The following is a 56,761-nucleotide window of genomic DNA, read 5'->3' on the forward strand; positions in this document are numbered from 1 at the left end:
TACAGTACTTGTACTGGCTAGTCTTACAATATTTATTTCCCAGTTTTTCCAGCATAGTTTACTGATAATAGAAATACAGAATACTTATAACAGAAATGTGACATGCTTTGTGATGGACAGCCATTGTTTTTTCCGCTCACTATCCCCTTCCCTCCACAAGTGTTTAATATGAAAACCATACCAGTCCTGGTGCTCCCGAACAACCTTGTCAGAGAAATCCCTAATGACATTCACATACTGAAGTCGCTGAAGAAATTTAGAGTTTCCTTCAATTTTCTATCACGTCTTCCATCTGGGTAAGATTTTTGTTTTATTAACTGAGAGGATTACAGCATTTGTAAGCACAAACAAGGATTTCTGTCTTGACCTACATTATAATCATTCACTAATCATAGAATCATAGAATCATAGAATAGTTAGAGTTGGAAGGGACCTTCAAAGGTCATCTAGTCCAACCCCCCTGCAAGGAGCAGGGACATCTCCAACCAGATCAGGTTGCTCAGAGCCTCATCCAGCCTGGCCTTGAACATTTCCAGGGATGGGGCATCCACCACCTTTCTGGGCAACCTGTTCCAGTGTTCTATAACTCGCATCGTAAAAAATTTTTTCCTAATTTCCATTCTAGCCATGCAATTAACCCAAACAAAGACTTTATCTTAGTAGTAGAAGACAGACATACCGAAAGTTAATTGTAATGCTTGCTAAAATACCTTGTCATATTTAATCTTCACTACATAAATGTATTAGTCAGCTGTGGCTCATTTTCAGTAAAGAGACATTCTAGCTGAAAACATTTTGAGAAAGAATGGTCTTGTGGCTTCCATTCTTAGCTCTACTGTCTGCCCTTGTGTTAGCAGTAAAAATAGGTAGCGTTTTAGAACTTAATCAATACATTAAAATTTGACTGTCCTGTGGAGATTCTGGCGTACAGAAGCAAAAGTCCCTTTTTAGAGTATTTTGGAATGCTAAGACCTGGCTTCATCTTCTGGCTTTAGATATTTAATCGAGGCACCCATCTCAACATCCACAGTGAGTGGAGAGAATACTCTAGAGGTCATCTCAGCTCATGTAAGAGCTGAACCACGGTTCTGGATGCTGAAAATAGGCTAAGCCATCATACTTTTCCATACTAGGTAAAAACCATAGAGGCCTACACAGTGTGTGGCAGATAGAAATGGTTTGAGCTGCAGGATTGGACTAGATGACCTTCAGAGGTCTCCTTCAGCCTAAATTATTCTGACTCCATTATTATCTGTCATTTGTGTTTCTAATTCATCATTCTGTTTTCTTTCATTGTAGGTTGTTTTTATTAGAAGACCTCTAGTATCTGGATTTGCCTATAATGATATAGCAGGCACCACACAGCTTGGTGTCATCGGTGAACTTGCTGAGGGTGCACTCTATCCCACTGTCTGTGTCGCCGACAAAGATGTTGAACAGGGCCGGGCCCAACACGGACCCCTGAGGGACGCCACTCATGACCGGTCTCCACTTGGACATCGAGCCGTTGACCACCACTCTCTGAGTGCGGCCATCCAGCCAACCCCTTATCCACCGAGTGGTCCATCCATCAAACCCATGCCTCTCTAGTTTAGAGATAAGGATGTCATGTGGGACAGTGTCAAAAGTTTTGCACAAGTCCAGGTAGATGATATCCGTTGCTCGTCCCTTGTCCACCGATGCTGTGACCCCGTCATAGAAGGCCACCAAATTGGTCAGGCACGATCCGCCCTTGGTGAAGCGATGTTGGCTGTCACCAACCACCTCCTTGCTCTCCATGTGCCTTAGCATGGTTTCCAGGAGAATCTGCTCCATGACCTTGCCAGGCACAGAGGTGAGGCTGACCGGCCTGTAGTTGCCCGGGTCCTCCTTGTTCCCCTTTTTAAAAATGGGGGTTATGTTCCCTCTCTTCCAGTCATCGGGGACCTCACCAGACCACCACGATTTCTCAAATGTGATGGCCAATGACTTGGCAACTTCATCCGCCAGTTCCCTTAGGACCCGTGGATGGATCTCATCAGGTCCCATGGACTTGTGCACCTCCAGGTTCCTCAGATGTTCCCGAACCTGCTCTTTGAGTACAGTGGGCAGTTCTTCATCCTCCCAGTCCCTGCTTGTGCCTTCCACAGCTTGGGTGGTGAGACAAGAGCCTTTATCAGTGAAGACTGAGGCAAAAAAGTCATTGAGTACCTCAGCCTTCTCCATGTCCCGGGTAACCAGGACACCAGTTTCCTTCTGGAGGGGGCCTACATTTTCCTTGGACTTTCTTTTGTCCCCTACATACCTATAGAAGCTTTTCTTGTTGCTTTTTACCATATAACTGTGGTCAAAGTAGGATATGGTGTGAACAGCCTATAAATGCCTCGTGGTCCTTAAAACTAAAAAGCTCAAATGTTTGAACATTGAAGGTAACCAGCTCACTGCTTTTCCGTCTGGGATTTTGAGTCTTCCACTAAAATTCCTCAGAATAGAAAATAACTTCATATACTCCTTGTTGTGGAATGAAAAGATTCAGAATCAACCTCAGAAGCTCACTCATCTGGCTGCCCTTTGCTTCTCCAGAAATAACCTAAAGGAAAGATACATAGACATGACAGAAGATATTTTAAAAATATTGGATGAGTAAGTAGTACAGGACTATGTCCTGTTCCCTTGCTGCCCCAAGGAGTATTGTGAGCAAGAAATATGCATAAATGGCCCCTAATCAGTAATTGTACAAGTATTAGGAGAGTGGAAGTTCATACTTGGCCCACTCTTTCACGTGAAATTAATGTTGTTGCTATCACATAATATGGGGTATTTTATGGTTTCCGTGCAGGTATGCTCAGTCCAGATTTTGAGTGTATCTGAGTGAACGTGAAACCACTTTTAAGGGAGATTTATCATGCATGCAAATACTTTGTTGTATTTAAGTGTCCTAGGATTTTACACAGACACCTGTCCTCGAGACAAAATGTGTGCTGTAGCTTCATGTTTTGGCTCCATGTCAAGCCAGTCTGTTCAGAGGTGAGACAGACCTGAAGCTTACAGCTGAGATAAAAATATCAACTCCATTTCTGGGAACTGCAGAATCATTTTCTTCCCTCTCTCTCCACTCCACTGTACAGTACAGCTTTCTATTTTTGACATGTCTATCTGCTTCTTCCCCATGGGAGCCATGCAGACTGTGCATTAAAGCTGGAGTAATTACTTCTTTGCAATAGTGTGGGCCTCTGCTAAAATTGAGCTGAGGAAGTTTAAGCACCTTCTCCAGCGAGTCATTTTGAGGCAAGATAATTTCTTTAATTTGCATTTGTGAGTGAGGAAGTTGAACTGCAGATGTGTATATAGTCTTAGAAGGATGACGCAAAGTTTTTGACCCAGTTTCTTCCCCATTGTAGCTTTACTGTCTGTGATTGCTGCAGTTGACCTCGGTATGGCAAAGGACTTTGGCTCCTTTAACATTACAGGAACGTATTTAGATTTGGAAGGCTTCCCTTTTACTTCCATGCCTGCTCATCGTCATGTCTCAGGCTGAGGCTTGACTCCAGTACTTTGTGGAAAGTGATGTGAATTACAGCACAGAAATTGTGAATGTGACAGAATAGTTAAGAAATACAAGATCTCATGTTATGTTATTCTGTTGGACAACCTGGGATTCAGCTGGAGTGATGGGATCACTTGCTGTGTAGTGTTGCTGTATCTTTCTTAAAGTGCTTTCAGCTCAGAATGGTCTGTTTCATATCAATGAATATATAGTTTAATCAAAATGAAAAGCAGACTCAGCTGTATGTAAAATCAATGAAGTTATATGCTGACCCTGTGTTTCCTCCAGTAATACCTGGTGAGGGACCAGATTCTTCCCCACTGCTAGCAATATGTCACTTTATATCATAATACTTGTCATTGCTTAAAAAAAAAAAAAGGCATAGCTTTATTCCTGGACTACAGATTACATCTAGGACCAATTTGTCAAAACTGCAACATTTTTGCAAGCTCTAGAAGGCCTTGTAAACCCATTTTGATATTTCTTGTAAATACACTTTGTTTACTATAGGAAAAAACCCCATATTGTTTATTGAGTTCCAGTCCCCAAATCTGAAATGCCTGATGTTATTCTGAACATAAAAAAAAAACCAACTAAACAAAAAACCCTTGCCTAAGTGACTTCAGGTAGAAGACAGCCTGCAACAGAACTGGCAGCAGAGCTCCAACTTCTAATCTGGTACCCCTTATCCACAGTACTGTTCAGTAATGGCTGCGTTGATGCTTTGTGTTGTTTCCCACATTGTATCAGTGCAAGTGATGATAAAATATACAAAAATAGTGAAACTCAACTGCTATTTTAATAAACAAAATTCAAAACCTCAACTCCCTGATTTTATTATCATTCACTTAACAAGACAAATGCAGAGCTATCAAGTGCAACAGATTTTAATAACTTTTGGTTAAATGACAAAAATCCAACATTTTTTCATGGCTACATTTCAAAGGTTTTGTTCTGATCTCTGTAACAACCATTGTACTTGTGCCTATTCCATGTTCAAGGATTTTTATCCTGGGTCTGTAATGGACTTTGGACCCTGATGCACTGAAGCCAGTGCCTGAGTCTTTCCTGACTGTGGAACATCTGCAGCTGCAACCTGGACCAAACAGGGGAAAGGGACTGTTGCCTTGTCTTCCTGGTATGGCCTCATGGGGCTTGCCCAAAGCCTGGTGTTTTCACAAGCTTCAGCTGAAAGTGCCTTGGATTTGTTTTCTGTCTTAAGAGCAGTTCAATATTGTGTGACTTGAGGTTGGAAAGACTGGTAATGGCTTTTTACAGAAGTTGTACACACAACACTGCAAAGGCGGTTGGGATGCAGAGACAGAAAAGGGAGATGCTAAGGAAGAGATGAAAAACTGATGACACAGGCCTTCTTTGTACCCAAGCACTCCTGTGGACAGATGGACAGCGCTGCTCCACTGATGAGAACACAGACTTTGTCCCAGAATAATTGTTGGATAAATTGTGTCAGTAACATCAAGGGCAGGGCCCAACACATGGGCCTCCTGCTTCTAGGAGCATTGGGCCACAAAGGCAGGCACCTTCTGCTGACTTCTTGCTCTGGCCCCATGAATCTTGCGTGCCTGGTGACAACTACGCAGCTGTAGTAGTCCCCCTTTCCCTCCTCATCACCCCATCTGCTTTCCACTGCACAGCACTTTATTTCTGTTGACCTGGGGTTGGTGAGCTCTTCTGCATGTCTCAACGCACCTGAAATTGGTTTCTGTGGAGCTAAAGTAACTTTATGACTCTTTTTCCACTTGCTATACTAATTATAGTAAAAAAAAAACACCCTCAAGCTGTTTTATCTCTGCTGAGATTTTTCACTGGAATCAGTTAATTCAGCTGAACGGTCCCTCACTGCAAGTACCCAGCTACAGGCTGCCAGAAATGGGGACAGGCGGCAGTGCGGACTGGGAGTGAGGTCAGAGAAATTTAAATGCAGAAGCAGAAATTATATAGCAGAAGGAGAACTGAAAGAGGGAATTCAGAGGTTTAGTAGAACTCACGGGCATTAGAGTAAAGAGAGAAGATCTAAAGGAGTTTGTGCAAATTATAATAAGCATTATTCAAACACAGAAAACAGGGAAATGTGTCTCTTACATGAAGATTGCCATTTGCTAAGTGTTAAACCTTCACATTCAGAAAGGAAAGTTGGTTTAGACACCACAGCAGTTTCAATGTCTACCATAGGGCAGGTGGTCTGAACAACCACCCCATGACTTCGAGAGGAGCAGGAAGGGGAAAGCTCCATGGTGCAGAAGTAAGGGAGATTTTCATTTTTCTTTAAAGTTGTTTGGGACTGATGTGGTCCAGAGAATTTGTGCACGCTGAAGAGCCCATGGCTGAAATTCAAAATAATTTCAAAGCATCACCAAATCCAGGAACTAGCAAGATCCCCAGTAAACTTACCAGTGGCCTTTGGCTTTCACCTGTTCCTGGCTGCTCACAGTAAGGAAAATTAACTCTGGCACTGCAGAGTACAGTAGGTGTTTCTGCAAGAGGGAATGCAGGCACAGATAAACATGGACACGTATGACCTTCTGTGCTCTGGGCTTGGTGTTGGCTGGCAGAGGAGGAGCTGTGAGCTGCAGTTACATTGTCCTCCATGCAAATTGATTTTTAAATTATTATTATTATTATTATTATTATTATTATTATTATTATTATTATTGTTGTTGTTGTTGTTATTATTATTATTATTATTATTATTATTATTGTTATCATCATCATCACCATCATAATTATCATCATCATCATCTCAAGTGCAGTGCTGCTTTACTCTCTGGCTTCCAAGTGAGAGCTGGGCTGTGCCAGGCTAGCTTGGAGGAGGTGGTATGTGTCAGTGCCTGGCTAATATATATGGCAGCTATGCCTTTAAGGAACAGCAGTCGTGTGTTTTACAAAGAAAAAACATTTGCTAGCATTGAGCTGCTCCAGGGATATCTTTAAGCAATTTCTTCCATTACTTCAGGAATGGCTGTAAAGCTCCTAAGGAATGATTAATAGAAAGTGTCTCTAGATGGAAAGAGCTCCAAATACATTCAGGATTTCTGGCCCAGACTCACAGCCTCCCTGCCAGGCTCCAGGGGCAGAAGGGTGTGCTCTCTGCGTTGCTAACTTGGCAGCAGCAGAGAGAGCTGGCACTCGGTGTGTCTTTCACAAAATGCAAATAGTAAAAGGAGTTAAGGGAATATAGGAATAGAGGTGGGCAAACTTAGAAATGAGAGAATGAGGAGCCAGAGCCTGAAGCGAACACATGGTGCAGCTGTGTTCTATAGACACGAGTACTGCTAGTGCATGTGGGCATTGCTTCCTCAAGATGAAGGTTTGCTCGTCTCCAGCTTGGAGTGGCTCTGCAGATGCAGCTTTAGAGTAGAGAGCAGCACGAACACAGCAATGCAACACTGCTCAGGTCTGCGCTCTGGGTTCTGGCCCTGGTTCTAGGCAGGTTTTGCTGTTTGTGTGGCTACAGCTACAACTGAGGGGTGTTTGCACAGGCTGGCAATGTCCATCAGGGCTGCATCAGCCACACACCTGCAGTGGTATTGAGGCACCAAGACAGCGATCACTCATAGAATCATATAATCTTTAAGGTTTGAAAAGACCTGCAAGATCATCAAGTCCAACCGTCAACCTAACACCACCACCATGCCTACTAGACCATGTCCTGGAGTGCCATATCTACACATTCTTTCAACACCTCCAGGGATGGTGACTCCACCACCTCCTTGAGCAGCCTGTTCCAGTGCCTGACGACTCTTTCAGCAAAGAAGTGTTTCCTAATATCCAACCTAAACCTCCCCTGATGCAACCTGGGGCCATTTCCTCTTGTCCTATCACTAGTTACTTGGGAGAAGAGACGAACACCTGCCTCCCTACAACCTCCTTTCAGGTAGTTGTAGAGAGCAATGAGGTTTTCCCTCAGCCTCCTCTTCTCCAGACTAAACAATCCCAGTTCCCTCAGCTGCTCCTCATAAGACTTATTCTCCAGACTCCTCACCAGCTTCATTGACCTTCTTTGGACGTGCTCTAGCAACTCAACGTCCTTCTTGTACTGAGGGGTCCAAAACTGAACACAGTACTCGAGATGCGGGCTCACCAGTGCCAAGTACAGGGCCACAATCACTTCCCCACTTTTGCTTATCCTGCGGTGCAGAAACCTAAATTCAGTTATGTACAACCAGCCCCCTCTAGTGGCACTTTTCCCGTGAAGTCAATGCTTTGTGAAACTGGGGTTTCTTATTTTATACATATACCATACTGTAAGGAGTTTGTGACAGGATCAAGGTTCAAACTGTTTGGATCACTACAGTCTTCCTTACCCTGCAGAGCCAGGCACACGAAGCAAGGCACCTTCAGAAGTTTCTATGGCGGAGTGAAATGAAAATCATGATCAAACCACGCAAACCTGAACAAAACTGCTGATTGGGAATACACAGCTTTTCAATCCAACACTGATGCTTCAGTCATCTCCTCTTGAAAATCTTCAAGCCTCTTTTGCCTTCTTCTTCACCCAGGGTGCTTCCAACCACACCTCTAAATGTAAAGCTAGTGTTAGAGGAGATCCACTCCCTAAAACTATACTTCAGCATTCCTCTAGCAGTATTTATTGCAGTGCAACTTAAGGCATCTAACCCCCATGCTGGAGCATAACAATCATATTTTACATGTGACGGAGTACATACAGAGCTCATTCTTACACAGTTCCCCAAAGAGAGGACTGGAAAAGCTTAAAATTACAGCCAGCTTGTGCTGGGGAGCTCAGTTTGATCTTCCCGCTAACTCAGGATTTTCAAGTTGCCTACCCTCGAGGCAGAGGACAAAGCTTCAGCAAGGTTAGAAGAAAAATCATTACCTTGTTTTATCAAAAGATCATTAAAAATATAACTCTGACTTTCCCATCATGTTTAAATAGCGCAGCAATGGCTTATTACTGGGTGATCAATACACAGCATTCCCGCTTCTCAGATGTGGCCTGATTTGGAGACAAGGGGTTATAATTAAGCAAAAGTTAAACTTGGCATTTCTTGGTGTTTTTGCATTGGGCCCGGCTCCTTTAAACATGTGCGTATGTGCATGTGTGTACAAGGAGGTGTGTGTGGACATACCCGTACAGGCAGGCAGGGTTAGAGAGGAATAAACCTTTTTAAAATCATAGAATCACAAAATAGTTTGAGTTGGAAGGGACTTTTAAAGGCCACCTAGTCCAACCCCCCTGCAAGGAGCAGGGACATCTCCAACCAGATCAGGTTGCTCAGAGCTTCATCCAACCTGGCCTTGAATGTTTCCAGGGATGGGGCATCTACCACCTCTCTGGGAAACCTGTGCCAGTGTTCCACCACCCTCATTGCAAAAAATTTTTTCAATATCTAATCTGAATCTGTCTCCCTCTAATTTAAAACCATTGCCCCTCATCCTGTCACAACAGGCCCTACTGAAGTGTTTCTCCCCATCTTTCCTCTAGGTCCCCTTTAGGTACTGGCAGGCCGCTATAAGATCTCCCCAGAGCCTTCTCTTCTCCAGGCTGAACAGCCCCAACTCTCTCAGCCTGTCCTCATAGGAGAGGTGCTCCAGCCCTCTGATCATCTTCATGGCCCTCCTCTCCAACTGGTCCATGTCCTTCTTATGTTGGGGAGCTCCAGAGCTGACTTGCTTTTTATTGCATGTCCTTTCTCAATTCCCTGCTCCAGTCACCTGGAAGGTGGCTGAAGGGTGCAGGCGATATGGATGATGTAGTGAGACACTCCAAGAGCTCTTCCCTTTGCATGCAGAGGATAAGGTAGCCGTGAGCAACATACACCCATGTACTGATTTTGCACAACCAGTGGGGAGGATTTAGGCCACAGATAATACTGATGGGCATGTCCTCTCCCATTGCTTATGGAGGAAAAGCCAATGATTGGGGACCATGTACTGCATTCCTTGGTTGTGTGGCTACGCCCATGGCATTTTGTACCTGTAAAATACAGACGAGTTTCCAGGCCAACAAACAGGGCTGGTTGTTGGACCAGCTGAAGCGCATGGTGCGGTCGCCTGGTCCATTCTGAAGCGTGTCCTCCTGCCAGGAAGCAACCACTTCCCACAGCCTGCTGTGCATTGGGCAAGCACAGGAAAGATGTGTGTGCATGGGGAGTGAAGTGAAGCTTACAACAGGAAAAACTGCAATGATCTGTGCTTAACAGTGCCGTACTGTTGCCCCATCAGATTTACAAAACTCCCAACAGACTTGCTTCTGCTGTTCTGAGCTTTTGCTCTTACCTGCTCCTCGTTTTGTCCTCTCACTGAGCTCAGTGCACTTAGATGTACTTTCTCAGCTATTCCTGTCACCTGCAACAGCCCCATCTCCTATGCCATCTACACCGACTCGTCTTTTGGAGTCGAGCTGAGCAAGCGTCTCACATCACTCACAATGAGAGAAAAATTGAGGTTTCTGTTTTATTAATTGAGGCTGGGGAGAAGGGAGGTGGTGAACAGATACAAGTGACTGCTCTCCTCAGCCTTACTGCCTATGAACTGTGCCAAATTCCTTCAGAGGTCGAGGCACATCTTTCTGATCAACATGTGAAACACATCCCTCTTCATTCCTTTCTTGTCCCTCATCTTGGCTTAGGGCCACATCCTCAGGCAGTGCACAGGGCAAAATTTAAGTGACGTCTTATTTTTCAGTGTCCAGTTGCCTGTGGCTGAGAAGCCCAGGACCAGCCACGACAACGTACCTACTTCTGCAGGCACACAGCTGACCACTAAATACCAGACTGGCCACTTGGGGTTTCTACAAGCAGCTTACAACCATCACGCATAACTAGAAGCTCAAGCTTCTGTATAAATTTCAAAATTTCCTGCAGTCCCAGTGCATGAACCGCCACATGGTGGGTCATATGTTGTGCCACAGCCTCTTGCTTGAGTGGCACCCTGGCATTTTTTTGCAAAAGGCAGGAAATCTCTGGGTCAGCTTTTATTCCACTGGGGTAGAAAGAGAAATGATTCGGTGTCAGCAACTTTCCTCTTGTTCCTCCTTCCTCTGACTCAGGCAGAACTCTGGAGAGAAGTCCTGCATAGCCCCAAGTTATCTACGCATTAGACGGGGTTTTGTACATCTTTGGTCAGTCAGGGTGAGACAGCGGCAACCAGCAAATACCAGCTGCCCCCTGTTCCTGCATGAGCAGTGCTTGAAATGATCTATGACACAGCAGAGTGGCAGGACCAGCAGGTAAATTTTATGCCATCTGCTGTCAAATTTGGATGACAGGCTTTTTTTTGAGAAATCTGTCCTTAGGCACTGGCATGGTTTCAGCGTTTGTTTTCCTGGTAAGATCCAGTGCACATAAATGACTGGAAGAACCGACGGACTTGTTGACTTGGCAAATAGTGCCCTCAGGACAGTCAGATGCTACACCAGATGTGGTCACAGCCTGGCTTTGGAGACAAAGAAGTGTAATTTTTTTTTGTGATGCATGCTAAATGTCATTTCTATATCTAGAGCAGCTGTGACTCCCTGGATTATAAAATCTGAGGATTTACAACAAATTCATTTTTCTGAGAAAAAAAAGCATGTGCTTCTGTTTTGTCGTCAGTAGGCTGTGGGAAGCAAAAGTGTGAGCTAGCTAAGTCTTACATCATCAGAAAGAGTTTTTTTTTTTCCTTTAAGCTTGATTGGAATTCTTAATTACTTGGACTGGGAAGTTATGTAGGTGAACAAGGGTCAACAGGAAACAGAATCATAGTTAAGTTGCTGAAAGTTGGAAGAAAGGATGAGTGGTGAAAAGGTACGTGGCAGATAGCAGTGGGAATTTTCAGTCATGGAGAAAGTAAAGTCTCTTAGTAATAGCTGAAGGCTAATTAATGTGATACATGTTGGAAAATTAGAGTTCTTTGGGTTGCTCCTCTGAAGGAGGAACAGGGATAGAGAGCAGGGGAGCACTTGGGCCTGATATAAGTGCCTAAGAGAGACAGCAGCTGGAGGCAATAAGTGGCAGGCACCAAGGTGCACCTTCTTAGCAGGTCAGGTGTGAAGGAAGGAATGTGGAAGGCTCTGGACAACCGCTGTTGGCAGATGCTAGAGGAAAAAAGGTGTGGCTGTGGAAGCTAGGAACCCTTGGGAAGGTAGGAGTGAACAATGTGTCTGCAGGTACTAAGACAGGAAAGGATGGCCTGAAGAAATTCCCTGTGAAAAGGAGATCTGAAAAGACAAAAATGTGAGGGAAAATTGCTGGGAAGATATGAGAGTAAGGTAATCATAATCCTTTGGTGAGCACTTAGCATAGTGCCAGGACAAGACCGTCATGGAGACAGGCCCTGGGCCCAGCATCAGAGGCTAGATCCAGAACTAGCAGATGGGCTGTTTGTGGATTTCCCCATCTCCTGGCAGGAGCAACTGGAAGGTCAACTTGGGGAAGTGTCATGGCCACCTCCAGCCAGCACCTGCCGGAGCTGCAGTTGTGCACATTTGCTCTGTAAAAGGGGAAGCGTGTGTGTTAACTAGCCAGAAAGCAGTTTTGAAATAGGAAGTGTGTAGGATATGCTGGTAGTTATTTCTGCTTTCACATTAGTCTGTCAAATACAGAAATCCTGGGGATAGGGGCAAGGGGAGGTCCAGTCTGTCTAACTCCAGTATAGGCCTTGTACCTGACCACTGGGACCTGTAGCCAGACAGAGCAACAGCAGGGCCTCTTCAGCCTTGTCTATGCATTTCATCCTTCCTGAGAAAGTGTGTCTCCATCTCCATTGTGTCTCTTAAAGTCAGAGAAGAACAACACTCCGCTGCTCAGGATGCCTAAATCTGGGGTGTGCTTCCAGCCACACCATCAACTTCCTCAGGGCTGTTTCAGCCTCAGCTCCACTCCGCTTCCATTTTGCTATCTGCAAAACAATGCAAGCACTTTTCTCCAACTGCTCATCTCATCAGATTTTCATACTTTAGTGACTTCTCAAGCTTTTATTATGCTTGTAAGTAGCCCTGGAGCTCCGCTTCAGTTGTAGATCCACAAACTTTCTTCTAGCATGATGTGGCATGATGCTAATTTCATTCCCAGCTGAGAAGCAGCCCGGCCATGTTAGCGCTGTGCTAAGTAGCTTCTCCCACCGCGGGATCTTCCTGTAAGGGGAACATTGCTATTACAGTCAGATGTTACTAGGGTCTAACTTAGCTTAGGAAATCCTCTGTTACAAGAGAAGTGTGGATATGTCTTCTCTGCTGCGTTAGCACATAAACCACTACTCACATTCTTTTGTGTTCTCCATAAAATGTGTAGGATGCTTGCCCTATTCCAGTAAAACTGTTCCTGCTTTGATTTAGTTTCACCCTCTGAGAACCCAGGGAGGGGGAACTTGATTTACAGTAACTGTTGGACCAAGATGAGAGCACAGTAAAATGGCTCCAAGTTGCAGGTGGGACAAATAAATTCTTCTTTCCCACACCATGCTCCTTGATGAGCCACAGCAGCATTTCAGTGGAGTGACTGACTTGCTTTGAAGTGACCACAACACCACATTCCTTCTGCTTTATGCAAGGCACTGTGATTTCTTCCAGGGAATGATTCTTGGTGGTGTCTCCTAAGGCAGCAAGCAGATCTTTCCAAGGACTTGTCTGTGCTACTCTACGGCACTTTTTCTTTTTGTCAGGCTGACAACACCTCAGTGAATTTGCTTCTCTTTTCTTTGCTAACATCCTCCTCAGTGTCATCCTTGGGTTATAGAATCATAGAATGGTTTGGATTGGAAGGGACCTGTAAAGGTCATCTAGTCCAACTCCCCTGCAAGGAGCAGGGACATCTCCAACTAGAACTAGTTCCTCAGAGCCCCATCCAACCTGGCCTTGAATGTTGATGCCCCCAGGGATGGGGCATCAACCACCTCTCTGGGCAACCTGTGCCAGTGTTTCACCACCCTCACTGTAAAAAAAAAAATTCCTTATATCCAGTCTGAATAAGGAATAACATTTTCTGTTCTGGAATAACATTTTAACATATAGAAATCAAGTCATTCTGCAAAGTATTTTATTATATTCTTTGTTTTATCATAAGGAGCACATCTCAGAAATAAATTCATCTGGGCTGCAAAGAGGTAAAAATGGTGTAGAAGGTGAATAAAACAGACCTAGGAGAAGAAGAGCTGGTAACATTGGAGGTTTAGGTCTGTTTCATTTTGCCTCTCTGGACAACTGGAAAGGCCCTGACTAAAATAGCACAGAAAGGAGTCCAAGAGGAACTGGTGCTGCTTGGGGAAGTAAGGCGAGTCAGATCACTTCAGACAAATGACACAGACAGCGGGAGCAGCTGTCAAAAATCAGTCCAGCTCAGCTCCTACAAGTGTCCATTGTCCAAACAGCTCTGCATGCATCCAGATCCTGCACAGCAATCAATATCAGCAACACATTGCTGGGGCACAAGACAGTTACTTGAATAAAATTGTTTCTAGTGAAGAGCTGACATTGAAAGATGCTCCGTAAGCATTTCATCCTGTTCCCTGAGCTCTCTCTGCATCTGTCCATCATTCAGGCAGAATTTGCCATTTCCAAATCACAGACAGGTGCAGGCAGGAAACTGGAATCAAGCTGTTAAGACTAGGGCAATTCTGGGCCTGAGGAGGAGACCTCCAGGCAATGGAAAAATTTTTACTGGAAAAGGCCATCGAATTAAGGCCTCCAGAAGACTGCAATTTTTTTACTCAGTTCCTCCTTAATCCCCATTTCAGCACTTTTTATGAGATCCACGCCATTGGTGTCTGGCTTCCTTTGCACTGCACCAGAGGGAGGTGCCCACCCCAGGTCCAAGGAATGGGCACTGTCAGCACAAAAACCCACACCAGGGATATAGCCCCTACAGCTGTACACTCAGGTACTTTAGTGTCTCACCCTTGCTGCCTTCTTGTGTCAAATTTCCCTGTCTCTGTGGTGACCTGCTCATAACACCTGTGCCTGCACCTACACAGGTACTCCATGGTATTTCCACAGATACTCACCCTTAGGTCCATGAAGGTCATAGAGACTCTGGCTCTTGCTCACCAGAAACAGTTCAGCAATTCCTCAACTGCTTATGATTCTTCTGTATAAACCAGATGTTGTTTCAGGCAGAAGGTGCTTTGGTACTCTTTCCCCTGTGTATCCAGCACACTCAGGGAACTTATTTGGCCCCTAAATCCCTCTACTGTCCAGTCCCACCCTTGCAGCAGTTGTTATTAGGCTGGCACTAGGTTTGGTTGCAAATAAATGAACCTTAAATGATAGAGTGAGAGGAAATCTGCATAGTGGGGAGAAAGAAAAAAAAAACAAACTTCCTTTTTCTTCTGCCTTAAGACATACTCCATCAAAAGCCCCAAAATAACAAACCTTCTGCAATTCCAGAAGGAAAAACAAATTTAGGGAGATGTTCTGGTTTCGTTAGTGAGGGGGGGCCTAAGGTGGTAGCTTCTGTAGGAAACTGCTAGAAGTCGCTCCCCTTTGTTCAGTGGACTCAGCCGGGCCTAGGGCGGACCCGCTGCTGGCCAAGGCCGAGCCAATTGGTAGCAGAATGTCCCGTGATAACGCCTCTGCGATAACGTATTTAAGTAGGGGAAAACAGGAAAAAGAGGGAAGAGAAGATGTGAAGCAGCTGAGCGGGGGGCAGAGAGGGGGAGGCGCGAGCCTCATGGGCCTTGCAGGCCTCACCCTCTGGCCTCCCGCCGGGCAGCCGGCTGGGCCCAACTCGGCCCAGCCCGGCTGCAAGAAGTGGAGAGGAGATGAGAAGTGAATAAGATGTAAAAAGGATCCTGAGAGACGTCTGCCAGCCTGTTGTGAGGAACGGCTGCAGACGCCAAGGTCAGTTCAGAAGGAGGGGGAGGAGTAATATGGCTCCTGGCCAAGATTCCTCTGCAACTCGTGGTGAAGACCATGGTGGAGTGGGTTGTCCCCCTGCAGCCCATGGAGGTCCACGGAGGGGCAGAGATCCACCTGCAGCCCGTGGAGGACCCCACGCCAGAGCAGGTGGAGGCCTGAAGGAGGCTGTGGCCCGTGGAGGGCCCGCTGGGACAGCTGTTCTAGAGGGACTGCACCCCGTGGAAGAGATGACCCACGCCGGAGCAGTTTCACGGAGGACTGTGGCCCGTGGGAGGGACCCCACGCTGGAGCAGAGGAGGAATGCGAGGAGTTCTTCCCCTGACGATGATACAGCGGCGTAAAACAACGCGTGATGAACTGACCGCGACCCCCATTCCCTTTTCCCGCCCCGTGCCGCTCGTGAGGGGAAGGTAGTAGAGATAATGTTAAGCCCGGGAAGAGGGAGGGGTGGCGGGGGGAGGTTATCTTGTTCCCTGTCTCATTCTCCTGCTAATTTTAGAAATAAATGAATAGTTTTCCCCAAGTCAAGTCTGTTTTGCCCGTGACGGTAACTTTAAGGATTTCTCCCCGTCCTTATCTCAAACCTTGAGTCGTTTTTCTTATATCATCTCCCCCTATTCTCTCGGAGGGTGGGGGGAGCGAGAGAGAGACTGCGTAGTCTGGTCCTGATCGGGGCTGAACTACGACAGGAGATGCCATCGTTTTGTGGAAGGTGAGCAATTGGCATCTACCAAGCTGTAAACTTCCCTGAGCGTATGAGTGGTTACACCAACCAATTACAGTCATAGAGGTTTTTTTCTAATGAAATCATGGACATCTACACTGGCAAACTGGTTAATACTAAACATGGAACAATTCTGGCCCATGACAGCAAACACACATCAGGAGCTAACATGTACATGGCGCCATTCATAACAGGCATATTGGATTTGGTGACCCCATGGTGAACAAAAGCATGGAGTATTTGAACTTGGCCCAGCTTGCACCAGCTGCCCTCAGTACCAGAGCCCAGTCCTGGGCAAGTTTAATTTACTGATAACAGATTTAATCTGAAATTTTTATTTTTAATCTAGTCAGATCTAAAATATTGTCAACTGTCCTGGTTTCGGCAGGGATGGAGTTAATTTTCCTCTCAGTAGCTGGTGTGTTTTGGATTTTGTATGTGAAGAGCATTGATAAAAACACCCTGATGAGTTGTTGTTAATGAGACCAAGGACACTGTCTGGCTTTCCAAGTCTCGCTAATGTGCAGGTGCCTGAAGCTCTGAGAAAGACAGACAGAATTAACCCAAACCGGCCAAAGAGAGTATTCCATGCCATAAACGTCATGCTCAGTAAATAAATGGGGGTTGCCCACGAGGGGGGCATCTTCTTCCATCTCTCTCTCGGTCACAGGCATCGTTCCCCCTACCTTGCTAGCTTGCTTTCGTTCCTTTGCTTGCTGCTCGGTTTTGTCTCTGTGATTGCTGCTTGGGACAGCCTGTATCGGTCATTGTGACATCAGGTGGTGAGAAATCGTACATTGTTAATTTTGTATATTTTAATATCCTTATATTCTCTTATGATTGTAGTTTTCCTTTGCTATTCTAGTAAATTGTCTTCATCTCAACACACAAGTTTTCCTTTCATCTCCATTTCTCTCCTCCATCCCACCGGGGAGGGGGAGCAAGAAACTGTGTGGTGACGAGGGCTAAACCACAACATAGACAGAATGGGAGATTTATTTGGTGCAAAGCTTTTACTGCTGCCAGTCTTGCTCAGCTCTCTCTAACTCCATTAAGCGTATGCTACCCAAGTCTTTCTTGTAAATCTATTCCCTCCTTTACTGATTACGTTTCCCTTAATGACCTCCTGGTTTTGGAGTCTTTAGAAAACCTTTCTCCAATCTGTGCTCAGTCAGATAGGTGATGTGTGATCAAACATGGCACTTACATGTACAAAATGAAAGGGGCTTGTAGCTTTGTTCAGAATCATAAGGGAGGGCAAATACTCTAGACCAAAGGATACCCATCATTATGTCAGTGCTGAACCACATAAGTACAACTGGTATCTTAGAGAGAAGACTTCAGGTGTTTTTCAGAGTATTCAGATTTCTGGCATAACAGAAAACTATCTCAAGCAGCAGTCACAGAGCAGATGCGGGGAAATAGTGGTAAATTTCCTTAAAAAAAAATAAAAACATGAAAATAGGTACATCAAGAGGTGAAAGACTTCTGCCAAAGAAGTTTGTGTACTCTGTGTACAAAACCACAAAAAGTATTATTTATCATAAAACACACAAATATTTTCTTCTGTTAAAGTGAATGGGTGTGACAGATATCCCTGGAATTTTATGGACCCATAAAACTACTTAATTACTTTACATACTTGCTTACAGTTGCAACAAGACCTGTATTTGTGAGTCCATAGTACGCCTCACAATTAGAATTATTCTGTTATTTACAGTAACAGCTGCATGATGTATCATGGAAGATCCTGGCTGCAACACACTGTACAAAGTCTTAGCAAAGCACTTCCACCTCTAGACAACTCACAACTGAAACTAAGAGGAAAAATACAACAAATTAGTATAAAGAAATAACTAGTGGAGAAGCAGGTAGAATTGTTAGCAGCAAGAGTGAGATATTGGTATTGTATTCCTTTGAAAAGCTGCTCCTATGGAAACTACTCATAAAACAGTCTTGACCTGAATTCTGCTTGTGGAGTGAGGCAGGCAGTTAACTAGGAATAAGTTTCTTTGCCTCTTACATCCCTGAGAGCACTTCTCCAGTAGTGTCCTCAGAGGTGCTCCTGTTGCATCCCACACAGCATCATGAAACCCCACTGTTAAGAACAAGCATTGGTCCTCATTGCTCAGGCAAACAGAGAGTTGCGACAAATTCCTTTCTTTCCCTAGCTGAAGAGTCATGTCTCTTGCCACTGCCCTCTGTGAAACATGTTCAGCTTTCTAGCTAGCAGGCAGCTTAGTTTGAACTGGCCCAACTCCTTGGCAAGGCAGCCTAACCCTTCTATGTCTTCCCCTCTCAAAGAAATCAGAGTTTCCATGTGTAGGATTTTACTTCCTGCGAAGTTCACCGTAGCCATACAGCTTTTGTTTCTTAAGATGTTCTTATCTTGGAGCTGCTTTATCATCTGGCTTAACCTCAGAAATTATCATACTCTGTAATTATTCATAGAGATACGCTCAGGAAGAGCACAGTATTAATCTAAGAAGCTTAATGAGTCTTAATGAGAACTTGATTCAAAGAACAGGGCTACACCCTAAAGCCACCTAGAGGGTTAGTAGCACAGAAGTCACCTTCCTGTCCAAGGTGCTTTATCATCAAATACAAAAAAATACAGTGCACGCTTTCAGTTTTGTCGTGGTTGCTTTATGCTATCCCAGGATAGCAGCTGATAGGAAGAAACTCTCACCTCAGCAACACTGAAAACAGCTTGTGGCTACAAGTCTAGTCACCCATGCCTCGCTTCTCACCAAAGAGTTCAGGATGAATGGCTTCAGTGTGTTCCTGTGGTATCTTGCATTGACACCAGCATACAAGAATGTGGTTTGGGTATGACCCTCTCTCCAGGCCTAACAGTCCACCCCCTCAAAAGCAGCAAATAGCAGCCTCTCTTATTCCTTCCAACCTGTGATCAATGTGTTGGCATCTCACAACTTGGTCCTTCTTGCTTTAGCTTCAGCAGCAGACCATTTTAACTAGTTTTACTTGAATTATAGGCATGCTGATCCTCTTGGGTCTTCTGCTTTCCTCCAGCTACTCAAACTCACCAAGGATCTTCTCTTGCTGCAATATACATTGTGGTACGTAGCAGTAATTAGTGAGGATAAGCTGTACAGGCTCTGTGGAGACCTGGACTGAAGCGAGGAGAGGTAATGTATCACCACTTAATGCATGAAACTCTCTCTCTGATGCTGCCCCTCCTGCCTACCACTACTTTTTAGTGAGACTTGAACATTTGTGAAAAGCACAGCCAGGAACCAGATCAGCTCTTCTAAATTAATGAATAATGAAAAAGATGTATTCAGTTGCCTTGCAGGTTATCCCACAGAAGGATTATACAAGTGAGCTCCTTCGCAAGCAGAAAATCCCTACAGCAAGGCCTTTCATGTGATTCAGTTAGTTGTGCACCCAACTTAAATGAGAATTTACTCTTGCATAACATTAAATACAGTCAGCTGCATAAGCAGGCTCTTTCTCACCATGTCTCACCCTGCGTCAGTATCCGTTTGGTGATCTTAAGTAAGAGATGATAAGCTTGCTTCTAAGCAGTAAGTAGGTAAGCTGGTTTTGGCCACAAAAAAAATAGCTAAGTAGAAGAGTTAGTGAGCTTACTAATAATGGGAGCCTCAGCATGGATGTGAACTTACTCAAACCCTGGTTACAGACAGCTGATCTTTTCCTTGTTAAAAGCTGCAGCTGGCAGGAGAGGAGAGAAGAACAGAGCACAAATTGCAAACAACAAATTCAAAATATTAAGAGCAGCCCATTGGAGAGATCAGAACTTCAGTACATGCTTTTCAAGTTCTGGGGTTTCTCTATTCATTGGTATTTCATCTGTGGCATAAACAGAAAAATGGTTTTACAGGTTCAATCAGCTGCTCTGGGTTTCTGAAGGCATGGGCTGCTTCCTCAGCCAGTTTCATAAGAAGTAACCAACCAGGCTAGGAAAGAAAGCTGCTTTTAACTTCAAGCACTCCACCTTTAGGGAAGAACTCAGTCTGCAAATGTGAGGGTGGATTTAAACAGGAGCATCTCTCCTGCTCGCTGCCTCTCCTCACATTTCTAAGTGCCCTGAAAAGAAACTTCTAGAGCAGTGTACTGGGTGCAGGTGGCGAAGTGTTGGCAGGGTGGATGGCTGCAGGGTGGCCTCTGTGTGAAGAGGCCAAGACTATTCCATGCCAGACACAACTGCTTCCAGCCAACTCTGATGAACTCACCATGGGACACAGATGAGCCACTCATACTTGAAAAGTTGTGGCGGTCCAGTGAGGTTCCTACTGACTGAAAAAAGGAAAACATAACCCCCATTTTTACAAAAGGAAATAAGGAAGACCCAGGGGATGACAAGCCAGTCTCACCTCTGCGCTTGGCAAGATCCCAGAGCAGATCCTCCTGGAAACCATGCTAAGGCACGTAAAAAATAAGGAGGTGATTGGTGACAGCCAACACAGCTTCACTAAGGGCAAATTGTGCCTGACCAATTTGGTGGCCTTCTACAACAGGGTTACACCATCGGTGGATAAGGGAAGAGCAACTGACAGCATCTGCCTGGACTTCTACAAAGCATTTGACACTGTCCCACACAACATCCTTCTCTCTAAACTGGAGAGGCATGGTTTGATGGATGGATCACTTGGTGGATAAGGAATGGGCTGGATGGCCACACTCAGAGAGTGGTGGTCAACAGTTCAATGTCCAAGTGGAGACTGGTGACAAGTGGTGTTCCTCAGGAACTGGCATTGAGAACAGCGCTATTTAACATCTTTGTCGGCAACATGAACAGTGGAATAGAGTGTGCCCTCAGCAAGTTCGCCAACGACACCAAGCTGTGTGGTGCTGTTAACACACTGGAGGGGAGGGATGCCATCCAGAGGGACCTTGACAGGCTGGAGAGGTAGGCCCATGCAAACCTCATGAAGTTCAACCAGGCCAAGTGCAAGGTCCTGCACATGGGTCGTGGCAATCCCAAGCACAAATACAGGTTGGGGATAGAATGAATCAAAAGCAGCCCTAAGAAGCAGACAAGCTTTTCCTACTGTAGAGCTTTTGAGAGAATTATTTCATATTTTATCACTTTTTCCTATTTCCAAAATCTGACACAGGTAAGGATTTCCAACACTCATTTACTATCTATACATTATTTGCAAAATTACAGAGAATAATTTTTACATGGAAAAATATAATATTAAAAATCTTACATACAAGGACAAATAATAACAGAGAAGGCTGCTCAAATAATTAACATCCAATCTTTCTGTCACCAGTTAAGATGAAACTCCTTTAAGCTGAGTTTTCAACGATTATATTAAAGGTTTTTTTGATGGGTTTTTTTTTGTGTGTTTTTTTTTTTTTTCTTTTTAACCCCCTATAAAGGAGACATGCATTAAAAATAGCAATGTCTAAAACAACATTATTTTATTCTTAGTCAGGCACCTGAAGATTTGACTTCGAGCATCTTCCAAAATCAGCAGAGAAATCCAGTTTCACAAAGCCACCAGTGACGGAGTTTCTGAAAGTGTCTTGCGAGCTGCAATCCGCAGACATTTGGGGCAGCCTCCAGACTTGAAGCATGCTTTGTGAAAGCATGTTTTGCACTCTGCTTATACATATAAGTATGTTTAACATTCAGGAAATAAAAAAGAAAAATTAAAAAATTAATCAACAGCTGTCTTCCTTGAAGGGTGTTCTATCTAGTTCACCAAGTATAAAACTAAACAGAAGCAGTGCAAGGCTGGGAAAACAACCACTGTAATAACTATGAGTAAATATTTTGGTAAGATTTCCAGATTTTACAATTAATGTTGGCAAGAACCGATATAGCAAGAGTATAGCACTGTCCCAGGCTCACTCTCATGCACAGACCCAAAACACAGCCTCCCTCTGCTGCCATAATTATGTTCAGTCAAGTCCCTGGTTTTGCTCTCTGTATTAATGGATGCAAGACAGCTGCCACAGGCTGTTCTTCAAAGAAACATACTATCCATGGTTTCCAAATACATATGCAGGTTTTCAAATGTACATGCTTTTAACGAAACAAGTTCTCAATGTTTTACTAAAGCAAGTCTGAACAGTTTTGCACACCAACACCCCGCCCAAGGAAGAAAGTGAAATGTTCGGTCCAGAACATACCTGTGCACCTTTTGCATTTGGCAATCTGATACGGAAAGAGCAGATCTGCGCTCTGACAGAATTCACAGATAAATCCCTTCGCTTGACAGAGCTACAAGGACAGCAAAAGAGTTTATTTACTTTTAAGTGAAGAAAAAAAAAAATTATTTGGGAATGTCAGCAGGGATATTCCACACACTAGCAGCTGCAAAGACACTAAAAGCCCTGGCTTTTCCTTACCTCGCAACCATCCACATGGGAGGTGGATCTCTTCAGAATATCTTTAAGAAGTGGCAGTAACTGCCCTCGTTTGATCTTCACCAGATCATCCAGTGAGAAGAGATGCAGCTCCTCTGTCAGATGGCTGGGGACCTGTTCAAATTCTTTCAGTACACTGCAAAGAGAAAGAAAAAAAATCAAGTTAGAAAAAGTCGATTTTCAAGTATATTAGAAGAATAAGCCTCTTTCACTTCTGTAGTCATCCAGGGATCATACAAGGCAAGTTCACGCTGAATCCTACCTCCCCTCCCAATGTGAGGGCACATTAACAAAAACTGGAGAGTTTGGTATTTAGAATAAAACGACTGCTTTAAATGTGCATTCCTCAGGCACTTGGAGTTGCTATGCACAGTTATCCCAGCAATTCTTAATTAGGCCCTGTAAAGGGCTTTGTCCTACCTCAGGAACATAAGAGCATAAAATCCCATATAGTATCTTATTAATAAGCCAGGGTTATTTACTTTTTTTTTTTTTTTTTTTGCAAAGAGAACTTCAAGGGTTTTTACCCTGCATAGGTCACTATTGGGTGAAACTATGCTTGTGCTGAGCAGGTGAACACTGAAAACATAGCCATTACTTTCAAAATACCACCAATGTGGAAGGTACAGTGAGGATCCTAATGCTTATTTCTACAATGGAATCACAAGTAGTTGTCCAGAAAGAGAGACATTAAAGTAAATTTCTGTTTAATTTTGGTGTACAACACAATTGATACGTAAAAAGAGGTCCATGTCAGAAAGAAGAGAACCCACTTTTAAACCTTATTTTGTTTATGTCTGTTTTCAAAAAGGTCAGAAATTCTGCAGTGAAGGTTTTACCACTCACATGTCTACTTATTAGTTATGCCCATAGTTTGGGAAGGTGAACACCAAAAAATCTTCAATTTGCAGGAACAAGCAAGGTCATGTTTTGGTATTTATCACTTTCGGTTACTACTTTCATCTGAATATGTTTATAAAATAAACTGAATTGAGTATTATGACAGATTTCTGGAAGAAATCTTTAAACCCTCAAGGAACATATTTGTTAATTTGTTTTTAAAGACCACCTCAGAGATATACTTAAGTATCTTAGACCTTTTAAGAATGAGCAAGAACTTGAGACACACAGTAGGGAAAAAAGTACACCCAACAAAACATTCAACATTTAAATCCAAATGTCTAAATATGTTACGAGAAACAGAAAGCTACCACATAAAATCTCTTATTTTTTATGTGCTAACATGGTCCATACCTTTCACCAAACCTGCAGGTTTTCAAAAGCTTTTTTAAATGAAAAAGCTGTTCTTGCGCCTCCTAAAAGATGAAGGGGAAAAACAAAACAATTTTTAAATGAAAAAATTGCATTTACGTATTTGTAAGTGAGGAACACCACTATTTGAGTCAGCAACCCTTTTCAAGCCACACCTAAAAATAGGAACTTCACACTTGGCACAGAATTACACAAAGGGATTTTCTAATGCATGAAAGACCAAGGAAGGCAAAGGCTACCTTTATTCACTGACAAGCGAAGGAATTCCTAACACTACAAACAGCACACTAAGATGCCAGACCCAAACCTATGTAAGAAAAGGTCTCCTCAGCCAAGAAGGGACCACATGGCAATTTTTAATCCTCTGTAGAGCACCCTTTCTCAAGCTGTAGGAGGTGCAGCCCTTAGGTGAGCCAAGAGTGTTTTCTCTAATGGCCGGCAAAATTAAGGAGTCATTCAAAACTTCCAGACCTTTCCAACAGCCAATTGCAAAGCAGAGATAAATGTTTACTGCATAGATTGGAAAGTTCTCCCTATTCCCTCTTCATCTGAAGGGAGAAAGGGCAAGTCCCAGAAGTGGCGATGAGACAAGTCTAAATGCACAGAAACTAACTCTGCCTCCTTCCCACATACATGGCAAAGGACAACCTGCCCCGAGGAGTTCTTCCCAAGAGTTGCAGACCCACAAATTCCCAATTCAAAAAAGGCCACACTTACCCTCACCCTGTCCATTTCTTTACTTTTTGTATAGAGGGCTTTGTTAATACAAGACACATTGAAGATTGGGTGCTGCCATATACTATCCAGTAGGTGTCTGGAGAAGTTGCATACGTAGTATTTTTTGAAGTCCCACTTCATCAGTATTCGGGCAGGAATGCAAGACTGGGCATAGCTGTGGCAGCAGTCACAGAAGTATTTCCCCAGGTAGTCACAATAGCGGAGTCTCCTGATATATTCTGCAGGTAGACAGCAATGAAATTGTGAGTAATTACGGGATGTATCTCTTGTCTGTATGCCTATTCTGTCTAAACAGCTCAGGAGTGAGGGGCAAGGTTTTTTATTTCTTTGTTTGTTTTTTTTTTTAATAGGGGAGTTTATTATTGTGGTAAACACACGCACAAGCTCTGTACTTCACATTAAAAGAGAAAGCTTTCCTCATTTCCACATCTGTCAAACTGAACTGATTATATTTATCACCGTGAGATCTTAAAGAAACCATTGTTGTTTTACCTTCAAAAAAAGATACACGAGGAAGAAAAACCACAAAAACAACCACACAACAAAATACTTAAATACTCCCACTAAATGGAAAGACAAGCTGATCTTGGAGTCACATTTGTACATATTTTTTCATATAAAGAGGTTTGTGGTTTTTTAACCCATCTATCTCAGCATCTCAGATTTGCTCAAGTTAATGTGCCATCACAGACTGTTGATACTTTACAGGCCATCATAAATCCTGCTCTTTTGTGAACAGACCCAGAACAAGTCTGGAAAGCCACTTCAAAGATTTCTTTGGTAAGGTCTGGTTGTCAGACCTGTAAATCATCATACTTTCAAGCAGTTCTCACTAAGTATCACAAATGCTATTCAAATAAAAGCAGGATTGCATGATCAAGATTTAAAAAAAAAAAAAAAAAAAAAAAAAAAAAAAAAAAAAACATTAAAAAAGCAAACCCAAACATTCCATAAGCTTACTTTTAGAGACTTTTGGAAATGTCTAAATTAGTACATAAAGAATTATTGAAAGGAACCACTGAAAAAAACAAAACTAGTAAAAAAAAAAAAAAAGTAAAACTTTCCAGCCTGGAGGCATGATTTTAATAACTTTTCCTGTTTTGTTGTTGTCCATCACTAATTCTTCCTGTGTATGAGAAGGACATCTATTAATAATTCTATTTTGTCTGCAATGAGAAACTCCAGTCAGTGGTAGAATCCCATTGCCTGTTTTAGTATTGCAGGCAATCCAACAACGATATTTTTCCTTCTAGCTCAGACAGATGTACTACAACTGTAAAATTATGTTGGTGAAGACTATAATCTGATTAATCTGATTAACAGTTATGCACTTCTTTTTGTCCCACCCATCCTTCCTTTTTTGGTCATACTTACTGCTTTCTATTGGGGTTCCACAACCAACACAGGTAAAGTTTTGGGCAGCCACCACCACATCTCTCCTGCACACAGAGGCAAATAGTTACACCTTTCAGCATCCAAAACACAGCTTAGTTAACATTATCCCAAAGTGTAAGAGAGCTACACTAGCGCCAGTGAATTTCCAAATTGGGAGCTGACTTCTACTCCTCCACAGGAAGAAGGGGTTCTGGAAGCAGATGTGGGTTATTACTTTAGTGGGAGTCTCTAAACTATTCTGTGGAGAATGCAACATCAACTATGGCTTCCAGAGAGGGCTCACTGAAAGAATGTAAATTCTTTCCCTTTTCTTAAAGTGGCACCAATAAAAAAAAAAATTCACATTTGCAATTGAAAAAGCAACTGGACCTATAACACCACAGGGAATTGGCCAGTCTGCCTACTTTGTGCATTTAACAGCACTTTATGCAGAGATGAACCTTAGTTTCCCCAAACACGACCTGTTTTTTCACTCTGTTTCTGAAAATCTACTACCCATAAAGGCTCAGTAGGGAAGTGGGGAAACTCTTTCAAAATATTCTCCAGGTAATCTCACAAAATGGAATTTTTAGGAGTTCAGCTAAGCACGCTGTCACTGTAACACCAAACAGTAGGTGTATTGCCACATTTTAAGGTGCATGTATCACATCAATCAGGATGTGCCAAGAGAGGAAAAATGATGCGATCAGCTTTCTAATGAAGCTGGTGACAGACACTGCAGAAGGCTGCACTAGGCACCAGCTCTAACCTTAGCTTCTGTTGAATCACCCAGGCTCCTTCCATCAACTTCAAAAGGTCTTAGACAAGTCCCCATGCTGTACTAAATGACAGTGCTCAGATCTCTTAGACTTACTTGACTGAAGGGTGAATATTAAATATAATCTGTGATCTTGGTGGGGCCCAGCCAGATGATCCTCTTAATTTGGATATAATCTTTATTTCTTCAGCCAGATTCAAACTGGACTCAAGCTCTCTTGGAATCTCTTCTTTCAGCACAGCCTATTAGCAAAGACAAACTTGTGAAGATGAACAGCCCATCAGCTGGACATGTGTTAAATGCTATGAAACATCTCCCTTCACACTCCAGGATTTTAAAGTACAATTTTCACATGCACATAGTCCCCCCACAGTTAAGCTCCCTCTTATCAGTCCCAGAAGAAAGTGCATCATGTTTATTCACAACTGCACATCGTAAATGTGCTGAAAATTGCTAAACAGAGAAGAAATTTTCTAAAAAAATTATCTGAAGTGAACTAATAAACTGTAAGCACTTGTCTGTTTTGGATTTTTTTTTAAATGCAGCTTCCCTCTTTCCCTAACAGGGAAGCAGCTGCAGTGAGACAAATGATTTTTTGGGGAACTGAATAAAGAGCCCGCTGTTTTCAGCTCACACTCACTCTCTGCTTAGATGAGCTCAGGCAACCAGACAGTTGAGCTGCAGAATTTGTCTGCAACCAGTGTTTTCTGAAAGCTCTGCACAACTCCTGGGCTGTTGCTTCAGCAGAATTGCTGCCTGGTTCAAAAGATGATCTGAAAATTAAGCAATACAAACAGTGAAAAACAGCAGCATGTCACCAGCAGCTCTGCTGCCTCTTCTGCATCCTCGAAAAAGCTTTCTTCCATCCCTTCATTCCTATGCCCTTGCTTTGATACACCCAGGCCCTCACAGAGCCACAGCCATCACCCTCCAGCAAGACTCCAGGACCAGAGAGTCGCTTTGCTAAGCCAAGCGCCACAGACATTTGCTGTCAAGCAGCATTCCTTCTCTTTCCTTAGGAGTACCAAATTTACCACTCCCACACCTTTCCCCGCCCCGGACAGAAGAGTCAGAAAGTTGGTCCAGCAAAAGAAGTAGTGCCACCAGGCTATTACAGTAAGATACACCGCATTACCTTTCATGTGGGGCGACAGACAGATTTTCAAGGTCTTCAAGTTCTGCAGTAAAGGAGAAAATGTTATCAAACCATCTAAGAAACAAAGCTTCTGTTACTCAGCACTGTTTTAAATCTACCTTATGGTTACCACAGTGTCAGTCTCAAATATATTCATCTTTACAATACCCTTGCTGGATGTGGGAAATAACCTCAGCCCTGGTTGTAAAACAGGCATAAAGGAGTCTTAGCTCCTCTGCAAATCTCTGATATCTGCTGATGAAGAGTACTCCCTAACAGCTATGCACCATATCATCACCATCAGCCTCCCATCAAGAGGAGCAGAACCAGTAAGGAGACACTAAGTGTCTGCTAGCCCAGGTCCAGTTAGAAGGCACTAGACATAAATAATAATATACAGAATCAAGAGAGTGTACATTTATTTTCTCAGACACTGACAGATATTTGGAGACATCAATCACAAACATGCCAGCTAATTCTATAAACTAGTGACAGGCCAGATGAATGGAATTAAAGCACACACTTCTTCCTTATGTTTATATAGGCAAAATATGCTTATGCACACAAGGTGTTCACATTGGTAGCATTAGTTTTGGTCATGCATATTGTTCTCAAGAAAAATGCTTCCCCATTCATACATGCCAAAATAACTCTTGCTATTAGAAACGCAGTTTTGGGAGCTAGTTCTTCATTCTTCAGTTAGGGAAAGAGAAGGTAAAAAAAATAAGTGAATCTCTAAAACCAAAAGGGAGCAATAACAGGGAGTGGGGGGGAGTAGGTTAAATGTTGCTCTGGCTACTTTTAAGGGTTTCTGTTTCTGTATATGTAAAAACCAGAAGTCAACCAAAAAAACTCAGGATGTCCTGAAGAGAAGCAGAGCACTGGTGACTATATGGGAACAGAGACATTCTGCTCTAGTCCTGAAGCAGAGAGAGGGCTGCCTAAAACCTAACCAAGCTCTTTAATTAGGAAATGATCACGTCCTAAATTCTCTCAAACAATGCTGCTATAGTTGGCTGAGGTTGTGCCAGTCTCACACTTTGCTCACCCACATTCATTGGGTTTAATCCTTAGAAATAATTTCAGTCCCTCAAACCAGCAAAGATATTATTTTGTTGAAAGGAAATCCTGCACCAGTCTGGCCTTTCTACATGTGTTCTAATAAGCAGTCATGCATACGTGGTTCTTTCCGTTTTCTCATGTTATTTCTCCTGCAATAACATCTACTAGGTCAACAGATTTTCCAAACAATGCAACAGATTCAGCTGAACAATGGAACTGTTGCTGCAGATATAATTTTAAAGTCTTACCAATAATTACATATTCATCCTCTGAGTCACTGTGGCAATGAAATCTGGTAATCTCACGATGTGATGGCACTGGGGACCTGACAGGCAGCAGAGCACAGCCTGTCCAGAACAAAGACAACACCAGTTAAACTTTTCCAGCATTTATAGAGTACTTGCAATTATATTTATATTTTTCTTCATTTAACAAAGCTTTAGCACACAGTCTGTATCCACAGAGTAATTTTATTAATTTATTTTTATACACACAGAGACAGTCGATTCTTGTGAGTCTGTCATACAGCATGTCCCTCAATTTCTTAGGAAGAAGTTTGTAGAGACTAAACCAAAAGCTATCAGTGATTTTTTCCCATCTCACGTGCAAGCACACCATTGATTTTTCCCCAGAAGTTATGTCATTTAGACTTCACACTTAAGTTCCATCACTAAGATCCATACTACTCAAGAGACTAAAACCTACTTAAAAATGCATGTGCTGACTCAAGCAGTATAGTGCCAGGAGCATTTATTATCTTGCCTCAAACTGTACATGAATGAATACTCCGGATAGTTTCACTCAAATCAATTGCATGACCTGATCTGCATATTGCAGAAATAAGCACAGAAGGAAAGTGCCAAGCTTCAAATCCTGCAAAAAAAGGATTTAAGTAGAGAGAAAAACAAGCAACTACAGGCACACTCTATGGAGAGCTGTGCTTGCCATGTGGCACTTCAACATTACATTTTCTTTTCCGTGTAAAAAAAAAAAAATTATAATAAATAACACACAGATGTGAGCATTCAAAAGGAAGAATTTGACCCAAAGGGAAAACACTTGTGTCATAATGATCCCCAAGGAACACGGCTCTTGAGAGACTCAAAGAAGGTAACAGAGGATTTGTTTCCAAGTAATGCCCAAATTCATTTAGTATGTTCTTGCACAAAAATAAACAAAGGCTGTCAGAAAAGTTTGCATTGTAGACTAAGTAACTTGCCTTCATAACCACTGTCTGAAGAGGCAACAGAAGAATCAGACTTCTTCACTCCAGGGTAAGAAGATAACTCTGAATCAGTGTGATAGCTGCCATCTGATCCACTTGTTTCCTCCATACCCCAGGACTCTGCTTGTTGGCTTAGGATATTGCATTTCATTTTTTCTAGTGACGCTATAATCATATCTGCAACAAAAAAGTGCGCGTTTTCCTGGACGCAAGATTGGAACACTCGTTAGTATACAGCATATTTGATATTTACTTAAGATTAAGTGAAACATTTTCCCCGTACTTTTTCAACTCAAGAAATGAAAATGGAAGGCTATTTCACATTTCATTTAAACACCCAAAAAACCACCCCAAGGGCAATTGAGAGACAAAATGCAAAAGGCAACTGCTCAGATAATTGTCCTACCTTTGATTAAAACACAGAATTTACTTTTATCTTACCCATCTATTAGGTAAAAGGAAACTTGATTACATACCTAATTGATGAATATGTACATAGGGACATAGTTTTCTAGTTACACTGCATTATTTAGTACGCAAGTGCGAATCCATGTAATCTGCTTAATAGGATTTAATTTCAAGTCAGTGTGTGCAAACGTTTTTGCACACCTGCTAACCTGGATGGGGCCAGAATGGCAAGTTTTGAAGGGACTGGGGATCTTCAGGTGGTGAGTAGTACAGAAGCTTACTAGCTCTCATTTGTCAAGAGTTGAGGCAGTGAAGCACGGAACATGCAGTGAGGTAGCTCACATGGTCAACTCAGGACTGCATAGAAAGTCTGTGATAAGGGTAAGTGGGAACCTAGCTCCCCTGGTGTTCACACTGCCTTAAATAAAAGGCAGATGTTTCAAAGCTTCACTGTGGATTTCCACACCAGAGACACAAGTCCTCCCCATGGTGACCCTTGCTATCGTGCCTGCCCGAGTCACTCACCCTCCAGGAATATGGAATTTGTAAAGCCACCTCCAGTGCCACTGAAACATCTAGACAAACTTAGGGCTCCCTGCCCCAACATCGCTGTTGTATGCTCTGCTTCCAGTGGTATATAAACACAGCATCCAGCCAGCCCTACCTGTGCTACTGCTGCTGGCCTGGGCACAGCCTCCCCAGCCCAGGTTCAGCTCAAAAGTGGCTGCGTTGTGAAGAGTCAGATGCGTGGATGGACACTCAAGAGATGCTCAAGATACTCTTCCCTCAACTGCACGTTTGCATTGTGCAAGGTTAAACCTCTGTCTAAATTACCACAGCAGTACTTAAGGCTAGAGATTCTGAGTGCAGAATAATTGCAGCTTTCTAAAAAGTGACTTATGCTCAGAAAATTGTACCGCTCCTATCAGTATTCACTACATCCCCTACAACCTGTATGGGAAGCACGAAGACAGACATTAGTGTTTAGAAACAGCTAAATCTTAAGGAACACAACAGACATCACTGCTTTTATATCGTCCACAGCCAAACACGTTTTTAAAAGATTCATCTCAACATTAGAAAGAGCCCACAAATCCCTGTGGGTGTTTGAATAGACTTTTATCTTTTCCCTAACAATGATTAACATTGCTTGCTTGGTGCGAGACAGAGACAACTTTCAGTGAACTTCAGGACACACCATTAGGAAAGGAAAGAATTAAACAGATGCCTTCCTTCTGGCAGATAAAGAGGACAGTGCCTACTCTGAAGATCAAAAAAAGCCTGTCTGGCACTGGTTAACCCCAAGTTAGCGGCAGAGTATAGCACATCAGCATGCCCTGCTGATAAAAGCAGTAAGCGTATCTGAGACCTGCATTGCAAAGAGACAGAACAGGATATAGGCACTCCTGTACTCAGCACGACTACGAGCTTTCAGCTCTGCCTCGTGATAGATCCACCACTCTAGGAAGCCATCTCAACTCAGCTGTGACACAACCTTCTTCTCATTTCTCTTCCCTCCTGCTCGCATCAGTGGAAAGTCCCTCTAGATCATCTGGCCCATCTCCTTCCTGGCACACAACTACAACTCTCAAGACTTGCTGACACTACAAGTACCTTAGTTTTCAGTCTCCTAAGTTTCAAAGAGATTATTTCACAACCTGAAAATGTTTTGAGTTTTAGTTTGGGTTTAGTTTCATTTTTGAAAGGCCGGCTTGGTCATAGCTTTCGCTATCTTAACTTGTAACCTCATCTGCACAGGAGAAGTAGCTGATGTGATCTTGCTTCACTTAGTTCTCAGGCTGTGGTTTCTAATCCAGAAATCTACTCACTGGTCTCCTGATAACTGAAAGCAAATTACCTTGCTTTTGGTTCCCACAGTACATATGGAGAAATGTCATCTCCTATTTGAAACACTTTTCACAAAAAGCTAGTTCACAAGTTTGCTGGGTTTTGGTGTGCGATTTGTGTTCTTTTTAAATGTACCTTAGGGACACTGAGAGCTTCAAATCAAATGCTGAACTTGTCACTCTAGCAAAACCAGTGCTATGCACAAAGATCACTCCCTCTTGTGCCCAGGATATGGGACCACATGCACATCCACAGTCCAGCAAAATTATCTCATTTTCTAGGCACATTTTTACAGTTCTTTTGTATTAAATCCTACTCATTGCAATAACTAATTACAGCATTAACTCCTCTATTCCAATTGTTAGAAAAAAAAAGATTAAGATTTAGCACACAGAGTTATGTACATCAGTATTATCTTCTCATCTTTACCTCTGTTCATAGGGTCAAATGGGCTGCCCATCTGGCAACACACCTAAGGTCGTTTGGGCCCCTTATACAAATTAGAAACTATAAGAAACTGCTTAAATTACTGCAGATGTTACAGTTACTGTGCTTGTTATTCATACTGTAATTCTTTTACAGTAATCTCACATGCTCATCACAAGCACACACAAAAAAATCCCCCAACCTCTCCCTATCTCCTGATAAAAGCGTGAGGTTATTCCCATCCATCTACATGTATCTGCAACAAATTCTGTGCAACATATTCTAACGTAACTTTAAAATGACTACAGTAATCTTAAAGTTTGATCTCAAGAAATGTGTGGGAAAATGATGGAATGGAAAGTACAGTGTTCTAAAATATTTCTATTATTTTAAAATAATTAGCTAATGGATTAACAGTAAAAATAAACATAGAATTAGGCATTTTAGTTTTGCAGGTTCACCCACAGAGGGGAAAATGAGGGAAAACACAGTATTTGTAAAGATTAGTCCATCTATCAGAAAGTTCTGTTATTGAGAAACACCTCCTGTCATTTGGTTTCACCACTACAAAATGGAAAAAAAAAATTATGACAGTGGTCTTTGTTGTCCTCACCTTCTCCACATCTTCTGGAAGCATACAGATGTCCTGCAACGAACGATTCAAGGGTATAGCACTTATGTTCAAAGGAGAAGTAGAACCTGTGGGTATAACAAGAACTTTTATTAGTTATTTCTTTCTTTGCAGATCCCAGGATGTGTGCATAGTGATTTCCAGAAAGCAAAGCAAAACTTCTTTCCCAAAACTGATCACCATTGGGGCTGGAGGTTTTGGTGCAAGTTAAGGAGAAGGAGAAATACAAGGAACAAGTTGGCATTTTGAATGACCCTGTGTCGTAGTTCAGCCCCAATCGGGACCAGACTACGCAGTCTCTCTCTCACGCGCCCCACCACCCTCCAGTGGAACAGAAAGGAGAATTGGTAAACAAAAAAAACCCAGCAAGAACACATGGGTTGAGATGGAACAACAACAAAAATCTAACAACAATAACAGAAGAAAACAAAACAGAGATGGAAAGCAAATACAGTATAATGGCTTACAACAAATCTCCACACTTCTCAAAAGCAGGAGGCTTGAAGGCAGGAGCAGGAGGCTCCCCTCAGCACCCTCCTCACTTCTATACTGAAGATGATGTCAGATGGGATGGAATAGCCCTTTGACTAATTTGGGTAAATTAACCCCAGCTGTTAGCTAATTAATTAATTATCCCAGCTGGGTGCCCCAGCCATAGGGGCCACCAGCTCCAGTTCTCCCAGCTCAGGTGAATAATTAACTCTATCCTAGCCAGAACCAGGACACCCTGGCAATCTGAAGCTGAGTATCAGCTAGCAGGGAAATACAGTTTAAATGCCATATAGCGACAGCACTGCTGTGCTCCCAACACCAGCCCTCTCCCAGCTACAGCCTGAGCTGCTGGGAACAACCACAGCCAGAAACATCAGGCTGGGATTACAGTGATGCTCTACAGTTGGCAACACAGCCAGCTGCTCTCTGCTCACTCACAACAGTTGGAAGAAAAAGAAATCTCACTGCTGTCTGGGCATACAGAAAGATGGATCAGCCTTTAAAGATTCTCTGAATCACTGCTGGTATTGTGTGACTACAGCAAGTTTGGAAAAGAACTTTGCCGTTATGTTTCCATACCTCAAGGAAATCTCTCTTCTGTTTCCACATGCAATCCATACTGCATGGTAATATGTACAGCTGAGACTGATGCATTAGCCGCAGTACTCCCAGCTTCCCAGAATAGCAGTTTTGTTTTCCTGGCATTAGCTGCTGAGTACGATGAGCATGTGAAACAAAATTAATCTACATTTCCCTGTTAAGAACTTTTCACTATGCAGCAGAGCATGCATCTGGTTTTTTATAGATCTACCATGGACTGCTTTTTATACATAAGTGTATATATAATCACAACCATCTTTCCCAGAGAAATGAAGGTGAGAGATCATGCTCTCCTGTTTTGTTTCCAAAGCACTCACAACCACTGCTACAAGAAATTACCTGGAAGGATGATGAAGATTATATATATGTCTGTGGATGCACACACTAATGAGATATGAAAGGAAATGACTCCTGTTTTTCACAATGACTCGTGTTTGTTTACTACCACTTATTTGACCTTATAATCAAGCAATTTCTGTTTTACTGTGGTGATGCTTACATGACAAAATAGACCATATCTAAATGCTACCACCACACGTGCCACTTAATACAGCTTAATCAAAGGCTCTTTACTTTTTGTAAAGTAAAAAAAAAAAAGCGTCACACCTAAATTTGCTTAAGAGTCATAAAAAAGGATAAAGAGGTTCCACAAAATATGAGAATAATTTATGAAAACGTTTTCTCCAATTAAAGGGTGCTGACTCTCAGGACTGGTTTAGATTATCTATATTGCTTTATTTATAAAAAACATGTTACACTGCCCTGAGCACTGGTGATATCAGGCTGGAAAGTCAATACTGCACTTGACACAGACATCATGTTTTTGTACAGAATTAATACCTCCATTGTGTATATCATGAAGGAAAAATGGAAAGGCCGATGACCTGACTTTTCAAAACAGATTTAATCATCCAATTAGGTTATTTTCATGCCTATTTGATGATTCATCTTAGTGGATAAGCAGTGTGCAGGGAATACAGGTAACCACTAAAGACTCTACAGCTTGATAAAAGCCTACATTCTCATCAATTAAAATAACAGGTATTACCCCCTCAACTAAAAATAATAAGCAGAAATAAGGAAATGGGAAAATTATTCCTTTCTCTTTCCAATACAAGATGCAATTCACCTTAAATATCACTTTGAAATCTAATGGGAGCTTGTCCTCTTGCTCACCTCTTGCAACCCACTTGCATCTTTAACTTAAAGCGGGAAAGAACCCAGCACATCTAGCAATGGGGCTCAGCTCTGGGTCTGACACAAAAAACAACCCGGTTGCTTTTCTGCTCCTGAGCCCTGTTGCCTGGATGCTGCTGGGGAAAGAGCTCTCAAGAGCCAAAGAAGGAAGTGACCTTGATGCACACAGAGGTTAAAAGTAAGGATGAGCCCTGTGAACTGCCAGTGACACACCAGCCACAACAAAGCCCCCAGAAAACACCAATTTCAGTCACAGGCTCTTCATTAACAATGACAGAGCCTTTTCAGGTTGCATGAGGCCACTGGATAATAGCCCTTAAAAGTATGAACAAGACCTAACAGGAGTCTCACAGGACCAGCAGAAAATCCCACTGAAAAACAAAACAAAAAAAAAACCAAACCAAAACAAACAAAAAAAACCCCCACATTAAATCTGACTGAAAAAAAATACTTATTTTTTAGTCATCTTATGTAATTTTCTTATGCCTTGTCCATACCTTACCAATTCTCCTCCAAGAAACAAAAGTGAAAAACCACCACCTATGAGACAGCAATGGAAAGTATGACATGTCAGGAGATGCTCTTGTGTAATTCCTGCCTTCAAATTGGGCATTTTATTTCTTTTTTTTTTTTCCAGACTGCTGTTTGCTTTTCCTGTCCTCACACTCATGCACAACACAGAGGAGAATGAGACCTCGCTCCCCCGATCCCAGGCTACCCAGCAGCGAGTTAAATGGCTGGAAGCAACAAGGAACAATGAAATGCAGGAATTTTCACTTTATACAGAACAGATGAAAGTTTAACGCAGACAGAGCCCGCCACGTTGTGCAGTGTCTAACTGGATCCCAACTCTTATGAGAAGCATTTCTTAGTAAAATCAAGGACACTACTTCTTCAGTCACCTGGCTGCTGTATTCCTCCACTTCCTTTCTGGAGAGCCAGCAGCGTTACTGACCCTAAGCAAGCTTGTGACACATCCCGCTCATGCCAGAAGATCGAGTCACGCGCTATTTATTGGTTCCTATATACGTGCCTCGCAGTCCCTGCTGAGACTGAGAGCCTGGGCTGTGTTTCCCAGATCAGGCTACCTAAACCTGCGTGACTGGCCCCAGCCGGATCCAAACACCGGGTGTGGTTCCCTTCTCCCTGCCGGGCATCTCTCAACTGCACAGGACCCACAAAACACCCAGCAGAAGGAAACCACCACCATCATCGCCATGCTAACTGGTGACCACAGCCTATCCTAGATGACAAAGTTGTTACTATTGTGAGCTCCCAGTCCCACAACAGCACGTGTCGATCTGACATCTCACTGCCAACTGGAGGCCTTGGGGAAGCTGAGCTCAACAGTGTCACCAATAGGACTACTATTGACCAAAGGGAGAAGGAAGAAAAAACAAAAACCAAACCAAAACAACAACAAAAACCCAGCCAGCCTTTGCCTAAAAATGACATTTATAATACAAAGGCAGGCTGAGTGCTCCCTACTGTTTGCCGCCTTTCCAGTAGAAAAATCAGGCCTTAGTTGCATCTTCTTTCTGAGGCTCAGTGTTTAGCAAGAATAAGCCCTTAGGTACCAATAACATCCTTTATAAATAAAATAAAAATGCTCCCTCTTGCTCTAGCAAAGGCTGTTCTTAACAATATTAGATATTAAATACAAGGGGATTGTTCTGCTGTCCAAGTTGAGGGGCAGAGGCCTTAGCCTGCAGCCCAGGAAGGCCAGTACACCTTGTAGAGGCACACACAGCCCTGAGGCCAGGCCAGCCGCTCCGTTAGCCATCTTGGGGGCACGGGGCTGAACAGGTCCTGGCCTCCAGGCCTGTGCTGCCCTGAGCCCCTTCCCACTGCAGAAACAGGAGAGGGACCCTTTGCTAGCAGCTCTCAGTCCAGACAACATGTGGGACTATCCATAGGGTCAGAAGCTGATGAGGGGTAAAAAGATTCTGATCTGCATTGGACAGGGCTATGTGTCTCTGAGACGGCAGGTGCACTTGGAAAGGGGAAGAAGAAAAGTAGCCCTGCTCTGGCACAAGCCAGTTTAGTCATAACGAGAATGGATGTTAGTGCTCTGCCTTCAAAAATTCCAGAATCAAAGCACTCGCTCTCCTCCAGCTCATGTCAAATACAAGATGTCCTAAGGACACACCAGTGAATCACTACCAAATGCCCAGATCCATGCCCTCTGCTTTTGGGAGAAGGGTAACGGTGAAGACATGACGAAGATGGTGGAAGCCTCATCCAGTGGATGTTCTACATTGCTCACGGCTCAGCAATTTTTACATTTTACCAAAGGTTGTATATTACAGAAGCATTTCTGCATCACAAGTCGAATGACTACTGCAAGCAAGAATATCTCCCATTTCACCGAGTCCAACCCTCTGGTTCTCCTTCGTTTTTAAGCTCTTTCTCCCTTCTTCTCTATTTTGAATGACAGCATTCATCTAATTCGCAATCACCATAAACAAGGCCCATTTCAGTTACAGTTATCTTTTCTAGCACAGAAATCTTAAACCAAAAATGGACCTGCGAAATTACCTGTTTGGTTGACTGGCTCTGACTGGGAAAGTTCACTGGAAGAATTGCTGTCACTGCTGCTGACAGGTGCAGGCTCCATAGCATCAGGGTATCTTAACAGATCTGCTGTCTTACCAACAGTTGAATCAGGAAGAAACCTTGTGAAAGTCAAGTCTTGTTCAGGGGAGGTATAACATTCTTTTCTAGAATGCAGAACAGCTGATGTGACAGTGCCTCCTGTTAATGTCACCTGGGTAAAGCAGTCCCTCTTCAGAGGGGATACGTCCGAAAGAGTGAAACCATTCAAAGAGGAAGCAGCAGGATCCTTGTCAGAGTCATGGGGACAAAAGAAAGTATCCAGTGAAGGTTTAGAGGAATCACAGCACGTGTTGTCCCAACATGCCCGGTGCCTTGTAAACCGAATGTCTGTTTGTGTACAGGCAGCGCTGTGATGTGTGGAATCGCTGTCACTGTCATCATGGCTATCCCCATCGCTGCTTTCTTCCCACTGTTCCATGTCACTGTCCAGATGCTCAGCTCCCTGCATTGTGCTCTGCTCCAGCACCAAAGAGGGCTTCAAACCAGATGAATTTAAAACAGACATGAGAATGTCTTTGATAGCTTCAGCACTGTTTGGGTACGATCCAAAACTTCCAGCATGTCCAATCACTGCTGGCCTTAAGTATTCATCTGTTCAGAAAAGGGAAGAAATTGAGAGGTTACAAAACAATCCTCTCCTCAAAAAAAAATCTAAAATTTAATTTACAAGATGAGTAAAATGAACATTATTTTTAACATGGGTAAGAAGAAAGGGAAGAACTGAATCTGTGCACCACTCTGCTGCCTCTTCCTGCAAGAAAGCTCTTGTTTTCTGCAGCCAGGAAGCAATTCTATCAATGATAAGGCTAGGTAATAAACCAACAGCAAAGTATGCTGCTGCTACGCAAACACAATTAGTTAGGACTTTAATGGTGACTGATTGTCAGTGTGCCCAAAAACATCCTTGTTCTACAAAACAGGATGAGGTACAGTTACCAGTACAAGTACTGGTTCTATTGCTAGCAAAAAAAGAAGCTCACAGTATAGCAACACATATATATGGAGTACCAATACAGCAGGAAGAAAAAAAAAAAAAAATACACTTAGTAAATAAAAGGTCACATGCTTGCGTGTTTCATTCGGTTCAGTCAGACACTCCTCATGTGGATAAGGCTAAATTAACTTTCAGTCCATTACTTATAAGGGTGGCAACATTTATGTGAACCTATAAATAAAATAAAGCTGTATCACACCAAGTTCATTATAATGCCTCTGAAGGAATCAAAAGTACTGCTTGCCAAGGTCCTGCGCAATCTACTGCAAAAACAGAGTTCAATAGAAAATGGAAAAACTGCTTTTCATGGCAAACATGGCAACACCAGCACGATGTACAAGCGCGCACTGCAACCAGTAGCTATTCAAGAATAAATTGAAATCCTATACCTTGAACAAAAAGCCTCACAGAAACCGCTGTCACCCAAGCAATGAAGAAATTAGACACAAAGTCTATGTTCAAAAAGAAACGATTGACAACATCATGACAATGAAGTTAACTATCTCCTTTTGGGAAGATAAGTCAGTTGTAAAATTCTAAGAATAGACACAATCAAGAAGATTAATTTCCAGGGCAAACAACCCTTAGAGTTAGGACCATAAGGAATGTTAAACACTGCTGATGAAAAAAGCAGCACGTATCGCAGACTTTGCCCAGAGGTTGCTCTCCTTGGACATATCTCAATGGAAAACAGGAAACCTCTCCACGAGTCACTCACCTGGAAGTCAGCATGCACTCAAACTGCATGATAAGAAAGTTTACTAATGAAGGGATCAAAACAAAAACAAAAACCCCCACCTACTTTGGAAAAGCAAGTCTATATAAAAGAGCAGTCCTTATGAAATGAAAGCTGAAAAAATTATTAAGAACATCATGTATAAGCTATACTGCGAAAGCTGCTAGCAGTGCTGTCCTAGCAAACTCAGGTCAAAATTAGCTGAAGAGTTTATCAGTAATTAGGATCAGCCACCTGCCACTTACCAGTACAAAGCTCTTGCAGAAAAAGCAGCAAAACTGCACATTTTACTGGCTGCAGTTGCAAAGAAACACCTTGCCAACATAGCCAGCCATGGGAGTGTAAGGGGCAGGAATAAGAAAATAAAAGCTAGCTGACTTTCAAACAGATACATTTCAGTCTTTTCAGGAAAAGAAAGCAATTTTGGTAACGATGACATTTCAATTGCACAAGAATACCTTAACCTGGGCTGAAAACAGCATCTTCCCTGTGCAAAACATTTAGTCTTGCTCTCTTTAACTCTTCTGCTCTGCTCTCCTATTGCAAAGCCCATCCTGGCAGCCTTCCCATCACCTCTCGTCCTTCGTCATCTCCACAACTCCAGCATTATGGAGCATCTCTACAACTAATCATAACCATGCTGACTTACTTTGCCAAGTACTTGTTCTTAGTGGATAGTAAGAGAAAAAAAGAACAAATTTTAAAAATTCAACTCATGCTTCTGCTCTGCCAAGCTTAAAAAAAAAAAAAGCAAACCAACAACAACAACACAACAACAATAAAAACAAACCAAATGCCACATTTTAAGCTAGTACCAGAAACAGGATAGTTCCAATTAAAAAAAAAAAAATAAAAAAAATATTTAAAAAAAAAAATTTAAAAAATCTCAAGTTCAGTTTTGCAACTGATACATATGTTAGTAATGATGGTAATGTGTTAAAATCTGAGAAACTATTAATTGAATGAATAAGGAGGTAACCTCCCAAGAATCATCTGAACAGTTCAAGTATTTTACTCTTGAGCACCCAAAATGCTATATATAAACCCATAACTAGAAAGCCAAACTACCATTTAAAAGGCAAAAAAAAACCCCATACTTTGAAATTGTATAAAATACTTTGATGTTGTCCCATCTTCAAAGCCAGTAAGCAAGGTTCCCTCTCCAACCAGACTATACTTATTTAATACACACAAACATCTATAGCTTTTGCTAGCACTACAAGCACCAGCAAAATTCCCCAGAGGGAGGCATTTTAGAATAAATTGGCATACCTGAGAGAATGGAGATTTGAGGTGTCGGAGCAAGGCAGCTAATCCTCGCTGAGGGATTTGAAGAATACGCTGACTGGGGGAAAGTTAGGCTTTCGTGGTTTAACTAGAAGAAGAACACACAGGCAGACAATTTGGTTATAACACAACAGTACTCTGGTAATGGTACTCCCAATCTCACATCATCCCAGCAGGAAGAACACTGTGCTAAGGTCTGCCGACAGTCACCTAACCACTGCCTGTACTTCTGGTTGTCTGAAAACTTCCCCAGAAGCATACACCGTCTGAAGAGCACTCCCATCTCAACTCTGCATCTTGCATTTCACTCCAGAAGGCAGGTGACTAAAAGAAACTCGGCACGGTAGGAAAATTAAGCTTGTGCCTAAGGCATGCATGAGAGAAAACGCTGAATCAGATGTCTGTATATCTGTCAAAACAGCAGCAATGAAGTGGAAAAGAATTGAAAGGAACCACCAATCCGTAGCTGGAAGCACAGGCCTGTTTAGACATATACAAGCTATGAACTAAATCTGCGAGGCCCTGACTTCATAAGCACCTGATACATGTGCTTGCATGTAGCAAGCATGGTCACATAATCATGTCTGCCTAATTTGATAGAACATAATATACGTCAGCAACGTGGTTGGCCCAGCATAAAGCAAGAAGCGACACAAATAGATAATACTCAACCTGGCATCCAAGCCTGCCACTCTAAGCTGACAAAAATTTTGAATGCATTTGAACTGACTGAGCAGGTTTATACCAGATCAGCATTTTGCTTTGTGCAGTCATGACGCTTCCGATTTGGTATTTCAAACTCCAAAGCCGGATTTACCATATTGTCAAACCAGCATTAAGCTGAACCAGGGCGAGCAGTTTAGCACAGATACCGAGACGCTAATTCCAACAAGGGAGTAAGATACACTCAGGACAGCAAAGCCACAGGTCTCCTCCCCAAGCTCACAATTTCCTTGTGAGGATCACTTCCTGCTCCCTCTCCACTGCCTCATGTATGTCACAGACCTGCAGAGCACATCACAGAAACCAGGGAAAGCAAAGGGGTGCCCTGCTCTGACGGGCATTAAAAGGCACTTAACCAAGGCGTCCCCCATGCCTTCTCCCCACTTGCAGACATCAGTGAAAAGGTCTCCACACAGAAATGTCCCCAGGATGTCTCTCGCCCTTCCCTGCCACCCTGTGATCTCACGCAGAGGAAGGGAATTAAAAGGTGCGCTGTCGTCCACCATCCTGTGTTGACCTCTGTGTTCCCCACGGGGACTCGTGGGAGAGTGAGGCGACTCAGAGAGCAGATCTAGTCCTGATATCCTTCAGACTCATGGAAAGCAGAAGAAATTAAAACCCACAAAAAATTTCCCTTTTAAGTGAAGAATAATATTTTAGGCCAAAACTAGTATGCTGAATTTCAAATATTTAGCGTTTGAATATGCCAGTGCTTAGCAAAATACTCTTTTCAGTATCTGATAGTGTTTTTAAAATAAATTATTTTTTCTATTTGCTTTTTTTTTCTCTGCACTAATTTAGAGAAACTGTCGTGTAGGCAGGCTTTATACATATAAATATCATATTGTCAGTATTACTAGATAAATTAGATCTTACAGGAACTAGTTTTTATTAATTACTTTAGTTATTTCAAAAATTGTCTTTAATATCAGCAATTAACCTCTTAGGATGCAGCTGTCACAGCTGCGTGACAGCAGGGTGAGTGCAAGTACTTTATCAGGAAGCGCAAACATTAAGAGTGCTAAGTTTTAAGATTTTATCTGTTTTTAATCAACCCGCCCATCTCTTAAATCTTATCAGAAGCAACCTTAGGATAAAAGATTCCCATTTACTTTCAAGATGTTACAGTTTCAATTATATCACAGACTGGGAAAGAGCTCTGAGAAAAATAGTTAACTATCAAACTAAAAGAAAAAGTAAAAAGGGCACTTATAAGGAGATATGACAACAGAGGTGCATGAAAAGTAAAAACCCACTGAGTTTGACATCTTTCGTAGGATAAATGAGTCAGCCTTTCCACCTCTCAATACTGGGACAGTATTTCCAAAATTATCTCCGTAACGAAACCGCCAGCCTTTAAAAATATTTACCACAACCACTGCCAACTATTTTTAAAACAGTCCCCCCAGCTAACAAAAACCCAGAGGCAACATTCGGGTGCCTTCCTTGCCCCACCTTTTCAGAGCAGGGGTGCTGGAAGATCTCTGTTCCGCTGGAGCTGGCCACGACTACCGCATGGAGAGACATGGTGGGAAAACATTCATTTTTTTTCTTGCCCTGAAGTACCTGGAAGCAACGGAGAAAGAATTACAATCCCCACCGCCGGAACCGCGATTCTCCATGTGTTTTGCAGACTCTGCGTTGAATGTTCTGAACTGTTTTCGGTTTTGACTTTGCACGCTTATGAGCTTACCGAAAAGCAGAGCTCAGCAACAATGGTAAACTGTGTTAGAAAGAGCCTAATTTAAAACAAAACAAAATAAACAACGCAACGGGAATGCCTACTGCAGGCATAAGAGGAATGTGTCCATCTGTGGTGTCGATCAGTTCGTTGTAAAAGGAGGAAGAAACGGAGCAGACCCCGTGGCAACGCAGCCCCCGCGCTCCAGCTCCGCGGCTGCTCAGCCCCCGGTGCCGGGCAGGGGGAAGCACCAGCGGCAGCGCTTCACACGGGAGCCCACCGGACTCCCCTGAAAGGGATTTAACGTGGAGAGAGGCACCGGCACATTCCCCCCGCCCCAGCAATGCGCACCACCCCCCTTTACGAGGCACCGGTCCTACCTGCGACCGCAGCTCGCAGCTCGCAGCTCCTCCGACCACGGCGCGGATCCCGCCGCCGCCCGCGCTGCCGCGGCCGCCGATCCCCCCGCTGCGGGGGAACGGAGCGCCCGCCCCCCGGGGCGGGGACGCCCGCGGGAGGGCGGAGCTGCCCCGGTGCCTGGGCCCCGCCCGCAGCCCCGGCAGTGGTGGCAGGGCCGGCCCGCGGGCTCTCCGGTAACTAAGGGGCAGCCCTCAGTGCCGCAGCGCAACGGAGAGAAAAACAAAACCCAGCAAAGCCAAACAAAACCCCACCCGAACGAGAACAAAAACCACCTGTGAGGAGCGGCTCGGGACGCTGGGCTTGTCTGGTTTGGAGAAAAGGAGGCTGCTCTCTGCAGCTTCCTGAGGATGCCGCAAGCCTGTCAGTGTTTAAGAGGCACTTGGACAATGCCCTTAATAATTTACTTTAACTTCTGGTCATCCCTGAAGTGGTCAGGCAGTCGGACTAGACGATCGCCATAGGTCCCTAGTAACTGAATTACTCTATTCTATTTTATCCTATTCTAAAACCAAACAAACCCGAGATAAGTCAATTGGGTGCGAACGGAGGGCGTTTTCTCATTCCGGGTGGGGGATGCTGAGGCCCGCAGGCAAGATGTGCAGGCACACCTCAAAGATCAGCTGTGTTGAGGATTTGCAACCAGCTGGTGTATTAGAAGTGACAAAGATCCATTCTCGCTTAGTTTTTAGGAAGGAACTGAGCCATCTGCCAGGCTGGTCTCTGAGTCAGCTGCCTCAGCAGGCTCAAAGCTAGCAAGCTGCAGTGCCTAGTAGCCAGTTTGGGCTAAAAATAAAGTGAAGGAATGCTGAGCTGTATTTGTGGAGCAAAAAAAAAAAATGCTGATTGTCCACAAAATAAAAAAAAAAAAAGTACAGGAACTTAGGCAATTGCAAACCATAAGGAAGTAGAAAAGAGTCCAGATGGTACCACGCAGAAATAAGTAGAAACAGTAAACAGAATGTAAAACAGAGCTGCAGCTGAAAATGTGGCTTTCAGATGCTCTGGAGTCACTGCCTCCCTTTTTAAGCACAGATGATTATTCAGACAGTAAATAGGGCACTGGATTTGGGCTGTGAAAACTTAGGGGTAATCGCTGGCCAAGCTGCATAGTTATTGTCTGAACTCGGTCTGGACATTGTCCTATGGTGTGTGTTTCAAATTCTCAGCTATAAAATGGTAATTTCACATGGCTATGTGTAAAAATAAAGTTTACTTTTGAGAAACTGACACGTACAGGTGAGGAAGAACAGGTAGTAAGGTGGAAAAGGCTAAAGATGTATTCTTAATTCTGCTGGATTTCTTACTAAAGCCTGGCAAAAACCAGCTGGGGAATTTGTGCTTAATTCCCATAAAGTTTTGCAAAATTCTTGCACAAAAAGCATTATACAAATGCAAAATACTAAACATGTCTGAAAGCCATACTGTGCAAGAAGAGTGTGGTAGCATTTCAAAGATTTCCATATCCATTTGGTGCTTCTTTTTCTCTCCACGCTGCTCTCTTCATGTATACATGTATTGTCAGGATCCCTTGTATTGTGTCAGACCCTTTGCTTGGCAAAGCAAAGCCTCTGTACTTTTTTGCAGATGCCACCGACAGAAATATTAGAAACCTGGATGTAGAATCACAAGGAAAAAGAAGAAGGAAGTGCTTGCCTGTTTACAAAGTTGACAAGGTGGAAACTCAACAAGACCAGAGTGAGCCAAACTGGCATCTTGCCCTAATATCAGAATGACCCGCATTGGTTTAGGAAGAGGGAAAAAAACCAAGCTATTTTGTCTACTGTATATGCCAAAATGAAAAGCATCAGCAAAAACCTGCCCAAAACCTTCCAGCAAAATGTCAAAAACCAGCAGAGTGAGGCTGGGAGCAGAGACGGTGGATTAAGAGTTCACATCAATGGGCTTCTATAGGGGAACCTTCCTACTTTCCACTTCTTGAGCATGGAAGTAGATGGCTTATAAACTTCAGGAGTTGTCAAGCTGTGAGACCTTTGAGTTACAAAGGGATACACTGGGGAGAACTGATAGCAGATATCTGTGGTGTCTCGAACACAGTTTATTTAAACACGTTCAAGTAATTGTTCCTGACAGGGGCCCAAGACAGTGCTGACTCCATAATGTTTGCATCAAACTGCCTGAAAGAAACAGGCATGTTTTGTTTTGTTTTTTTTTAAAATCAGAGAGAGGAGTATTTTTAATCATACAACTAAAATAGCTCGACTTTGGCAATTATTTGGAAGACTTCTACGGAGAAGCCCCAAAGGCTGTTTTTTTGTTTTTTTGGTTTTTTTTGAGTTTTAAGGCTAATGTTGCAGAATGACTGAATTCTATCTTTTGTAAAGAATCATCTTTCCTAATTCTCCACGAAAGAGCTACCTGTAAATAGGCTTAAAGTAAAGATATCAGCAATACGCTAAAAGAAGGAAGTATAAAAATAATAGCATATAGAATCAAAACAATTATTAGGATAGGATAACTATCCCAAGCCAAACATGCATCCAGGAAATTGGTGGTCAGGTGACTCTCTAAAAAATTCCAGACATGCTGATTTACAGGCATCCAGTCACATTACTAAGCATGTCTGAGGATGCTAGTACCCTGGCAGGGAATGACAGCTTGTGACGGTGTCCTCAGCTTTCCACCCAGCTGCTGGGTGGCTGGCCATGCTGCTCCTGAGTGAGCTACCCCAGCCTCCGTTTGCTGGTAGACCTTACAGTGCTGTGGCACATCTCCATCAGAGCAATGCACATCCTGCTTTGCTCTGGTGGATTCTTGACAAATATGTAGTCAGTGCAAATACAGCCAAAGACCATAATTTCTGTGACAACATCATTTAATCCTAGTAGTTTGACAGCTGATTTGAGTGGCTCAGCCACCCAAGTTGGGAGGGCAAGGAGACTGAAGGCACCTTAGCCATTCCTGCTCAGAAACTCCGACTCTGTGCATTACTGGTACTATACAACTGCCATAATTAACACACATTCATGTTTTAGACGAGATTAAGCCCTTTTTAAAGACTTTAAAGGCTGTTGTCATGAGTGAAATTATTGTCATTAGAAGAGAGAATCAACTGTGTGTCCACACATCCTTTTAACCAGTGCAATCCCAGGCACAAATACAGGTTGAGCAGAGAATGGATTGAGAGCAGCCCTGAGGAGAAAGACTTGGGAGTGCTGGTTCATGAGAAGCTAAACATGAGCACCCAGAAGGCCAACCGCATCCTGGGCCGCATCAAAAGCAGTGTGGCCAGCAGGTCAAGGGAGGTGATTCTGCTCCTCTACTCCGCTCTGGTGAGACCCCACCTGCAGTACTGCTTCCAGTTCTGGAGCCCCCAACATAAGAAGGATGTAAACCTGTTGGAGTAAGTCCAGATGAGGGCCACAAAGATAATCAGAGGGCTGGAGCACTTGAGGATGGGCTGAGAGAGTGGAGATTGTTCAGCCTGGAGAAGAGAAGGCTCCGGGGAGACCTTATAGTAGCCTTCCAGTACCTAAAGGAGGCTTATAGGACAGATGGGGAGAAACTCTTTAGCAGGGCCTGATTAGGTATTAGGAAAAAAATTTTACAATGAGGGTGGTAGAACACTGGAACAGGTTGTGCAGAGAGGTGGTAGATGCCCCATCCCTGGAAATACTCAAGGCCAGGTTGGATGAGGCTCTGAACAACCTGATCCAGTTGGAGATGTCCCTGCTTTTTGCACGGGGGTTGGGCTGGATGGCCTTTAAAAGTTTGTTCCAACCCAAAATATTCTATGATTCTGTGAAATCATGGAGCAGAGAAAAGGACAGAGTGGAACTGATCTCAGGAGGAGTAGAGCTGGACTCAGGAGGTCAGAAAAAGAAAAATGAAAAGACCTTGCAGTTTTCCACTAAAATCACCTGTAAAGGCTTTCCATTATTGTTTATTTCAAGGCAGATGGGAAAACTTGGCATCTCAATAGAAGATAATCCTTGTAGCTATGAACCGAACATCAGAAACAGTTGAAAAAACATCACTTTTGGATGTTTTTAATAGTAAACTTTGTACCAATACAACCGCTGATGTGACGACTATAAAGTGTCTTTAAAGTCAGTAAAACACCATATGTACATGCATATTTAAATAACTTCTGTTTTTAACCTGTTACGTAGCTCAGGACACAACTATTCCTTATGAGTACAGCTAAAAAAAAAATGCAATAATTTAGAAACATGATTTGCATAGCAATTTCTGAAGTGAAGCCTGTGGGGAAGGGTGGATTAAGTAGAAAAAGGGAGACTGGTGAATCACACCGGAGGTTAAAGACACAGGAAATGGAGACATTTAAGAACTCCTCTCGACTGCACTGAGTCCTCTTTACGTAGGGTAGAGAGTCAAGCTCACACACTGCTTACCAGTTACAGTGGAGTTTCTTTGCATGAATGTGTGACAGAGAGAGACAAGATACCGTTAACGTGGACCATACTTCTCCATATCCCATCTGGGTAGATACATCATATATTTTCTCAGATGGCAAAACTGGCTTAAGAAGTTCTGTTTTGTCTCATAGCTATGTGTTCCCACATTTACTCTGCAGTTTATTACTGCTTCAGTTGCCAGTGCCACTGTAATTCAGACTATAGATTAAAAGAAAAAAAAAATAAAGAGGAATTGTAGCTTATTATTAACTTTCATTATTTGGCAATCCAATGTACAGCACAGCTCCACAAGACTGATACAGGTGAAGAAGTGTGTGTGTATGTGAGAAGAAAAAGCAGATGGGGGCAAAATATAGGGGTGGCTGCTCGTTAAACCAGCTTTGTCACAAAAGAAAATGGATCGCGGAGCTATAGCTCTATCAGTAGATGAGTCACATCTAGAAAGATTTGGTTTCTTTTTTTATTTTACCCATCACAGATCATGAATCACTTATTACTAGTTAAATACTTTGTTACTCTGACAAAACTTCTGTAGCAAATCAAATGATTGCACCTGCATTAAATAATACACCCAAGGAAGGCACCCAAAATAAAAATGCTGAGAAACATAGTTGTAAACAGAGAAAGTAAAAGATCAATCAGGATTAGTCACTGCAAGTCATTGAATTAAGTGAGCCTGATAGCCACAGCTTCTTTTCCTCCAGTCTGTACTGGGAAATTTGGGAAAACTATGTGAGTCAAAAGAAAATGTTAAGTCAGAGCACCAAATTTACATTAAGGTCTCTCCTTCGTTTCAATGCAACAAAAGGGCTCTTTTCTATTCTAGTGTTCAGCACTCAGCTGATAAGTGATAAATGTTTTATTTCCAGAATTACAAGTTTGACTTCTGACTTCTAAACTGTGTAACTGCTGCATTGGAGAGCTGCATGATGAGGAAGCGATGCTTCATCTGTTCTGGCAATAAGCAGTTCCCAGGAACACACTAGAAGAACTGAGTATTTTCACAGGATGTCTTACTCTGCAAAATGTTATAGCGGCTGCTGAGAGGGGTCCATTTGTCAGAGGCAGACCTTCAAAAGCTTCCATATTATAACGCTGGAGTTCTGTAGTGTCTTCTCATGCCATTTCCTAAGTCTGCAGGGCCGCTGCTTAAAAGATCAATTTCTAAGATAAATCCTGATGACATCTGCTGTCTGTTATGAAAAAAAAAATAAAATGTTTAACCCTACTGCTGAATGATTGAGCATCAGAAGCAAGAAAAGTGTCATCAGACTACAAAATATGTTGCTTCAAGATACTCGCTGTTGCCTCTGTCATCAAGCTTCTAGGTCATTGTCTACATGGAAAAGTACACAAAATGTGTATCAGTTCAACAAAAAAAAAGTTCTTTTTTTCCTCCAAGCATCTTATCTTCACAGTAGATGGTAAAGTAATTGTAGTTGTTACATTTCATCCTAGTTAACAATGTTGATGGAAATGCAGATGTTCGCAGTTCAGCATCTTTGAAACCGATAAGTAGTCATTTGCTTACTTCTGCCTTCCATTTTTAAACAGGAGTTCTGCTATTTAGACATCCACTGTCCTTTCAAGTGTAACGTGAACCAGTATGCGTGCTGAGGTTATTTTATTAACTTCCACTTTTCAGTATTTGCAACACTAAAATGTTTCACTAAAAAAATCTTGCAAAAGCAGTTGAAATTTATTTCCAGGCCAGTCTTGCATTTGTTTAATTAGACTAATTTATGGACTGATGTGTTGTTTGTATTGCAAGCAGAGCCAAAAGTCTCATTTTTGGAATTGTGTTCCTATCTTTTACTAGACCAGATGATGCTGTGGTGAAGAACAGAAGGAGGAGACAAGGAGCCCTTCATCTTATTGAGGGTGGTGGCTCAGTTCATGGAGACTGAATTCCATCTAAGGCCATAGTTCCACGGGATCGTAGAGCACAAAGCACTGGATCAAAAACACTGCAGTTCCTTGACATAAAGTGGTACAAACTCATAATGGCAGCTAAAGTGTAATACATATTTTACAGAGACAGTTATGTCCAAGCAGATTTTACAGCGGATCTGATATAATTTGCCAGCCCCTAGGGACCACACCACTAGTGTAAACACCATCTCCTCTGCTCTTAACATGACAGAAGTGGTATTGTGTGCTCGTACTTCATATGGATGGAATTTATACTCTTAGGTGATGCTGTAGCACAAATCTGGTACCAATGAATGAGAAAACAGTCTAAACCAAAAGTGCTTGTTTTAAATTACCTGACATTTATAAAAGGTTTTCCAGTCTAAACATATCTGAAATGTGTGCACACAGACACTGAAATCCTGTGATACTTCTCAGTGAAGTATTGGTTAAAAAAAAAATCTATCAGTAATATGCAGAAACTTTGTAGTTCTAATTCGAAATGGAAAACCAGCCTTGTGACCATCACTGAATTTAGTAATGACAGAGAAAGCTGGTTTGGAGCACGGAACAGATTTTGTTTAGTGAAATTCACATCTAATATTGGTGCTTTTCTACATGGGAAAAAATTATCAGAACATCCAAACTGGTCTATTACTACAAATAAAGAGGGGAAAATGCAGTAAATAGTATTTTCAGCATTGTTATGGAGCTAAATTCCTCCCACATAGACACATTCATGTGATCTAGGCTAATGAATGTGCTCCTGTCTGCTTTGAATAACAATGAAAGGCTGCTGGAGAACAAAAAGAAGAAAAATCCAAAATTATCAAGGAATTCAGAATTACAGAAGGATTGTCTCAGGAAGAAAATGTATGAATAAACCTGCATTTAAGGTTTTTCAGCCTTACTTCCACTCCAGTCTGTATTTTTGCCAGTAAGAGAAGGATAGAATTTGCTAGTTCCCATCACAGGGAAAAACTGCTCCATCCATGTGGTTTCAATCACAGGGATTCATTAATAATTGGTCATTAATATCACATAATTACCTGATGATCAGTGTGCTACACATGCGGGATCAGTATCAGCAATACAACAGATAACCCAGAATCTTAGCAAACACCTACAAATGCCTGAACATCTTTCTGTGAATAGTCCCCCAAATTTCAACCCCCTCCCACATGCACAGAGCTACAGGCACTCATAATTCACGTACCCATGCCAATGAGGTGATGTTTTACGTTGTCAGGCCAGGTTTCTCTTCCCTCATCATGAACTTGTATGCTTTGTTTAGACTTCTTTTGAAGCTCACTCCCTTTTTCTTTTTTTTTTTTTTTTTTCCAGAAGTCTCTTAGTAATTTCCTGGTTACTATTTAATCCAACTGATGGCCATCTCTTAAGCAAACTTCATTATTGTTGTTTTCCTCTTTAGCGTGACCTGCTTTGGGGCAAACACCCTCACAGGTGGTTCTGGGGACTCTGTTCACTCACATTTTTCCCATTTGCATCCTGTCACATCAGCGGCTGTTACCCACTCCATGGCACCGAGATGGGGGCTGTTGGCATTGCCCCCATCTTCAAGATGTTTCACCTCACACCTCCATCCCTGCTTCCAAGCCAGTCACCCTCTGCCATGGCTCATGCACGTCTAGGATGCAATTCCATTCCTCCTAAGAGGAGACAGCTATCAAGAAACCCACACTGTAGACATCTAAATGAGGGTCCCAGCTCTGGCCTTTAAAGAATGAATACCTTGTTTAAAACATTTTACTAAAATGGGAAAGCAGAAATAAGGCTAGCTCAGATTGTCATGCATGGATAAAGTTAATTGCAAGTGCGTCAGCTGCAGGCTTTATTCTGTCTCTGCCTTAGCAACATACATCATGAGAACTTCCCTTCCTGAAGTTGCTTATATGGTGACCTAACTTCACCCAATTTAGTTACAGTTCTGATTTCCTCCTGCTTTTCTTTGTGTGGTCCAAAGACTTCTGTAACAGCTATGTGAGGGATTTGGGGTTTGGCCTTAAAGTGTCCTGCACATGGCTGAGTCTGTGCCAGGGGTTTGTAAGCCAGTGCTTGTTTGCACGCTGTCGTGGCTCCCTTCCTTTCCTTGCAACGCATACAGCACCAGACCCTAGTTTCACATTGGGTGGTAGTGCTGCCTAAGCTGCCTTACCAGCTTGATTCTCACCTCTCTATCCATGACTACGCGCTCCCATCTCCTCCGTGAACCACCTTTGCAGCAGCTTGCACAGCTAGGTGGTGACCCAAGCGGTGGAACTGGGACAGCCTAGAATAATGCAGAAAAAAAAGATGATGTTTTCCAGTCGGATCAGTTTACCACGTGGCTGCACACACAACTGATTTGCCTCGGTAAAGGGATCACACAGGCATGAGAATTTGCAAGGGAATGGGAGCTCCATAAGGCACTATTGTGATTCATACCATGTCCTCTGAGGCCATATATTAATTGAAATGAATGAGAAAATCTTGCTAGGGAGACCTCTCAGATGCTGCATACCTGTTGTTGAAGTTCCAGCCATGCCTGCAAGATGAACTGCATGGTATTTTTCAACTCCCAAACATTTGGGAGAGCTACTGGAGAGATCTGACCCTGCAAGGCTCTTGAGCTTCTCAGTCCCATTGGTTTCAGGAGGAGCTGAGGTCTTGAGATGGTGACTGTCTCTCAGGGATCAGATGCTAAACTAAATCCTGGGAGCGCACAGCTGCCGGGTAGCATGCTGCAAACCCGGTTCATGTGCTCTGGAAAAAGGGGAGGTGGTGGTATACAGCAAATTACTTTTGCAGCAGCCACACAGTTGCATAAGCAACCTGGTGCCTGAGCCTACATTTTTTCAACTGCTTCTTCCAAGACATAGTTTATAACTGTTGCCTCGGTATTTACTCTTAAATCCATTGGAGAGCTGAGCTGTAAATCAAAATAATCTTGTGCCTTCTAAAAGGTAGATCACTTTTCTTATGTATCACTGGCACTTATAAATTCAGAGCTAAATATTTAGCAGCAGCAGCCTTCTGCTTTCTTCCCTTAAATATATAGACCATCCTCCCTTAAATATCAATACCATTTTGTTGCTAATTTAAGGGGGTCAGAGTGATTTTCCTTTTTTTTTTTTTTTTTCCAAAATGTCCTCTGTTAAAACAAAAACATTGCCATGAAATCATGTTATTTGTCTTTTTTGTTGAATGACAATGAATGTTAAAATTTCAATTTAATATCACTAAGACAGCATATTGGGTACTACTGTACTTAGTACCACATCAAAGAATTAAATTTTTCTTTTTACTGTGTAAATGAGAATATCAGCTGTTTCTAATATCATTGCATGAGACTATATTACTTTTCCAAGATATTAAAACCAGCTGTTTTTCAGGCCAGGTCTGCAGCTGAAAAATGTTGCTGAAATATTAGATGGGTACAGTTAAACTGAAAAAAAAAAAAAAAAAATTCCTATTGTGCATGCAGCTTCTACCACTGAAACCAAATCCTAGCACACACCACCTATTTTGGACCCTAAAAATTACAGAGCCATTTACATACTGACCTGGAACAAACTAAATTTAAGAATTTTTTTAAAATAAGGTTTCAGACTAGCCCACCCTAGTGTGTGTTTTCACTCTGTGTGTTTAAAAGGCGTTAAGTCTTGCTAAATATTACTGCAATATCTCTTACCACTCTCCATGGCTGCTTCAAGCTACCTTTCCGGGCAGTTTTTCAAAACCACCAGCAGAAACCTGTGCTAGCAGGACTTCAGCTGGCAAAATCCTCCAGTCCAGATAAAATCTAAAGTGCCTGTGAGACGTAGGGCAACCAGTTATGAGAAAAGCAGTTTCTTTCACAACACAGAAAAGAGAATCCAGGTGCCTGCCTAGTTATTTGTCAATTAGACACCAATTTGTAAATCCACTGTGGGCAGTGGGTGGCAGAAGCTGGAAGAGTAAAACACTGGGTGTGCCCAGGTTGCCAGGTGAGTTTGGGTTTGAAGTTGTTCTCAAGTACAGACTTGTCACGGAGCTTCACTGTATGCACACAAATACAGAGTCTATCCTGGCTCTGAAGTCTGCTGGAAACAGAGTTTAAAGAGATCCACACTCTTATTAGTAAGATCTATGCAAATGGCCAACAGCCAAACCAAATCAGCTCTTCCTTTCACAGCATCAACCAGCAGTAAGGCTTGTGATGAGTTTCATCTGATGGGGGCTGTGGAACACATGCAAATAAAAACGGATAAGGAGGAGCAGATAGCTCTTCAGGGGAAACTTCATTCAAACTATGTGTGTTGCAGTGTGATTCTCTTCTTAGTTACACTAGGTCAACATTTGTATCGGTTCAGGGGGGTTGTAGTACTGCAAAGTGACATCACTAAACATGGAAGAAAGCTTTGTGAAGGAGGACTTAAGGTTGTGCTATTTTTAGAGCATTTAATATTTAGAGTGTGTGAATTACATTGAAGCTTGGGCTACTGGTATGATTTCACAGAATCACAGAATGGTTTTGGTTGCAAGGGACCTTTAAAGATCATCTAGTCCAACTCCTCTGCAAGAAGCAGGGACATTTCCAACCAGATCAGAGCTCAGAGCCTCATCCAACCTGGCCTTGAATGTTTCCAGGGACGGGGCATCCACCACCTCTCTGGGCAACCTCTGCCAGTGTCTCACCACCCTCATTGTAACTAATTTCTTCCTCGTGTCCAGTCTCAACCTACCCTATTTCAGTTTAAAACCGTTGCCCCTTGGCCTATCACTAGAAGCCCTGGTGAAAAGTATGTCTTTCTTATAAGTCCTCTTTATATATTCAACGGCTGCAATAAGGTCTCCCTGGAGTCTTCTCTAGGCTGAACAATCCCAACTCACTCAGCTTTTCTTTTTAGGAGAGGTGTTCTGGCCCTCTGACCATTTTTGCAGACTTCCTCTGGACTCACTCCAACAGGTCCATTTTTTAATTGTGCTGTGGGCTCCAGAGCTGGATGCAGTACTCCAGGTGGGGTCTCACCAGAATGGAGTAGAGGGCAGAATGCCACCCCCGTTGACCTGCTGGTCACACTTCTTTTGATGCAGCCCAAGATGCAGTTGGTTTTCTGGGCAAGTGCACACTACTGGCTTATGTCCACTTTTTCATCCACCAGCACCCCCACGTCCTCCAAAGGGCTGCTCTCAATCCATGGTTGATGGTCCCTCAGTCTGTGCTGATACTGGTGATTGCCAGGACCCAGGTGCAGGATCTTGCACTTGACCTTGTTGAAACTTTATGAGGTTTGCAGAGGCCCACTCCTTGCCCCAACCGTTGCCTTCCATGAAGTTTTGTGAAGTTTTCACATAATTCTTAAAAAATCAGTTCACAATGAAGGTAAATTACTGCCCTAGATAACAAAAGCTATTTAATGGGGAGAGAGGGGACACCACCTTTCTATGGAGGGTGTGGTTATAGTTGAAACTTAACAGTATATTCTCTAAAATGAGCCGCTAGCAGCTACTAAGAAGCTGCTAATTTTGGTAGAGGCAAGGTTGAAGGGAGGGGCAAGTTACCTGGACTGTTAGGACAACTGGCATTAGCTGGAGAGAAAACAGGCAATCTCTTGCATTTGCAGCCTTTTATCAGTTCTTAGAAACAAGTATTCAATACATTAACCACAAGTAGCTTTGTGTCAATAACTGAAACCTTTGAATCTACCAATTGACACCTGGGTAGGACTATTTGAAAAAGTCATATTTTCATTTGGCTGCCCATCTGAACAGCTGAAAAAAGCAGAGCAACAGTCATGTCTTTTTTTTTTGTCAACACCATAAATGTTAATAACTCAGTTTTGCTTTGCTTTTTTTTTTTTTTTTTCCCCCCAGAAACTGGAGAAAATGCTGCCTTTCAGTGGCAGGGAAGCAAAGAGCTAGGCTCTCTGAAAGAGGCTGTGTTCTCTGGTACAGTTCTTCACTGAGAAGGCTGTGGGTTTGGTGGGTGCAGCTCCTTCCTCCGTGTGAGAGGTGTCACACACTGCGCTTAGTGTTGAGTGGAGGGCCTCTGGCACCAGGGTCTGGGTTGCTCTGACTGCATGTGTTCAGCTTCTTTCTAGAGGAAGATGTAACATGAAACAAATATTTATGGAAAAACCCCAAAATAGAAAAAGCTGAGTCTGCAGCTTAGCTGTGGGAGCACTCACACAAGGGAGGGGATCCTGGAAGCCAGCCCTTGCTTTGAACCATACTCAGTGTAAATTAATATTGCCAAGAAATCCTCTGTCAGGGATGCATTGACCTCTACTGTACTTTGAGCTTAATGACTGAACAGAGCATAGACATCAGACATCACCTTGGTTACCTGAGGGGGTATTGACCAACATTCAACAATGAATTTGATAAAATCCAGTGA

General features: G+C 42.8%; 1 protein-coding gene across 1 annotated transcript; it reads right to left on the reverse strand.

Moving 5' to 3' along the window:
* Positions 1-21,168: 21,168 nt before the first annotated feature.
* Positions 21,169-43,536, reverse strand: RUBCNL (rubicon like autophagy enhancer). The gene is made up of 15 exons (XM_086741832.1): positions 43,429-43,536; positions 41,236-41,338; positions 38,156-38,824; positions 33,311-33,396; positions 30,010-30,217; positions 29,039-29,137; positions 27,729-27,771; positions 27,234-27,366; positions 26,690-26,835; positions 25,816-25,880; positions 24,421-24,659; positions 23,686-23,747; positions 22,414-22,567; positions 22,195-22,285; positions 21,169-21,661 (listed from the first exon to the last, which is right to left on the reverse strand). The coding sequence occupies exons 1-15, from the start codon at positions 43,498-43,500 to the stop codon at positions 21,549-21,551; spliced, it is 2,283 nt and encodes a 760-aa protein (XP_086597958.1). The 5' UTR covers positions 43,501-43,536; the 3' UTR covers positions 21,169-21,548.
* Between the last annotated feature and the right edge of the window lie 13,225 nt (positions 43,537-56,761).

The sequence above is a fragment of the Chlamydotis macqueenii genome, chromosome 1, assembly GCF_036417535.1.
Source record: "Chlamydotis macqueenii isolate bChlMac1 chromosome 1, bChlMac1.mat, whole genome shotgun sequence".
Lineage (NCBI taxonomy): Eukaryota > Metazoa > Chordata > Aves > Otidiformes > Otididae > Chlamydotis > Chlamydotis macqueenii.

Coding starts and splice junctions, on each gene's coding strand:
- RUBCNL (XM_086741832.1), bottom strand. CDS start 43,500: ATGTCTCTCCATGCGGTAGTCGTGGCCAGCTCCAGCGGAACAGAGATC. Junction 41,339..43,428: donor AGCACCCCTGCTCTGAAAAG/GTGGGGCAAGGA, acceptor TTCTTCTTCTAG/TTAAACCACGAAAGCCTAAC. Junction 29,138..30,009: donor TTCAGACAGTGGTTATGAAG/GCAAGTTACTTA, acceptor TGTTCTGGACAG/GCTGTGCTCTGCTGCCTGTC.